General features: G+C 52.8%; 1 protein-coding gene across 1 annotated transcript; it reads left to right on the top strand.

Annotated features, from left to right (window-relative positions):
* Nucleotides 1–34,084: 34,084 nt before the first annotated feature.
* On the top strand, nt 34,085–59,416 carry LDLRAP1 (low density lipoprotein receptor adaptor protein 1). Its single transcript, XM_068968210.1, has 9 exons — nt 34,085–34,207; nt 44,079–44,221; nt 44,822–44,934; nt 46,831–46,945; nt 52,741–52,813; nt 53,184–53,270; nt 53,785–53,915; nt 55,356–55,390; nt 57,473–59,416. The coding sequence occupies exons 1-9, from the start codon at nt 34,117–34,119 to the stop codon at nt 57,615–57,617; spliced, it is 933 nt and encodes a 310-aa protein (XP_068824311.1). The 5' UTR covers nt 34,085–34,116; the 3' UTR covers nt 57,618–59,416.
* Nucleotides 59,417–60,255: the final 839 nt, after the last annotated feature.

Genomic DNA, 60,255 nt, shown 5'->3' with positions numbered 1-60,255 from the left:
AAGCAAATTAAGTAGGGCAAGCAAGTCAGCAAAATAGAAGTATTAAAAAGAATCATCCTTTTAATCACAGATCTTATTTTGGGATTAAAAACTTCTAGCTTTAGCCAGGTGTGCATGTTGCTGCCATTTTGCATTTTTGAATCATCTTGTGTAATTGTCACCATGAAAGTGTTACTTGGAATTGTCATAGATTTTTTTCATCTTTGTGCGAAAACATGGAAAATTGTTGCTGACTTTGTGTTGAGGTTTCCCCCATTTTGCTGCCTTCTGGGACACTACTTTGGTTAAATACTTGGTCTTGGCTGCATTCTTATTTTTTTCCTGTGGGGTTCAAAAGAATAAACATTTTCTTACAGATAAAAACTAGTTTTCTGCCTTTTTAACTTCAGGAGGACACACAAGGTAGATTGTTCTGAATGGGCCTTGGATTTTCACTCTCCTGTCCTCGGTTCTGCGCCCTGACCGTGGCAAGTGTAGTGGGGCTCAGGTGCAAGAAATGGGACGAATCCACCCCAGCTCTCAGGCGGTTTCCCTTCTAGTCTTACTTAGGATGCATCCATTCTTACCCCCTCACCCTCCCTCTTCCTTTCCTCCTTCTCCCTCCCCGCCTTTTCCTTTCTCTGTGGCATTAGAAACAAAGTTGACTTGTTTTCTGGTACAAAAAGCAAGTTAGGGGTGGAGTCGGAAGGTAGGTAGTTGGTGAGAAACTTTTAAGAGCACGTTGCCTTTCCATGTTCCAGGGTCTTGTCGGCCGCTGTGTGGCCAGTACCCTATCGGGTTTCCTTTCTGCTGCGGGTCCTGAGCTGATCTCCAGGGTAACCACGTCTGTAGTCCTGCCTTGTTTCTAGGGGCTTCGCCTGTTTTCATCCTCTGAGTAGCCAGCTGCCTGCCCCTCTGGGCCGCTCCTTTCCTCTCTTGGCCATTGTTACAATTGACCTTGGCTCCAGTTTTGGAAAATTCTGCTCTTGGCACCTCGGCCCTGGCCCTATGGCTGGACAGCCTTCCTGAGTCTCGGCCACTTAGGCTGCCGAAAACATACCACACTAAACTCCATGCGCCAGGTTCCCCAGGGGAGACCCCTCCACTTGGCTTTTGTCTTCACCCTCCCTGAAGGAATGTGTCTGCCCACAGCCTCTCACTGTTGTGTTCTTTTCCACCAAGGATATCTCCAGTTGTCGTCTTTGTTATTCTAGGGCCATCATGAAATGGTTCCATGTTAGTACAGAATCATTTGTTACAGGCCACAAAATAATGTTTGCCATTCTGGATGATGATTTACAGAAAAAGCGGCCTGCATGCCTTTTGATTGGCTGAATAACCTGTCTTTATTGACGTCTCCCAATGTGACATTAGGAAATAGCTGTTGTGTGCCCATTCCCTCTCTGATCATCTTTCTGAGACCCCCTACAAAATGAGAATGAACAGTTCCTCATGGCTCCCAGCCTAAAAGGAAGGGGATAGTCCTTTCTCCTGCCATCCCAGTTGCCCAGGCTCACATGTTTGTTTCCACAAGGCTGTGGCAAGCCACCTGGAATGCTGAACATTTCTAACAGCTGCTCTCAGATTGCTTCCTGCGAAACTCACATCATCCCAGAGGAAGACAAAACAGGAAACTGGAAACCCACCCCAGAGCCAATTCAATGAAGGCGGAAACTAGGCAACTGTGGCCTGCAGCAACTAGACCTGTTTAGGTTAAAGGCCCTTGAGCCCCATAAACACCTGGTTTTCTGTGACTCAGTGGTGGTTGGCGCTGAGCTGGCTTCACAGGCCTGCAGCGTCTCCCTCTCTGAAGCCCTCGTCTGCTCTGGGCTGGGCAGAGCCCTCCAGGTGGGGAGGGCAGTTTGCTCTCAGCTTTGCCACCAGCACAGCCTCTCGGTGGGTGCTGTTCCTTCACCTTTAAGAAGGTCGACTAAACAGCAGCAGCGTTGTTCCTGACTGCCCAGCCGCCCAGAAAAAGACACTGTGGGAATCAGGAAGAAGAGAGCTCCGTGAACTAGCCAGGGCCTCCGACGAGGCCCAGAGCTGGAGCTGCCTTGAGGCCAGCCTGGCTGGGAATCGGCATCCTGGGCTGACTGGGCACACTGGGGACTCTGTCCCCACAGCCTGACTTCCAAGGGAGCTCCTTAGCACATGGTCTGCACCCAGGGCTTGCAGCGTCAGCACCTGGGAGCTCTGCTCCAGGCCTCCAGTTAAACCCGCAGTCGAACGTCTCCAGGTGATTCCATTGCTTGTGAATTGTTAAGAAGCCCTGCCTGAGCCGGTTTTCCCAACCCGAAGCCTCAACACTGTCACTTTTCTAGTCCATCCCTGAAAATTCAGAATGAGAACTTAATCGATGAGGGGCAAGCTGGAGAGGAAGAACCCAGAGTGTTACACCTTTCGCTTATTTTGTGTATTACCTTTCCCCGCTCTTCATTAGAATGCACACTCTGTGAGGGCAGGGATTTTCATCTGTTAACCCTGTAACCCCAGCACCTAGAACAATGAGTGCCACGTAGTGGGTGCTCAATGAGTCCTTATTAAATGAATAAAGCTAACTATTGGATGAGGCATGTAACCTGAAATATGATGTCTTAACTAAATCAGAACATCTCTGTAATAGTATTTACTGTTAGAATGACAGTATAAACAACTGTTCCTAGGAGAGGGGAAATTTGAAGTAGCATATTTACTGTGACTTCGTCCATCTCCCTGTCTCTGGTTTTTGCTCAAACCTTGTTTTTCTTGTCAGATTTTCTCTACAAACTCCTTGAATTTTCCAGGTGCCAAGATTTCCTTAACTGCTCGATGCCCTGCAAAGCCACTTCTCTGTCAGGGAAGCCTGGTTGCAGGGAACCTGCTGGGGACCTAGGTGTTTTTTACCCAGATCAAATTTCCCCAGGTGCCAGTTCAGCTACATCTTGAGTCAGTGTGGGGCTTTTTCATTTTGACAGTAATCGAATTATGAAGCATTTCTTCCTGGAAGGTACCTGGTTAAAGACAGATCCATCTGCCCAAGGGGACCGCACTTTCTTTGGTCTCCTCCTTCCTTGGGCTTCCCTCGTGTCTGCTTTATTCCTACCTCAGTGTTTCTTTTCATTCCTCTGCTGACGTTTTAGTCTTGCCCTCAGGAAGGGCTTGCTAGAGAGTTCTGGAATCATCCTGCCCTTATACCTCTGATCTTTGTCCTAAGAATCCCAGGTTTAGCATCACACAACATGGTGTGGTCTTTTGAGCTGTGTCCAAGAAGCCAGGATGGGTTTACTCTGGGCAGTGGTCCATTCCGCCCGTTCCCCAGCTCTGCAGCCTCCAGACACCTGAGGGCCGAGAGGGAGATGGGGCTGAGGAGGTGTGTTAACCAAGCACCAGCCCCTTCGGCACGGTCATTGCCTTCTGCCCTCAGAGCCTGGGCCATTTTGACACAGTATCTGGTACCAGGCCTGAATTTATCTAGAACCGTAGTTCTCAAACTTGGAAGTTTCATCAGAAGTGCCTAAATGGCTTGTTAAAACACAGATTGCTGGGCCCCACCCTCAAGAGTTTCTATGCAGAAGAACTGAGGTTTAGGGCCTGAAAATTTTTGTTTCTAACAGGTTACGAGGTGACCCTGGGTCCCAGGACCCCACTTTGAGAACCAGTGACTGGAGAGCAGCCAGGGCGGGCCCTGGAGCCCAGCCCTGTGACGCCATCCCTCCAGCTGCCACCAGGGGGCACATGCGAGCCTAGCGAGAGAGCTTCCCCTCCAGAGCCAGCTCCACTGGACAGCAGAAGTTCTGCCCTAAAGATTTCTTTCTTTCTAAATGTAATTTTTGTTATTATGTATAAAGAAGAATAAATATTGATCTGAAGAGCAGGGGCGGTTCTCCAAGCCTGTCTCTGACAAGCATCAATGGCCTGAGGGGCCAGCTTTTTAAGGCATTGCATGGCCAGGCTTTCAAGACCTGGAGCTCCGTCTCCATAGGAAGACTTCTGGGGGCCCCCGCTCCCCCAGCACACTCTTCCAGAATGGTCTGAATCGCTGCCTATTCAGAACCTAAGAGGCACTTAAGATTAGAAGTGACTTTCATTTTCGTCTTTACGTGTGTGTGTTAAGTTGCTTCAGTCTTGTCCGACTCTTTGCGACCCATGGACCATAGCCCGCCAGGCTCCTCTGTCCATGGGATTTCCCAGGCAAGAATACTGGAGTGGGTAGCCATTCCCTTCTCCAGTAGGGAAGTGACTTGGCCCGGCATGGCACGGCGCCAGTATCGTATCAGTCCAGGAGGTAACTGCTCAGAGAACTGACCCACCGCAGGGCCAGTGGAGCTGAAAAGCCAGAGAATTCTACCTTTCAAGTCACCTGTGCAGCCTTTCTGAGACATCAAAAGTAGCTTTGAGAGCACATGTTATAGCTTCCCAGGCATCTATAAAGCTGGGCCCCCGGGGGAACTGACAGCTTGACGTGCTCATTGTCCTGAGAGTGTTGTCATTCCAGCAGCTGCACCGGAAGCCAAAAGTGTCCTGAGAACCAGAGGAATTCGCCCAGCAGGCGGCGCTCGTGGCAGGTGGTACAGCAGTTACGCTGCGCTCCGTCTCTCTGCGACCCCCGTAAACTGTAGCAGATACCCTGGGCCTTTGTCGGGGGGGGGCCCTGTCTGTCTGCCTGACTCGGAATCAACTGAACCCCTTGGGAAGGCAGAGAGGAATCGGACCCCCACCTCCCAGGATGGTTTTCACTGTCAGACACAGCTTGCAACAAGTCCCCTAAACTCTGTGTGCCTCACTTTCCTCATCTGTCAGATGGGGATGATGAAAACGGTCCCCAGGTCACACTGGTGCTGTGAGAATTCAGTGAGTCAGCACCGGCCAGGCACTGGGCTCATTTGCACTTCACCTCACCCATCAGGTCACTAATCCTCTCGGCTGTTTTAGGAGGAACATACAAGAAGTGGACTGGAGAGTTTGTTGCCAGGATGATATGAGCTAAAGCATGGAAGCCTCTAAACTCATTTATTTGATTTATTATTATAAGTATTTTTAAAAAATTTTACTTGGCTGTGTCGGGTCTGAGTCACAGCATGTGGGATCTAGTCCCCTGACCAGGGGTCCAGCTGTGCCCCTGCATTAGGAGCACAGAATCGTAGCCACTGGACTAGAGAAGTCCCTCTAAGCTCTTTTTTTTTTTTAATTTATTTTTTTACTGAAGGATAATCGCTTTACATAAGCTCATTTAAATGGCTGTGCTCATAAATCGTGTGTGTGTGTGTGTGTGTGTGTGTCTCCACACCTCAGCATTCACCCTCCCTCCCCCGAGGGGATCTTGCCTCCACAGTTTTAAGAATTTGCAATTTTCTTTCTTTGCTGCTGACTCCCACGTTCATAGTCTTCAGTTTAGGTCCTCGCTCAACTCCAGACTTGTATTTCCAGATGCCACTTGACAACTCCTCTGGGGTGTCTCATGGGCCCTCTGACTCAGTCTTTTTAAACTGAGTACCTAATTTCCTCCCAAGCCTGTCTTCCTCCATCCTTCCAGCGGCTCGGGCGGCCCCTGGATCCTCCCCTTCTCTCACACTGCACGTCTCATCCGTCCGCAGATCTAGTCAGCTCTACCCCTGGAAATACAACGTATTTCCCGAACTTGACCCGTTCTGCCCTCCTCCACTGCTACCATTCTGGTCTGACCAACCATCCACTGTCACCCGGACATCTGCAGGAGCCTCCTCACTGGCCTTCCTGCTTCAGCCCTTGCCCCACATGGTCTGGTTCCAACAAAGCAACCAGAGAGCTGCTGTTAGACCACAAATCAGGTGATGTCAGACTGCCAGTGAACCTACATAATCCTTGGAGCAAAGAAAAGGGTCCTTATAACGTCCTGCCAGCCTGTACACAATTCACCTTCCACCTATCTCTCTGATCGCCTCTCCTGCCAATCTCCATCAAGCATCGCCAGGAATTGCTAATCCTGCCAGGCATGCTTCTGCCTCAGGGCCTTTGCACTTGCTGTCTCCCTTACTGTTGATAAGCATTTTATTTTAGAACAGTTTTAGGTGTAAATCAATTTTAGAAAAAAAATGATAAGATAGTACAGAAATTCCTGTACTCGTCATCCAACTTCCCCGTATTATTAGGATCTTACCTTAACTTGGTACCTTTGTTATAATTAATGGACCAATATTGATACACTGTTATTTACTAGACTCTACACTTCATTCAGAAGGCAATGGCACCCCACTCCAGTCCTCTTGCCTGGAGAATCCCATGGATGAAGGAGCCTGGTAGGCTGCAGTCCATGGGGTCGCTAAGAGTCTGACACGACTGGGCAACTTCACTTTCATTTTTCACTTTCATGCATTAGAGAAGGAAATGGCAACCCACTCGATTGTTCTTGCCTGGAGAATCCCAGGGACAGGGAAGCCTGGTGGGCTGCCATCTGTGGGGTCACAGAGTTGGACACGACTGAAGCGACTTAACAGCACTTCATTCAGATTTCCTCAGTTTTTACCTAACGTCCCTTTTCTCTTTGAGGACCCATCAGGACATTGCATTACATTTAGTCATCGTATCTCTTAGGCTCCTCTTGGCTGTGACAGTTCTGTTCCTTCTTTTTCAAATGTCTGATTCATTCTCACCAGCTAAAACCAAATAGTCTCTATGCCTCGCCTCTGCTTTCTTCTTCTCAGTATTAATTACTATCTTTCACATTTGAAAGGTTTTCTTTACCTTGTGGTTTGTCTGTCTCCCCTGATGGAAAATGTCGGTTCCGTGAAGCCAGGGAATTTTGTCTGTTTGGCTCACTGCTGTATCCCTGGCACTCAGTAGCATGCCTGGCACGTAGTAGAAGATGCTCCATAAGTGTCTGCTGGATGAGAGAATGAGCACTGGAATCGACTGTGAGCCATCCATATTCTCCACCCCCGCCCCAGGAAACACGAGAAAAATTCTCTGAGTGCTTCCCTGCTATGGGCCCTAGGGCCACCTACCCTCATGAGTTCCAACAACCCCAAGGGGTTGGTTGGTGTACTCAGAAGTGAGAAAACTCAGGCTCAGAGAGTCAGTCACACGGGCGGGGAATGAAGCCTCTGGCCGCCTCAAGTCTATTGGGTTGGCCAAAAGTTTCATCTGGTTAATGAATAAGGTGTTCAATAAAGTTCTTGGTGAAATGGGGAAAAAAAAAGTGCCTTCTAGTGTTACTGAAAACCGAACGAAGTTTTTGGCCTGCCCAAGACCAGCCTCCCTGAGACACACGTCTCCTGCAGCCTGGGATTCCTCTAGCAGTTAGAGGGAGGGCTCTTTTCCCCACGATGGCTTATCGCGGGATACTGAACATAGTTCCCTGGGCTGTACAGGAGGACCTTGTTTATCCGTTCTATATATAATGGATAAGAAGATTGCCTCTGCTAATCCCAAACTCCGGATCCATCCCTCCCCTCCCCCTCCCCCTCGGCAACTGCAAGTCTGCTCTCTATGCCTGTGCCCCTTTTTCTGTTTTGTAGATAAGTTCATTTGTGTCCTATTTTAGATTCCACGTGCGCGTTATACGGTATTTGTCTTTCTCTTCCTTGCTCCTCCTATCGTGATAACCTCCAGGCCCGCCCATGTTGCTGCAGATGGCGTGATTCCATTCTTTTCATGGCTGAGCAGTATTCCATTGTCTGTACGCTCGCATCCTCTTTATCCATTCGTCTATCCGTGGACACTCAGGTGGCTTCCATTCCTTGCCTGTTGTCAATAGCGCTGCTATGAATCTAGGGGTGCGTGAATCATTTCCAGGGACAGCGTTCTTGGGATATACGCCCAAGAGTGGGACTGCTGGATCATAGACAACTCTATTTTTAGTTTTTTGAGGAACCTCCATGACGTTCTCCATAGTGGCTGGACCAACTTACATTTCCACCAACAGTGTGTGAGGCTTTGAGGGAGGAGCTTTGTGGCTGGGGTTTGCAGAGAGAGACAGAGACAGGAATTCAGCCCAGTCGGGACATCACACAGAGTCAAAGAAGGTCAGAGGGCAAGCGCTTTCATGGGCCCTGCCCGGGTCAGGCCCAGGGCTCTGTGTCGGTGAGCAGACAGGCCCTGTCCAAGCTCGCAGTCAGCCGGACCAAGGGTGGCGAGGAGGCTGGCCTCCTTGATTTGGGGGGGGTGGGGGGGCGGCCAGCAGCTCCTCCGGTGCGGTCGGGGTCTGTCTGCGCCCTCTCAGTTTCAGGCGGCAACAGGAAGTGTGGCCACGTTAAGGCACCGCCCCTTTTTCCACCCCAACCCTGCTTTTTTCTTTAGCGGATCCAGTTCTCTCATCTTCCTAACTTGGACTTGGCTGGAATTGATGACACTCTCTTTTGGGGGTGGAGTCAGACACTCTGATTGGCTCAGGAATGAAACCTCAACCCCATAAGTACCAATGAGGTGCAAGGAGACCTCACTTGCCTTCCGCAAGAGGGCTTCCCTCCTCTCCCACCCAAGCTGTCAGGCAGTGTGAGAATGTGGCCTTCAAGGTGGCCTGTCGTGGGCTGTCCATGAGGCGCTGGGTGAAAAACCTCATTCACAGACTGATTTGGGTGAAAAAGGGAGACCAGGCAGCACTCTCCCACAGACCACAGGGCCCACCATGCCCTAGGGATCCCCTAGATACCAGGCAACTGGCAATAATAAACTTTTCCTGAATAAATGAATGGATGGATGGATGATGCCTGCCCTCAGCTCCCTCTTCCCAAAGGAACTGCTGAACTGGACTTTTTAAAAAATCTCTCCTTCAGTTGTTCTCCCATCCCAAACGTCTCCAGGCTCCGCTCTCTAATCTGTATAATGAGTGTAATAAGAGTATCTACTTCCTGGAATGATTGTGGGAACTAAATGCATTTAATATACATGGCACACAGTAGACACATGTGGGTGTGCTCAGTCCTGTCTGACTCTTTGTGGCCCCGTGGACTGTAGCTTACCAGACTCCTCTGTCCATGGGATTTTCCAGGCAAGAATACTGGAGTAGGTTGCCATTTCCTACCAGGGGATCTTCCCATCCCAGGGATTGAGCCTGCATTTCTTACATCTCTTTATTGGCAGGCAGATTGTTTATCACTAGCACCACCTGGGAAGCGCTAGTAGGCACATTACAAATGTCAGTTATTGTTAAGATTGGCATTATCATTTCCCTCTAGGATCTTCAGTTTTCTCATCTGTGAAATGGGAATTCATCTGTTCATTCAACAAACTACTGATCATCATCCATGTGCCAGGCATTGTTGTTAAGATCTGGGGCAGTTACAGAGATGAATGGGCCAAAGTCTGTGTCTGGAGGAATTAACCTTCTGGTGTGGCAGGCAGTCAGAGTTAAAACCCAGTGGGGGAAATGTCAGGGCATTTGGAAAGTCTACTGTACAGATGTGGGGTGACCTGGGGTAATGAGAAGCTACCTTCAAAACTGGACTAACTGAGGTGAGAGATGGCACTGAATCCGCATCCCCTGCTCTTTCCAGGATGCTGAGTTGGCTTGAAAACATTTAGGATAGGCTCCAGTCATGAACCAGACAGAAAATGAAGTTAGACTACCAGTTCAGTTCAGCTCAGTTCAGTTGCTCAGTCGTGTCCGACTCTTTGCGACCCCATGGACTACAGGACGCCAGGCCTCCTTATCCATCACCAACTCCCGGAATTTACTCACACTCATGTCCATTGAGTCGGTGATGCCATCCAACCATCTCAACCTCTGTCGTCCCCTTCTCCTCCCGCCTTCAATCTTTCCCAGCATCAGACTACCGAAGAACCCAAAGTTTAGAGCTGGAAGATAGATACAATTAAGAGTCAGGGAAGGACTTGCCAACTTATATCACAGGCATCTTTCTTCTAAAACACTATCTCAGTTTTTAAAAATTATGTGGAAAAATGTATAAATCTAATTCTTTAGACTTCTGTCTGCTTTGAAAAATGAGTGAATTTTTTTTAGTGGTTTCCTGTCTGATAGGAACAGCCCCATCACACCGCCGCCTGATGGCAGCACACTAAAGTCACGGGTTTGTTTTGTTTTGCTTGAGATGAACAAGACAGCAAGCTCAGTTTGGGGATATGACCAGAGATAATCAAAGCCATTCCCCCAGCTCCCCTTCTCCCCACCCCTTTACTAAAACCCAGCTTCTATAGTTGATGTTCCCAAGTTCCAGCTTTTTGCCCGAGCCATGCCTACTCCAGTTTCCCAGCAGACAAGCCAACTACCTCCTCCTCCCTAGCTCTTGCAGGCACTTAAGAAGGGGAGAGTTTCAGACCTGGACTTCCCCCAACCTTGGCAATCCCCAAAGCCCTGTCCTGAAGCCCAGGAAACCCGCCTTCTGGTCCAATGGTGATGCTGCCTGGATCTTGTTGTGTGGCCCTGTATAAGTCACTTACTCATTTGAACCTCATATTCCCCATCCGTAAAAGGGAGCTCCCCAATCTAGTTCAGCCCCAACAACATGGCTGTTGGGGGTGCAAAAGTGGGGGTAGGGTGGAGGCATCCTCTCCCTTCCCCTACCTCCTCAGGGAACCCCAGGACCCTGCTCAGAGGAGGGAGGAAGCCCTGCTTCCCCTGGGGAAGTTGGTCCCAGGGGACTCTGTGATCCTTCCCATGCTCAGTGTGGGCGGGCAGCCAGCATTAGGAGCTGTATTAATTACTACCAGCTCCCCCTTGGGAAGTGAATTCAAAATGAGGTCACCATGGTAACCCAATTTTTAACGTGTTCAACATGTTCTGGGCAAATCACCTCTCAGTGGAAAAGAAAAGATTGGGGCGTCAGTGGCACACCCCAGTGGCCTGGGGAGCCTGGGAGCTCTCCCTCACCAAGAGAGGGTGAGCCAGGGGCTGGGCAGAGCAGAGGAGAGGCCCGAGCGGCAACGACACCCGGGTCCCGCAGCGGGCCTGCCCGGAGCCGGAGGCCCTGGGCTCAGTCCCAGCTCTAGCATCATCTTGCCTGCGGCTCCCGGCGGGTGCCTTCCCCACCCTGGGCCTCCAGTCACCCTTCACTCAGCAGTATCTCTTCCAGGAGCAAACAGATGGGACTTCCTCGGTGGTCCAGTGGCGGAGAGTCCACTTGCCAATGCAGGGGACACAGGTTCGACCCCCTGGCCCAGGAAGATCCCACATGCTGCGGGGCAGCAAAGCCGGTGCGTCACAGCTGAGGCCTGCGTGCTCTAGAGCCCACGCCTCACAGCAGGAGAGGGCCCCGCAGTGAGGAGCCCGCACACTGCAACGAGAGAGGAACCCCCGTTTGCTGCAAGTAGCCCCCACTTCAAAGCCCCTGCGCAGCAACAAAGACCAAAAATAACAAATAAATAAACAATCTAAAATCCAGCTAAAAAAAAGAAAAAGTTCAAACAGATGGATGAGCCAGTGGGTTGTTAAGCTCACCTGTGGGGTGGAGGGTGATGGGGGAGGGACTTTTTGGCTGATCAGGCCTCCAAGGCAGAGAGAACACCTGGATTCAGATCCCCCCCTCCCTCCACTGCCAGCAGCTGTGGAGACCTTGGGCCTGGGTCTTCACCCCTCTGAGCTTTGGCTTCCCTACCTAAAAGAGAGGGGGCTACCAGTAGTCTCTTCCCTTCGGGGTGGTTGTGAAGTTTAAACAAGATAACCCATGGGAAGTGCTTAGCATGGCGCCTGCACATAATAGGTCTGACGTCATCCTGCCTCTGTGCCCTGTGGACCGGCCCTGAGTTGAGCAAGTTACAAGTGATCTTGCAGTGGATCTTCACTATGTTCCTTCCATGAGAATGGCTGCTATCGTTAAGCCCATTTTACAGATGTGGAGACTGAGGTTAGCAAGGTGAAACAACTCACTGAGGCACACAGAGCACCCATGGAGGGGGGCCTGGATGGTGAGCCAGGTCTGTCAGTCTTCAGTCTGAACTCGAGCTCCTAAAACCACTCCCTATACTGCCTAAGGATGGTGAAATGAAACATGAATTGAGTACCCAAGCTTATTAGTGTGTGGTGCGTGGTTGGTCCTCATTAGATAGTGGGCAGTCATAGGCGCATCCAGGTTTCGTGTCATAGGCACTGTGCTGCCCCTGACCCGTCTGGAGCTCGGGTACCAGGTCTGGTGGGTTCAGAACAAACATGGCTCAGGCGGTGATGGGCAAATGGGCAGGCCCCTCTTTAGGTCACTGCGTCATAATGGCCCTGCCTGTCCCCGGGGCCCTGGCTGTCCTCACACTGTGGGGACACAGACAGCCAGGAGCTACCTCTAACCTCACCCTGCCCTGGTTACTCTCTGGACTTCATGGCCCCCACCTACCCCTTCCTGCTGGGTCAGCCTCCCACCCCACCCTCCCCTCCCAGCCACCCCCAGGCAAAGCCCAGCTTTCCCGGGACAGAATGGGGTCAGACCTGCTGGATAATAGATGGATTTAATAACCAGCTATTCCCACCTCCAGCCCATTTGCCCTCCACTGTCCCAGGCCCACAACAGGGGCCGGAGTCAGCCTCATCTGTCAGGGGAGAGAAGTCGGAGGAATGGAGACCACCCTCCCAGCCTGTTCAGGGCTCTCCAGGAGCCCAGAGCAGCTCAAAGCTGAAAACCTGGGGTTTGGATCCTCCAGTTTTAGCCCTTCTTCCTGTTGGTGGGATGACCTGGAGCAAATCATTGCTATTCTCAGACCTTCACTTTCTCCGTCTACAAAATGCCTCGGGTAATCCCCGGGGTTACCGTGGGGCCTGAGCCAGTAGCAGACGTGTTCTTGCTTTGTGAATCTCCGTGCACACATAAAATGATTCTGGTTATTGATCATCTTTGGCTGCTATCTGGGTTGGGTCCCCCTAGAAGCAGACCCTGAGTCAAGGATGAGGGAAGTTCCCTTGGAACTTCTTGGGCAGTGATGCCCTGTTGGTGAAGCGGGGAAGAGAGGTAGGGAAGGCAGAGTCCAGTTCAGGCTGTGCTAATCGGCAGGCTACAGGGGAACCGGCTACAGGGGATTAGCACTTCTAAAGACTTCTGCAAGATAGGGCAATATGGGCCTCAGATTTGTCCTAATTGAGAGGTGAGGAGCTGGGTTATTTTCTACCAGCTCTCATCCACCTTTGGGTGAGGATTGCTCCCTAAGACACTTCATTGCTTCCAAGCACTTCCAGACAACCCTGTGAGGGGGCCGAGCAGACCCTCTGGGCAGAGAGAGTCCTGGGAGAGTTGCAGGTACTTACGTCGGAGGCTGTCATATGCTAGGAATGGTGATGCTGATGAGATGTAGACAGGGTTCCACATGCACCATCTCATTTATTTATCCATCAGCCATGGAGGGGAGGTTCTATTATTAGCCCCATTTTGCAGATATGAGGCTCAGGGAGGTATCGTTCATTTGCCCAAGAACACACAGCTCAGAAGAAGTGAAGTAAGGATTAGAATGGGCTGCAGGGCCTTTGGTCTCTCAAACTGGCAGGACTCTTTTGTATGTGGGTTGCAGCCAGCAGTGTGCTGCTAAATGTTTAAACATGGGAGAAAAAAAGCCCTGGCTTATAGTGTTTACTGGTTGCCATGGTATAAATACACCCACCATGCCCAATTTCAAGCTACCAAAGTGATGTCTGTCACTGAACACAGAGCTGGGAAAAGATGCTAACAATTGGCTCTTGAAAGCTGGTATGAGCTAGCTCCAGCACATCACTGTTGGAATATTTTTGGTCTCATCTCCAGCCAGCACAGCTCTCGGTACTGAGCAAACGGAACTCCTTTCAAGGGCACAAGCACATCACACCTGTTCTAGCTCCCTCTCTGTTCCTACTACCCTTCCCTCTGGAAGGCCTTTTTCTTTCTCTCTGTTTCCAAATCTTATTCATCTTTTAAGAGCCTGCTCTGGTCCCACTTCCTCTAGTTTGTATTAGTCAGGATAAGTACCATTAGCTGCTGTAACAAACAGCCCCAGAATTGTAGTGTGTGATTTTAGTGTGTAAAATTAGTGATTTTACACACTCTAAATGTATTGCCCCCTTGTTCTATAGTCCAGGAGAGGTTCTTCTCAGCCTGGACCCCAGATTCCTTCCATTTTAAAATGCTACCATCATCAACACTTTGTGTCCAAATTCACCACAGAACAGGGAGAGAGCAGAAAGGATCCCACAAGAGTTTTATGTCCAGCTGTGGCACTGGTGCTTATCATTTCTACGCATTTTGTTGGCCAGAACTGTCCCTCTGGACTGCAAGGAGCCCAAGAAGCATGGCTTAACTGGAAATGGGATTTTCTTCCAAGGAGAAAATGAAACCACGGAAACAGAATCCAGCCAGCTTCTGCTTCTACTTCCCCAACTTCCATAGTCCAACCAACTTCTTTCTTTTCTAGATTCTTGCAGAACTGTTTTCTTTGGTCTTTGACTCAGACTGGTAGGCACGGTTACTGGGTTGGTCTTCTGTGACTCCACAGACTCACAGAGGCCGAGCTGTGGAAGGGCCCTGGCGGCAGGTTTCCCAACGCTTGCTTCAGGTATGAATCACCTGTAGATTCAGGGTTCCCAGGCCTGATATTACAGGTCTGAGGAAGAGCCCAGCAATCAGTATTTTTAACCAGACTGTTAGGTAGTCCAGAGGTGCAACTAACATTGCTACCACTGATCTAGTCCGAAGGTCCCATTTCATGGATGTGGACACCGAGGCCCAGATAGCGGGAATGGGAATTTGCCCTAAGCCATGGAGTAAGTTAGAGCTGGATCTGAAACTCAAACCCAGAGCTCCTGACTTTTAACCCTGGGCTGTCTACACACCATGCTGTTACTCATCAAGAAAGCCTGACCATAAACTCCAGTGCAAGACACTGGTTGATGCTGAATCTGTCATGGGCTATCAAGATGACCTTTGAGTTCAACGTGAACTCTGTAGAGGTAAGCAGACCTCAGTTCAAATTCTGTCTCTTCCACCTGCTTGTTTTGGGATCTTGGACAAGTCTTTCTACCTCTCTGAGCTTTGGTCTCCTCCCCTGGAAAATGGGGATAATAAAAATGTCCATCCCACAGGTTAGGGGGAGAAAAAGGTATGAAAAATGCTCAGCGCAGCAGCTGATAAATTCTCAATAAATACTTGTTGTTGGCTCTGGTTATCTGCTGAGGTGAGTGGTTGTTCTCAAGGAGCATGAGGGGCATCTGGAAGCAACCTCAAGGCTGAGGCTAATCCCCAAGAGAGCCTCCACCAGCTTAAGTTTCAGTCATGTGCAGCTCTTTCATGAAAATCAGCTCCCAAAGTGTACCTGCAGAGCCGTCGGGAACTCAAGCAGTACAACTTGATCTTGGTTTTTATCCAGTTGGGTGCATAGCTATTTGCTTTGGAAATATAAGCAAGCTGTGTGTGTGTGCCTGTGTGAGCGTGGGCCGTGCTTCTGTGCACTGAGGCTGCGTGGTCTCAGGCCACGGGAGGACTACGTCAGTCAGGGCAGTAACGAACACCCCACAGCTTAGAACTACAGAGCCTGCTTTCGGTCATTCTGCGTGTGCATCATGGCTCGGCTGGGACTCTCCCCCTGGCAGGCACTCAGGCACGTGGCTGAAGGAGCAGCCGCCAACCCAGCTGCTGCTGTTCCCTGTGCCCAGAAAGCAGAGGACGCCACAAAGTTTTATTCAGGCAATAAAGTGCTCCTCACTGAGGCAAACCCAACAACCTGTCTCTTTCCCCATTTGCATAAAGAGAATAACAGTACTTAGATCATTGGTGAGAGGGGTACCTGATATAATACTGCGGAATTGTTAGAATAGGATGGAGACAGAGCTCGGTAAATGATGGGTTATAATAGCCAAATAGTGGAAACAGCCCACCTGTCCATCAGCAGATGAATGGATAAGCAAGCATTTACAATGGAATGCTATTCGGTCATAAAAAGGAATGAAGTCCTGATACACATTACAACACAGAGGAAGCTTAAAAACACTTAGGCTAAAAACAAAATGAAACACTTAGGCTAGGGACTTACTTCCCTGGCGGTCCAGGGAATACTCCATGCTCCCACTGCAAGGCGCACAGGTTCAGTCCCTGGTCGGAAACTAAGATCCCACATCCTGTGTGGCATGCCCCCCACACCCGCCGCCAAAAAAAAACCCCTAACAGCAAACAAAAAACACTTAGGCAAAGTGAAAAAGACAGTCATAAAAGGCCTTATAGTATATGATTCTATTGATATGAAGTGTCCGGAATAGGCAGATTCATAGAGACCAAAAGTGGTTGCCAGGGGCTGGGGGTAGGAAGGAATTAGGAGCAACTGCCAATGGGTGCAAGCTTTCATTTTGGGCAGTTGGGAATGTTCTGGAATTAGACAGTGGAGGTGGTTGCACAACAATGTGACTGTACTGCAACCCACTTGAAAATGAAGTTTATGCCATGTGAATTCTACATAAAAAATGAAACATGAAAACAATACAAAATGAAATAATATAAAACATGAATAATATGAATAATGTAAAATGTGTATAAAACATGCAAATAAGTAACTAATCATAATAATAAGTGAAGGATAGGAAGTACTCCCGTCGCCCTACAGAGTGGCATTGTCCACCCCCACCCCCGACCGTGAGCCCCACCCTTGTAACCCTTATCTTTACGCTGTCATTTCTGTGGACTGGCCGGTCTCCCCCGTCCAGGGGTCCTGCAAAGCCGTGGTGGAGCCTGGCTATTTTTGTTCCTCTCGGCGGCCCCTGCTCCAGGCAGGTAGGCTCGGGCGTAGAAACCGCTCTCACTCACAAAGCTGTGCTCATGCCCTGTGTGTGCACACGTGTGTGCGTGTGTGCACGTGCACGTGTGTGTGAGCGTGGTCCTGGAACTGTTCTTACACCAGCTCCTGCGGCAGGGGCTGCTTCCCGTCTCCAGTCTACCCAGGCCCTTCTCCCGCTGCCCCCAGTATCCTGGAGGGGTGCCTGCCTGGGAGGGAAGCGCCGACAGGCAGCCTCCCAGCCCCTTCTAATTGTCACAAGGAAGCTGGGCCACAGAAGGAAGCCTTGCCCAGTGTCACAGGCTGATGTGGCAGCAGAGCTGGGCCAAGCCTCCAGGCGCCCCACAGCCGGCCCAGTGCCCCCCACCCCGGCCCCCGGCGATGGAGGCGGGTCAGAGGGCGGGCTGCAGGCCGGGCACGTGCTGAGAGATCCTGGGCCTTCTCGGAGCCCCTCCCACCAGACAAGTGACCAGCCTGTTGTACAAGGATATGGAGGGGCCAGCGGGCTGGTGGGGTTAGGGAAGGCTGAAGTCAGGCGGAGAAGGGCCCGGTCGCTCAGTACTTCCTGTTTTTATCATTGCGCTAGTCATGAGAGACAGTTGCCGCCACAAAACCGCAGCAGCAAACCCACTGGCTTCCCTTCGCCTGTGCCCCTCCATCCCAGCGACCTCTCTCTGGCACTGTGTCTCCTTCAGGCCTGCAGAGGTGGGCCCACCATGGCAGGGATGAGACTGGACCCTGGGACGAACCAGCCCACAGGGCTGCAGTTGGGCCCACAGGCTCACTGAAGTTGGACCCACAGGCTCACTGACGTTGGACCCATCCTCTCTTCCAAGGGCTCTGTGTTTGTGCATTTATTGAGCACCTACTGTGTGCCATGCCAGCTCCTACACCACATGCTGAGGTTAAAGGCCATCAACACCAGCTTGTCTGAGACTCACTTGAGACATTAGTAGCCTGGCTGAGACTAGGGTACAGCTCAGGGCCCAGCCTGTCCCCAGAGCCAGGGACCTCAGCTCCCCCACCCCAACTATGAGAGGTCATGCTTGCTGTCTTATGTTCAGGACTCCTGGGGACAGTTTATCACAAGGGAGGGACACATGCGTGAGATGGAGTATGTGGGCACATGAAATATGGCCTCACGGAGGGAGAAAGTGATTCCATTTCTGAGGAGGAAGGAGAGTCTTGGGTGGGTGCGTTCCATCTTTAACACTTTTCTGACCTCCACTGCCCTCCCTTTGAACAGAGTGCATGCATGCTCAATCGTGTCTGACCCTCTGTGACCCCATGGTCTGTAGCCCGCCAAGCTCCTCTGTCCATGGAATTTTCCAAGCAAGAATACTGGAGTGGATTGCCATTTCCTACTCTAGGGGATCTTGCTGACCCAGGAATCGAACCCATGTCTCCTGCATTGGCAGGTGGATTCTGCGCCACCTGGGAAGCCCCTCCTTGAGCATAGAGACTGGCCTTCAAATCCAGAACCCAGGGAACACCAGGGAACCCGTCAGGACACAGCTTGATTGACATCTTACTCATGCCATGGCTTAGCTTCTATTTATGGCAATCAAGAAGTTTTTCATTTATTAATACAGTTTCCTTGAAAATAAATTATTTAAGTAAAGATGAGTTGAGTTTTAAGACACCAAAGAACTGTTAGGACTGGCAGGAGGGAAAGTAGTTTTGAATGTTTGAGTGGTTTGGGAAACAGTCCAGGGTTTCACGGATCTGGGAGGTGGGGTAGTTTAATCCTGGTTTCCTCCTGCCGGAAGGACCCTGCCCTGGACATGTCATCACTGGACTCCCGGTGGCCAGAGTCCTTGTCTTCGGAGCATCTGGGTGTCAAGCTCCTTGTCTCCAGGGCAACAGTGGGGAGGGCGCTGGTGGCCCTCCTGGGTAGAGACCGCCCTCTCTCCTACCTGCATCAGCTCAGCCACCCTGGCCTGGGGCTGCTGTGTCACACATGCCTCAGGAGCCAAGCCAGGTCCTCCTCTCTCCTGACCCTCCCGCACACAGCTCTCCTACAAAGCCCTCAGATGACAAGCAAGGGGTTTGACTACCTGGCCCTCCCCTTCCTTCCCTATCTCTCCAGGTGAATCTGGGGTTCCTGGCACAGAGCCTCTCCTGGCACCCATTCTCTGGACCATGGTCCTTCCACCCTGTGCCATTTTTACTTAAATAATTTATTTTCAAGGAAACTGTATTAATAAATGAAAAACTTCCTGATTGCCATAAATAGAAGCTAAGCAATGGCATAAGTAAGATGTTAATCAAGCTGTGTCCTCCCCTTCCAGGTTCAGCCCCTCCATGACTCCTGGGTGTCACTCCCCACCACTAAGAAGCTGCCCTCAGGGAGTCTGAGGTAGTCTCCAGGCACCTTCCTTTAAAACACCACCACCGATGTCTGCGGGAATCATGTGGGGCAGAGTCAGGACTAGGGGAGGCTGGCGAGGTACCTGGGGCACAGAGTTCATGGAGGCGCCCATTCTCAATGGTCACCCTGAAAATGAGTGCCTCCGGCGCTCCCTAGAGACCTCACTCCTCTCCGTTAGTCCCAGCCAGGCTGCAGAACACAAGCGACAGAAAGCCTGCTGGTTGGAAGGCTGTTTGGGGAATTACTGGGGTTGAGTCACTCTTGCTGAGAGTGTCCCAGGGAAGCTGATCAGCAAGGTAGCTGCCTGAACACAGTTGTGTGTGGTGTGCAATGCACAAGGGTGTGACCAAGGGGCAAGTGTGGCCGAAATCCAGCCTGTCCCCACTCTGTGTGTCTGAGCACAGGGGTTGCGTCAGCCTGGAGCAGGGGGCACCTTTCTGTATTTTGCCCACTGGTGGGGGAGTTCCTTTCAGTACTTCCTAAGGGTTAGTCGCTCAGGTGTGTCCGACTCCTTACGACCCCATGGACCTGCCATAGCCCACTAGGTTCCTCTGTCCATGGGATTCTCCAAGCAAGAATACTGGAGTAGGTAGCCATTTCCTTCTGCAGGGGATCTTCCCAACCCAGGGATCGAACCCATGTTTCTTAAGTTTTCTGCACTGTGGGCAGATTCTTTACCCTCAGAGCCACCAGGGAAGCCCCAGTACTTCCTCAGTTCAGTTTAGTCCAGTCGCTCAGTGATGTCTGACTCTCTGTGACCCCATGGACTGCAGCACTCAAGGCTTCACTGTCCATCACCAACTCCTGGCGCTTACTCATATTCATGTTCATTGAGTCGGTGATGCCATCCAACCATCTCATCCTCTGTTGTCCCCTTCTCCCCCTGCCTTCAATCTTTCCCAGCTTCAGGGTGTTTTCAAATGAGTCAGCTCTCCACATCAGGTGGCCAAAGTACTGGAGTTTCAGCTTCAACATCAGTCCTTCCAATAAACACCCAGGACTGATTTCCTTTAAGGTGGACTGGTTGGATCTCCTTGCAGTCCAAGGGACTCTCAAGAGTCTTCTCCAACACCACAGTTCAAAAGCATTAATTCTTCGGTGCTTAGCTTTCTTTATAGTCCAACTCTCACATCCATACATGACCACAGGAAAAAGCACAGCTTTGACGGAACGGATCTTTGTTAGCAAAGTAATGTCTCTGCTTTTTAATATGCTGTCTAGTTCGGTCATAACTTTTCTTCCAAGGAGTTAAGTTTCTTATAATTTCATGGCTGCAGTCACCATCTGCAGTGATTTTGGAGCCCCCCAAAATAAAGTCTGACACTGTTTCTACTGTCTCCCCATCTATTTCCCATGAAGTGATGGGACCAGATGCCATGATCTTCGTTTTCTGAATGCTGAGTTTTAAGCCAACTTTTTCACTCTCCTCTTTCACTTTCATCGAGAGGATCTTTAGTTCTTCCCTTTCTGCCATAAGGGTGGTGTCATCTGCATATTTGAGGTTATCGATATTTCTCCTGGAAATCTTGATTCATGTTTGAGCTTCATCCAGTCCAGCATTTCTCATGATGTAGTCTGCATATAAGTTAAATAAACCGGGTGACAATACACAGCCTTGACATTCTCCTTTCCCAATTTGGAACCAGTCTGTTGTTCCTGTCCAGCTCTAACTGTTGATTCTTGACCTGCATACAGATTTCTCAGGAGGTAGGTCAGGTGGTCTGGTATTCCCATCTCTTTAAGAATTTTCCACAGTTTGTTGTGATCCACACAGTCGAAGGCTTTGGCATAGTCAATAAAGCAGAAGTAGATGTTTTTCTGGAACTCTCTTGCTTTTTCCATGATCCAGCCGTTGTTGGCAATTTGATCTCTGGTTCCTCTGCCTTTTCTAAAACCAGCTTGAACATCAGGAAGTTCACGGTTCACATATTGCTGAAGCCCGGCTTGGAGAATTTTGAGCATTACTTTACTAGCATGTGAGATGAGTGCAGCTGTGCAGTAGTTTGAGCATTCTTTGGCATAGCCTTTCTTTGGGATTGGAATGAAAACGGACCTTTTCCAGTCCTGTGGCCACTGCTGAGTTTTCCAAATTTGCTGGCATATTGAGTGCAGCACTTTCACAGTATCTTTCACCAGTACTTCCTGGGAGGGCATCAGATGTGCTCCCAGTGGCCTTGCAGACAGTGGGAGAGAAGGTGATTACAGAGGGGCAGGGACTTGCTCTAGGACACAGAGCAGCAGGGCCAGGACCCAAGTTTCTTAATTCTTCACTTGATCTTCTTCCGTTTACCTTTCACGACTCTAGGATTGAATAAAAAATGTTAGAGAGCTGAGTATGTCCTGCAGGCAGACGTAAACCTAGAATGTGAGATCCCAGCTACGCTCTTTCTTGTCTGCTCCTCCCCAACCCTGCCACGGCGAGGTAATTCCCACCTTGACGTGTTTTCAGCAGCTTGGACTCGCCTCTGAATCTGCCTCCGTCTCCCCCATTGGCCTGTGAATGCCTGAAGGGCAGAGACCGGCTCTCGTCATAGCCTGGGTCTCAGCACCGGGTTTGGGAAATTGTAAGCTGGTGTGCATGGTGACCCACATAGCCTGAGACCCCAGGAGGCCTCATCTTGTCTCTGGGCGAGCAGAGCACATCGTAAGACACAGACCATTAACCAAAAGTAATTTAAAAACGACTCCAACTGTGACTCGTGTCTAATACTCTTAAAAGCTGTTTCCCTCCCTGTTTTCTCTCTCTCCCTTTCCCCTTCAGGCTCTCCCTCCCATTTTCTGGGTTCTGTGACACAAAACTGAGAAACCAGTTTGTCCAAAACCCAGATTCTCTTTCTAGAGAAAGGGTAGGTGCTGTAAACCCACTGATCGTCCTCTCAAACTGTCCTCCTCCTGAGCACGTGGCCATGAAGCTGGACGACATTTCCCGGCCTCCCTTGCAACACTGGCCACAGGACTGCGTCCTGGCCATTGGAACATGAATGGCAGTGACAGAGGCTGCATTCGGGCCTTGGCCTTCAGTCACTGGGTGCCCTCTCTCTCTTACCTGCTGGCCAAGACCAGAAGCGGTGACGGTAAACCTGACAGAAGTCATTGCGTGGAAGGAACCTGTCTCTGCATGCTTGTGTGGAGCAGACATGCCTTCCTGGCCTGGAACACTCACCAGGGAGGGTTAGTGAGAGAGAAAGACACCTCTGTGCTCTTTTTTCAAAACATAAATTTATTTGGCCGCTGTGGGTCTTAGTTTCATCTAAGTTACATCTTAGTTGCATCTGGTCTTGGTAGGATCTAATTCCCTGTTGTTCAGTTGCTCAGTCCTGTCTGACTCTTTGCAACCCCATGGACGGCAGTACACCAGGCTTTCCTGTCTTTCACTATCTCCCAGAGTTTGCTCAAACTCATGTCCATCGAGTCGGTGATGCCATCCAACCATCTCATCCTCTGTTGCCCCCTTCTTCTCCTGCCTTCAGTCTTTCCCAGCATCAGGGTCTTTCCAATGAGTCAGCTCTTCACGTCAGGTGGCCAAAGTACTGGAGCTTCAGCTTCAGCCTCTGTCCTTCCAATGAATATTCAGGGTTGATTTCCTTTAGAATGGACTGGTTTGATCTCCTTGCAGTCCAAGGGACTCTCGAGAGTTTTTTCCAGCAGCACAGTTCGAAAGCATCAGTTCTTTGGTGCTCAGCCTTCCTTATGGTCCAGTTTCACATCCATACATGAGGGAATCAAACCTGCATTGGGAGCGTGAAGTCTTAACTACTGGACCAGGAAAGTCCCCTCTGTGCTGTTTAAGCTTATTTTTTTTTGCCTCAGGAAAGAAGTGTTGAGTCTTATACCTCAACAACAGAATAGTGAAGGGGGAGAAATGGCTGAATATCAAAATCAGAGTTCTTTTTAGGAGGAGGGGGAACAGAGCCTGGACTATACCCGCATAATGAGCTTTGTCCCCTCCCACGTGTGAGAAGGATTGAATGGCCAGGAGGTGGCGGCAAGTGCAGTGAGAGATGGCTGTTTCTTGTGTAACTAAAGTGGAAGAAGAGAGAGTGGGGTCATGAAGCACCCAGTTGCAAGACTGACGGTGGCTCAAATGGGAGAGAAGTAACCTTCATTGTATCATCATTATTCCTCAAAGGACGCAGGCCTCTGGGAGGAGGGCAAAGGCAGCCCCTCGCCCCTTATCTCACAAGGGTCTCCCCAGAAGAGAGTAGCTGGCTTGCCCAAAGTCACCCTGGCCGTCAGAGGCAGAAGAGACCAAGAGAACCCGAAGGGAGGATTTGGAGCCAAAAAGGATTTGAACCTGGCAGCAGATGGGGAAACCAGCAAGGGGATCTTCCCGTGCTGGAAAGATCAACTCAAGAAGCTGCCCCCAAAGACAATGGATGGAAGTGACCTAAGGAATTCCAGGAAGGAGAGAAGCCTGTGGTCCATGCGTCTGGGGAGCTCTTACTGCAGCCTTCAGGGCAGCTGCCATTCATACCAACAATGCTGCGGAGGACAGGAGGCAGAAAGGCTGAAGCACTGAGGTCTGAAAAGGAAGTGCCAGAACCACAAAGGTTCTAATGTGAGTTGTCTGTGTGAAAATGGACAGGGGGTGGGCCTGGAGCCCAGATGGCCAGAAAGTGGAAAGACTGATGGGCCCCAACCTTCACAGGTCATAGCCATTCATTCAACATTCCCTGAACATTCACTGAGCACTGGCAATGTACCCAGCATCTCTGTACCTGGGACATACAGCTGTGACCCACGCGGACCAAAGCCTCATCTTCCATGAGCCCACATTCTAGTGGGAGAAACAGACCATAAGTGAGAATTGTAAGAAATAAGTCAATCTGTAACATCAAGATGCAAGGAGACGGACTTCCCCGCTGGTCCAGTGGTTAAGCATGCACCTTGCAAGGCCGGGGCCTCAGGTTCAATCGCTGGTCAGGGGAGATTCCACATGCCTCAGAGCAACTAAGCCAGTGCCCCACCACCACTGAGCCCGTGTGCAGCGACTACTGAAGCCCCAGCGCCTGGATCCTGTGCTCGGTAACGAAGGAGCCGCCACAATGAGAAGCCCGTGCACCGCACCTAGAGAGCGGCCCCCACTGTTGTTTCTTTCTGTCTTGACTGCTAAGAAGCTCAGAGCTTTTTTAAAATATGAACATTTTATTTCTGTATTTAAATGTTTTTATTTATTTGTTTCTGTGTGCGGGCTTTCTCTCGTTTCAAAAGCAGCTTTGAACTCTAGCTTCGGTGTATGGGCTTCTCACGGAAGGGGCTTCTCTACTGCAGAGCACGGGCTCTGAGGCTCTCAGGCTTCGGTAACATGCAGGCTCAGTGGTTGTAGCGCACCAGCTTAGTTGCCCTAAACAGTGAAACTGAAAACAGGGACTCTTCCCAGACCAGGGCTTGAAGATTTGTTCCCTGCATTGCAAGTTCAGTTCAGTTCAGTCGTTCAGTCGTGCCTGACTCTTTGTGACCCCATGGAGTGCAGGACGTCAGGCCTCCCTGTCCATCACCAGCTCCGGGAGTTTATTCAAACTCATGTCCATTGAGTCGGTGATGCCATCCCTCCATCTCATCCTCTGTCATCCCCTTCTCCTCCTGCCATCAATCTTTCCCAGCATCAGGGTCTTTTCAAATTGCAAGGCAGATTCTTGCAATCTGGGGCCAGGGAAGTCCCAGGAATCTGCATTTTAAACCAGCACCCCAGGAAAACCACAGCTGTAGGGAGAGGGAGCAAGGCAGGTGGGCAAGCAGCGGAAAAAGGGGCTCCCAGGGAGACGTGCCACCCACTGCGTGTGTGTGGAGAGTGGCTCCCGCTGGCCTGGGAGGTGTATAACTCAGTGACTTGGGTTGGGCGCTGAAGGGGGAGGGATGCCCCAGGGTGGAGAACGGGAAGGGAGGGGGAGGGCATGGCAAGAGGCGGGAGCTGTCTGGACCAAGACTAAAGGACAGAAGGGAAGGAGGTGAGAGGAGGTTTGCATAAGCTTTCTCGGGTCTCTCTGTGACCAAGGGACCCTGGGACCAGGGCGGGCTTCATCAGCCTGCAACAACTGGAGGGACAGGATTCTTGAGAATTGGTCACTGTTAGCTGCAGAGGTAGCCCCCTCCTTGATTCGACCCCCATGGGTCAGCTGGGCTCAATACCCCAGCTTCTCTTCTTCCTCCCGAGGGAGGTTAGGGCTTTTATCCCAGAGAACAAAGCGGCTGGAGGCTCGGAGAAAGGGGATGAGTGAGGAAGACCTCTTGAGGGGGCATGCCTGACCTCACAGCCCCTCCCTGGTTGGCCCTCAAGGCGCTGGCTGGGCGGCGGGCAGAGGAGGCAGCCTGCCTCTCAAACTGGGGACCCAAGCCTGTTGGTGGCTGCTCTTCTGCTCAGAGCAGTCATACCTGGAGGTGCCCTGGAGCTAAGTCTCACAGAGCAGACTGTTAAATTCAAGAAATTGGCAAGCCAGTTAGTTGTTAAACTTTTGGTAGCAAAGTTGGCCATAGTGGGCTGAGCTGACTGATCACCTCTCCACCGACAAGGGAGCCACAGGCACTGGCACCACGGGGCGGGGAGCAGACAGAGACCCTGGCCAGCACACAGCCTCTGTGCGTGCCCTGCCCTGGGCCCAGGAAACATCCAGGTACACCAGATGCTCTCAGGTATCCTACTCTCGAGAAACAAGCAGTCTAGTAGGGAGACAGACAACCTGGGGGTTATAGACCAGAGGGCTAACACTAACGACGCTGCCATATCTTGAGTCTCTCCCAAGTGTTATGCTGCTGGGAACTTCTCACACATCATCTCTACTCCTCATAGTATGGGGAAAATGAAGCCCAATAGTATCAAATCATCTGCCCAGGATCACACAGCTGGCAAAAAGTAAAGTCGCTCAGTCCAACTCTTTGCGACCCCATGGACTGTGTAGCCTACCAGGCTTCTTCGTCCATGGGATTTTCCAGGCAAGAATACTGGAGTGGGTTGCCATTTCCTTCTCCAGGAGATCTTCCCAACCCAGGGATTGAACCTGGGTCTCCCTCATTGTAGGCAGATGCAAAGTCAAGTCTAAAATCCACTTGATTCTGTTGGTAGCCTTTAACCACTGCAACGTCCTGCCCCCACCTTTCAAGTTGCACCGTGGAGCACAGAGCAGGGAGCACCTAACCCTGCCTGGGGCAGGTGCAGGGGTGGCATGGGAAAAGTCTTCCAAAAGTGGACATTTGGTCTGGGTATTGAAGGATGAATAGGAGTTCACCGGTCTTAGGGCAACGTGGAGAAAGGCATTCCAGGTGGAAAGAAAAGCACAGGAAAAGGCATGGAGTTATAAACAGGCATAGGAAATTTGAGAGAAGAGAGAACAGGGTGGTTTGATGAGGGTGTGTAGTGGGGAAGGAGGCAAGATGGGAAAAAGAGATTGGGAGTTTGGTGAGAAGGGCCTCAGAAGTCAGGAAAAGAGACTGGGTCTTTATCCTGTAGGCTTTGGGAGCCAAGGAGTTGAAAGTGCCTAGAACTCTGGAAATATTATGGTGAGTTGCTATGATGTCTGCTGGGATTTACAAAGTCCCCTGAAGCAGTGCTTCTCAAACCATCTGCGGTGAAGGACTGTTTTTTACATTTTTCTAATCTGTCACAGACCAATACTTCCATTCAATATAAGGAAAATGAATTACTAGAAAAATAAAATTTAAAAAATGTGAACCTATTTTTCTCATGATGAGATTCAAGACATAAAATAACTCTATCAAATTGCTCTACAAGTTCTCAACCCTTAATTTCTGAGCTCACTTTGAAAGAGATGAGCTTGTCCGGGGATTGCTGTTACAGGCGCAGGTTGAAAGCAATGCAGGTTCTCCTAGTAAGAGGTAAGTGCCCTCAAACAAATCCCATTTTGGAGATGAGGAATCTGTTGCTCAGAGTGGCAAGTAGGCTGCCCTAGATCACACAGCTGGCAAGGGGCAGGGCTGGGATTCATGCCTGGAGCTCTCTGCCTCACTGTGTGGTAAGGTGCAGTCCAGTCCCTTAGCCTTGCCAACCACTTAACACGAGGTCAAGAGCCCTGCAGATAGGGAAATGGAGCCAGTGTGAGGCATGAACTTCCTTGCTGAGGGTCCCACTGCAAGAGGATGGCAGAGGTGGCCAGCCTCTAGGTCTCCTGACATCAACCTGTGCTCAGTTTCGCCACTCCGCCTGCCTCCAAGTCTGTGTGGTGACCTCCAGGCCAGACAGTGCCAAGGAGGGCAAGGGTAGGAGAGGCATGAAGAGGCAGGGAACTCATTGATTGCTGGCAATTACATGATGCCTTGTCACTCTTAATTAGCTCAGGAGCTCCATAACCAAAGAAAACCTTATGGATGCCCAGGCTGAGGGGGAGACAGCCGCTGGTCCCACCTAGGAGGGTGGTCTGGGTCAGAAGGGGCCCCTCGGGAGCCCCTCCCCCAGCCCCTTTAGGTGCTGCTGCTTCTCCAGCTGCAGAGGGTCACCCACTTGCTGGGTGCACTCTGAGAACCGGAGCACAGAGCTGAAGTCCAGCTCTTGGGTGTGTACTGAGTGCCTCCCCTGGGCCAGACACTGGTCAGTGGCTCTTGAGGACCTGGGGGTGAATGATGGTTTCCAGTCCTGTGCTTGGGGCATGCCCAGCTGCTGGGGAAGGCAAACAGGTTCACCAAAAATATATTAAATGAATGCTAACCAGTGTTACCATTTACTGAGCGCTTGTCACATGCCAGGCACGGGGCTAAGTATTTCCCTCATATTATCTCACAAAAGCCTCACAAAGCCCTTTAAAGCAGGTAATGCCCTCAGTGTACAGGTGAAGAAACTGAGGGCCAGCTAGCTGAGGTTGTATATATAATAGGTGGAGGTTTTAGAGCCCAGGTGTAACCCACTCCAGTATTCTTGCCTGGAGAATTCCATGGACAGAGGATCCTGGTGGGTTACAGTCCAAGGGGTCACAAACAGTCAGACACGGTTGAGTGACTAACACTTTCACTATCATAAAGAACTCCAAGGTCAAATGGTTGTCCAGGTATAACCCACTCCAGTATTCTTGCCAGGAGAATTCCACGGACAGAGGAGCCTGGCGGGCTGCAGTCCATGGGGTCACGAAGAGTCAGACACGACTGAGTGGCTAACACTTTCACTTTCATAAAGAACTCCAAAGTCCAACAGCTGTGTGTGTGTGTGTATTGGGAAGGAAGATAGGTGTGTGGGTAGCTGCAACTGTGGATGCTGGGGAAGAAGCCAACCAGATGTTGTGGGCAAAGGTGAGGCAGCTGGGAAAGTTAAGGAGGCGATCTGGCCGGATGTGTCTTTCTCTCTTTTCTTATTTGTTCGTTTGTTTATCTGACTGCACTGGGTCTTAGCTGCAGTATGCGGGATCTCGGTTGGGGCCCGAGGGATCTTTCCGCGATGGCACGTGGACTCAGTTGTGGCGTGTGGGATTTAGTGCCCTGACCAGGGACTGAACCTGGAGCCCTGCACTGGGGGCCTGGAGTCTTAGCCACTAACCGCCAGGGAAGTCCCTGGCCGCACATTTCTGCACAAGGAAGCAGCATGGAAAGGTTCTGCGGAGGGAAAGGTTCAGAGGTGATTGGTTGGGGACTGGGATGGTGGAACACCGCAGGCAGGAGAGGCCTTGTGGGGTGGGCGAGAGCAAGTCAAAGCAGAAATCCCTGGGCAGTGACCCAGGTGCCCTCAGATTCCGGGGATAAGGGCTGAGACAGACCTGGGCCTGAGGGGAGTGGGGGACGGGCAGCACTGGGGAGAGGGCAGACTACCCACAGCTCACACTGGGCCAGGCTGGTTCCAGTCCCAGGAGAGCTCCCACCTCTGGGAGCCAGTCAGGAACTAGGATAACAATAACTACTCATCTTCACTGTTCACGTTCACCCTCACATGAGGAACATGATTTGAGTTTTATTAAAATATGTGACATAAATCGCACTTATTATATGCAGGCATAATTCTACAGATGTCCCAAACATTAATTCTTTTAATCCTCACAGCCACCCATTTTTTTTGAAATTTGTTTATTTTTAATTGAAGGATAATTGCTTTACCATACTGTGTTGGTTTCTGCCATACATCAACATGAATCGGCTACAGGTATACATATGTCCCTGCTCTCCTGAACCTCCCTCCCACCTCCCACTCTTCTAGGTTGTCACAGAGCCCTGGATTGAAATCCCTGAGTCATACAGCAAATTCCCACTTGCTGTCTGTTCTACCTATGGTAGTGTGTATGCTTCCAGGCTACTCTCTCCATTTGTCCAACCTGCTCTTCCCTGCCCCTGTGTTGACAAGCCTCTTCTCTATGTCTGCAGCTCCACTGCCACCCTGAAAATAGGTCCATCAGTACCATCTTTCTAGCTTCCATATATATGCGTAATATACGATATTTGTTTTTCTTTCTGATTTATTTCCTTCTGTATAATAGACAGCCACCCATTTTTACAGATAAGGAAACTGAGGCCTGTGGAATATAAATGACTTGCCTAAGCAAGAGAGTTCCAGAAAAACATCTATTTCTGCTTTCTTGACTATGCCAAAGCCTTTGACTGTGTGGATCACAATAAACTGTGGAAAATTCTGAAAGACATGGGAATACCAGACCAGACCACCTGACCTGCCTCTTGAGAAATCTGTATGCAGGTCAGGAAGCAACAGTTAGAACTGGGCATGGAACAACAGACTGGTTCCAAATAGGAAAAGGAGTGCGTCAAGGCTGTATATTGTCGCCCTGCTAATTTAACTTATATGCAGAGTACATCATGAGAAATGCTGGACTGGAAGAAACACAAGCTGGAATCAAGATTGCCGGGAGAAATATCAATAACCTCAGATATGCAGATAACACCACCCTTATGGCAGAAAGTGAAGAGGAACTAAAAAGCTTCTTGATGAAAGTGAAAGTGGAGAGTGAAAAAGTTGACTTAAAGCTCAACATTCAGAAAACAAAGATCATGGCATCCAGTCCCATCACTTCATGGGAAATGGATGGGGAAACAGTGGAAACAGTGTCAGACTTTATTTTGGGGGGCTCCAAATCACTGCAGCTGGTGACTGCAGCCATGAAATTAAAAGACGCTTACTCCTTGGAAGAAAAGTTATGACCAACCTAGATAGCATATTCAAAAGCAGAGACATTACTTCGCCAACAAATGTCTGTCTAGTCAAGGCTATGGTTTTTCCTGTGATCATATATGGATGTGAGAGTTGGACTGTGAAGAAGGCTGAGCGGTGAAGAATTGATGTTTTTGAACTGTGGTGTTGGAGAAGACTCTTGAGAGTCCCTTGGACTGCAAGAGATCCAACCAGTCAATTCTGAAGGAGATCAGCCCTGGGATTTTTTTCAGAAGGAATGATGCTAAAGCTGAAACTCCAGTACTTTGGCTATCTCATACGAAGAGTTGACTCATTGGAAAAGACTCTGATGCTGGGAGGGATTGGGGGAGAAGGGGACGACACAGGATGAGATAGCTGGATGGCATTATTGACTCGATGGACGTGAGTCTGAGTGAACTCCAGGAGTTGGTGATGGACAGGGAGGCCTGGCCGTGCTGCAATTCATGGGGTTGCAAAGAGTCGGACACGACTGAGCAACTGAACTGAACTGAACTGAACTGAAGGTCACAGAGTAAAAAGGAGGGGGAGATGGAATCCCAGACTCCAGTGCCCATGGGTTTCACCACTGTGCTCTGCTAGTGGAGGGTAGAGGGCCAGAATACATACTCTACTATAAAAACTCCCATTTTACAGATGGAAAAACTGAGACCTGGTCAGGTGAAGAGACTGGTTCAGGAGGACAGATTATTTGAGGAAATCAGGGCTCCTGATCCCAGCCTAAGGCTTTGGTCTTGATCCCACTGCAAGCCCAAGTGACAGCAGGAGACAAACTGAGAGCCTACCAGCTCCCCAGTACCCACTGTCTCACTGGGGTCCCAGGAGGGCCCAATGTGGGAGGGAACAGTAAGATTACAATTCTGATACCATTTTCCTAAGGACAAAAGCCACTTACTCCCATAGGTAGCTTTTCCCTCCATTTTATTGCTTTTTTCCTTTTTGATTATTAAAGATCATCGTAAAAATGTTTAAGAAGTTAGATCAGATAAGGAAAAAAGAAAAACCACCTTAAAACTCCTTCTTGAATACTGGTGTATTTTCAAGATTTCTTTGCTCCCTCTCTGTTTTCGTTAGCATCCGAACTAGGAGGCAAGAGACTCGGCTTCTGGTCCTGCCTGGCTGTGTGACCTTGGGCGAGTCTCTGCCCTTTTCTGGGCCTCAGGCTCCTCACTTATGAAATGAGGGTTTGGACATTGTGACCTTAGAGGAGGCCCCTTGCAGCTCTGACCTTCTGTTTCTGCTTCTGTTTCTGGGGCTGGCAGAAGGGGCACAAGCAGGCCGCCCCTCTGCGGGGGATGCACGGCTGACTGCTCCCAGCAAGCCACCTCCGGGAGGATGCGATGGCCCTGGAAACAGTCTCACCGCGGCATAGAGTGCCCAGGCTTGCCTGCTTACCGGGCCCATATGGTGCCCCCTGCCAGCCGGACACAACCAGCTGCCCTTCACCAGCCAGCCCTAGATGATTACTTTTGCTTCAAGCTCCAGAATCTTCTCTCTTCCCCAGGGCCTACCTGGCTCAGGGCTGGGACGCTCAGCCCTGGGGACCTACCTTCCCATCACCAAAGCCCTTTGCAGGAGAAGTTAGTCTGCTGTGGTGGAAAGCTGGAGAGAGGGAGGAAGGGAGGGAAGGAGGAAAGAAACGCTGTATTCCAACTCCATTTGGACCCCTTGCTAGGCATTTGGGCTTCAGAAATAAATCAGAAAAACCTACTGCGCTTGAAGGACATAAAGTCTGGTGGAGGCAAATAGAACAGAAACGGGAAGCCGCGACACTGCCAAAAGCTCAGCCTGCGGCATCCCGCAGGGAAAAGTCTAACTGATGGATGGCAGCCTGGAAAGCTTCCTGGAGGTGGCAACTCTATAGGTGCGTTCTTAAGGAGAGGATTCAGCTTTTCCAACTCATGTTATTTATTCCTTACAACAGCCCTGTGGAATAGCTATTGTTGCCTCTTACAAAGCTGCGGCTCAGAAAGGTGAATTCACAACCACTAAAAGAAGGAAAGCTGGTTTCAGACCCCTGACATTCTACTCTGGCCTAAGGGACTGGCTTTGAACTCCATCCTGGCTTCTCTCCCAGGCCTCGGGCTCTTATCTGTAAGTGGGTCTACTGCTGGCTGCAGTGTTGTTGGAGCAAAGGACAGAATGGCCGAAAAAGCACTTAGTTTATAAACTGAGAGAGGAATGTCAGCCTCCCTGTCCAAGTGGGGACAGCACAGACCTCTTTCCCCCATCACGAGCACAGGACTCCTGCCTTCTGAGCCAGGAGAATCCCAGAGGCTGCAGTCACCTTGCTGAGGCAGCACGCCCACTGCCCCCAAGAAGAAACTGGGCGGTGGCCTGGATATGTGTGTTCTCCTTCTAACTCCCTTTGGTAAAGTTTGACAGGCAGGCACAGGATTCTAGAGAGAATTCTAGACTTAGAACATCTGTGCTTGAGGAATTCTAGAATCCAGTAAAGTGTTAGTTGTTCAGTTGTGTCTGACTCTTTGTGACCCCATGGACTATAGCCTGCCAGACTACGCTGTCCATGGGATTCTCCAGGCAAGAGTACTGGAGTGGGTTGCCATTTCCTTCTCCAGGGAATCTTCCCAACCCAGGGATCAAACCCTGGTCTCCTGCATTGCAGGCAGATTCTTTACTGCCTGAGCCATCAGCGAAGCCCCAAGTCTAAAATCCAGACACCCCTGGAAGTGCCTCCTCGAAAGGACGGCAGGGTCTGGGTCAAAGTTTGACAGATTGGAAGGGTCGCTAGACAGGATCTCATCTGACTTCACAAGTAAAGACTAAGACCCAGACTGGGGAAGGAAATGCCTGAGGTCACACAGCAAGTCATTTTTAGAGCTGAGGCTCTTTTCCCCATACCTCACAGCATAACATCAAGACCACACCATGTATGAGGCTACTTGGGGAGTAAGGTGGGCAGGGGGCAGCCCAGAGGGCCCAAGTGGAGCAAGGGAACAGGCTGAGTCTGTTGGGTGAGTCAAGTGTCCAACGAGTCTTGCTCAGGCCAACCTTATATTCCTGCCCTGTTCCCAGCAAAGTTCTACCACCAACAGCTCTCTTTCCAAGCTCCCCACCCCTCGCCCCCAGCTGCTGTGGTCATCACCTTTCTCTCAGACAAGCTTCCTGTCTCCTGCCCTCAGTCTCCCCATCTGTAAAATGGTCTCCAGGTACTTTTCAGTGGTCCTGAAATTCTAGGCCTGCACCTCCCACGCCTTCTTACTTTGCCAACAAAGTTCCCTCTAGTCAAGGCTATGGTTTTTCCAGTAGTCATGAATGGATGTGAGAGTTGGATATAAAGAAACCTGAGAGCCGAAGAATTGATGCTTTTGAACTATGGTGTTGGAGAGGACTCTTGAGAGTCCCTTGGACTGCAAGGAGATCCAACCAGTCCATCCTAAAGGAAATCAGTCCTGAATATCATTGGAAGGACTGATGCTGAAGCTGAAACTCCAATACTTTGGCTACCTGATGCCAAGAACTGACTCATTAAAAAAGACCCTGATGCTGGGAAAGATTGAAGGCAGGAGGAGAAGGGGACGACAGAGGATGAGATGGTTGGATGGCATCCAACCATCAATGGACATGAGTTTCAGTAGGCTCCGGGAGTTGGTGATGGACAGGGAGGCCTGGCGTGCTGCAGTCCATGGGGTTGCAAAGAATCAGACACCACTGAGCCATTGAACTGACTGACTGACTCCCGCGGCGGAGCTGCGGCTCTCGGACTCTGGGCCCCCTACCAGGTGGGAAATAAGGGGTTTGGGGAGAGAGACAGAGAGGAAGGGACAGGGCGTCTTCCGCAGCCTCGGGCGCGCCCTTTGTCTAGACAGCCTTCGGGAGCTGGGCAGAGGCGGGGCGGGGCCAGAGGGGCGGCGGGGCGGGGCGGGCCCATGGGCGGGGCCTGGTCGGCCCTCGCCCCGCCCCATCGGACGTCGGCGCGGAGCTCGCGCGGGGAGGGGAGGAGCGCGGAGTCCGCGCGCCGCCTGGCCCCGGCGGAAAGTTTTCCCTGACGGAGTTTTTGGCTGCGGCGGAGGCGGCAGCGCGGCGGCCCGGGGAGGCCATGGACGCGCTCAAGTCCGCCGGGCGGGCGCTGATCCGGAGCCCCAGCCTAGCCAAGCAGAGCTGGGGGTGCGGCGGCGGCCGGCACCGGAGTGAGTGTGTGCGCGTCCGCCGGGGGCCCGGGCTGGGGGTCGCGGCGCACGGACCTCGCCTCCTGAGGGGCCCCGGAGTGGGGAGAGAGGCAGGGCCTGACCCCGCGCCCTGTGGCCCGGGAGCGACTTTCCCCGACCCTGCGTGGTTGAGGGTCTCCGAAGGTCACGTCCCCACTCCAGCCCCCATTCTTTTCGGCCGTGGAGGAGGGGCAGGAGCTGGGGGAAGAGACGGGAGCTCGGGGTCCCCAGGTGCGGGCTGCAGGTCGGAGGAGGCGCCTTGCGCGACCCGGGCACCTCCCCTCTTTGGACAGCCAGGGGAGGCGGGAGCTCGGCGTCTGTACCCGGGAGGTGTTGGGGGGAAGGGACGTGGGGCCGGGGGGGATTTGGGAAGACACCCCCACCCCGCGCCCCTGCATTCTGGCCCGCGGTCAGCGGCCGGCGGGCGCCCGCCTTGTCCGCTTCCCCCAGTCCAACCCACGAAGTCAGCTTTTAACTCCCTCGGGCGCCCGGAAACCGACTCAGGTGCGAGCCCGGGCTTCGCCGGTACCTGCTGGAAGTTGGGGGCGGGGCTCAACCTGGGGTCTCAGGAGGTGCCTCCCACCCGCCCCGTCTAGACCCCTCCTCTGGCGGGGTTCAGGTGGCCCGGCCGGCGTCCTGGCTGTGTTGGAAACCTGTTTTTATTTCTCGCACTTCGCCGCTTGAGCTTCCGAAGTCCCTAGGCCCCCGGGCGAAAGGCAGACTCTGCCGCCGCCTCTCCCAAGGGGCGTCCGGGAGTCTGCGAGGAACCTCACTGGGCTCCCCCCTCCTCTCCCTGTCTCCAGTTACTCTCAGGGAACCAACCAGTCACCTGGCACCTTCCCCCGCGAGGCCTGAGAAACCCAGCCCAGGTCCCTCCTTTTTCAGGAGGAGTGGCTTGCCTGGGGTCACGCAGCGCTTTACTGGGAGAAACAGAGCCAAAGCCAGGACTGCTGCACTCTCCCGCCTCCCCTGCCGACAGCCTGGGACCCGGGCCTCTCCCGCACCAGGAAGCCCGCTCTCAGTACTCTCCACCCTCTTCGGTCTTGGCCTTCCAGGGCTCCACCAGGGGAGCCCGAGTTCCCTAGGCTCAGGAGAGGCCCCAGAGTGCCAGCGTGTCTGGGCCTAGGGTGTCTGCCCTGCCCCACCTCTTGCCCCATTCTGCGGTTCCAGCGGTGCCTGCCTCCTAAACCAAGAAAGACTAGCGTTGGGAGCATGGGCTGGTGCCTGCTGGCGGGGCTGGGGTCAGGCCATTAGGACTGGAGGAGGCCAGGGATGCATCCATCTCCCACATTTATGGACTCCCAAAATAGCTCCTTTAAATATTTGTGGGATTTGATCAGAACTTCAGAGAATGATGGCCCATTCCAATGGGGAAACCCTGTCGTTTTCTCTAGGGATAAGGGAGGCGCGAGGACAGGGAGGGAACCTTAGGAACACTCCCTCTTTCTTCCCCCATTCAGTATGGGGAAAGGGGAGAAGTAGCCACCTTGAGTGGCAGAAAAGTTTCTCCTGCCTGTTCTGATCTTGGACAAGTCACTTGTCCTTTCTGATCCTCAGTTTTCTCATCTGCAAAATCAGGATAAAAACTCTAACCTGGCAGGGATGTGGTTTGTTAGTTTGCTTTTATTTTTTAATGATTTTTATTTATTTGGCTGCCTTGGGTCTGCTGCCAGGGGGCCTACTTTGTGGCATGTGAGATCTTGCCTTGCAGTGCAGTGGGCTTCTTTCTGGTTGTGGCTTGAGGGCTCCAGAGCGTGCCGGCTCAGTAGTTGTGGCACGTGGACTTAGTCTCCCCCACCTTCCCCCCTGCATGCGGGAGTCTTTACCATCTGAGCCACAAAAATTTATTTTTGGCTGCATTGGGTCTTCATTGCTGCGAGTGGGCTTTCTTTAGTTGCAGCAAGTAGGGGCTGCGCTTCCTCGTGGTGGCCAGGCTTCTCATGGCAGCGGCTGCTCTTGTTGCGGAGCACAGCCTTCCCTCGTTGCAGGTCTTGGCTCTGGAGCACGTGGCCTCAGTTTTGGTGCATGGGCTTAGTTGCCCTGCGGCATGTGGAATCTCCCTAGACCGGGGATCGAACCTGTGTCTCCTGCCTTGGCTGGCGGATTCCTATACACTGCACCACCAGGGAAGTCCAGAAGGTATAATAGATTCTTAACCACGGAACCACCAGGGAAGTCTCTCTGGCAGAGGTGTTGAGAAGGTTGTTGACAATAACATTTCCTTCTGGCACCTAACTGGTGGTTTCCTTCTGCCCCACTCCCCCTTCCCCTACTTGTCATGTGGGCCTTCACCATGACTCTTAATGTGGTGGAACAAGTTTGTGGGGGGCTCAGAGCCTGTCTACAACTGCGTAGAAAAGGAGAGGAGAGCCCTGTTCCTCTTAGGCAGACCCCAGTAAGCCAAGAGTGCCGTCCTGGAGCCTTCTGGACCTAGAATGAGCTGGGGTGAATCCCCACCTGTCCCTGGTTAAGTCAGTTTTTTGATGTGTAAGTTGTCGATAACAGTAGTACCCAGTTCGGTGTTGTTGCTGTTGTTTGATGCAGGTTAACTGAAAGCATGTTTTCCTGGCAGAAAGAGTTCAATGAATGGCAACTACTGTTTTTGTCACTCTACCTTTTAGGTAGGGTTTTTCTTCCATTATCGTGTTTGCTCCTGTGAGGTGTCAGAGCAGGGATTCTTATCAGATTCATTTTTCAGATAAAGGAACCTGAGGCTCGGGAAGTGGAGTCAGTGGCTCCAACACGGAGCTTCCAAGAGCTGGCTCCAAATCCCTAGCCCAGGGGTCTTATCAGTGTGGCCTCATGGACTCTGACCCCTGGAGTGACTGAGGCAGGGCTGGCCACCCCTGAGGACAGCGTTGGTCGCAAGTAGAGGGGGAGGCGGTGGGGTGTGTCTGGGGTAGGAGTGCTGAGGCAGCCTGATGTGGGGTGGTGTCCCAGCCAGGCCTTGGATCCAGTCCTCAAGGTCTGAACCCTATGCTTGAGTTTGGGGACCAAACTGAAGCCAGTGGAGTTAAGGTTAGACCTGATATCCGCTGTCAGCTGTGACTTGCTCCTCACCCCTCAAGGTCCTCAGCTAGGATTAGTGTGATCATTGTTTTATCTGCACAGAAACTGAAGCCCGGCGTAGGGCTTGCCTGAGGTCACAGAGCAAAGCCGGCAGCAGACAGGCTTCTTTGTCCTGACCCTCACCGCCCCCTGTCTCCCAGTTACTGCTGACTTCCAAGGGGGACTCTCTCCTTCTCCCACACATGGCTTCCCCCCTACCCCCACCCCATGCCATCTCTTTGGGAACCATAAATATTCTATTTCAGTCCCTGGCCAGGGGTTTTCCTTTCTTCCAGTTGCCTGGAAGGCTGACTCACCCCACCCCCTCAATACCCTTATTTCCACAAGGAGTCCCTCTGACCCTCAGGTTCCTGCATGGGTTGTCAAAGAACTCTGAGAGAGACCAAGGAAAGAAACCTGAGGTGCAGGTTTCAGCAAAGCTGGTTCATGGTAGTCGGGGGTGGGACGGAGGATCTAGTCCTACTTATTCATAATGTTAACTTTGAAAGATATAAATAAACCCAAACCACAATATACTGAGCACGGACTGTGTCGGACACTGATAGAGGTATTGGGGAGGCTGGTGAATGAGTTCATCTCTGCCCTCTGGGGTAGGAAGCATGACTGGCGCACCAGTGAGTGGTGTGCTTGTGGGCAGATAAAGCAGGTGAGGAAGTGATAGGCAGTGTCTTTGTTTGGGTTCTAGAAGCAGATGCCGAGACAGGGGTCTGAGTACAAGTCGCTTATTTGGGAAGAGATCCCAGGAGGTATTCTTAGGAGAAGCGAGAAGAGAAAGGACTCCAAAGAGTGGACACCATGAAGCCCGTTTTCATTGTAGGCAACTGAGAGGCCACCCCAGGGGGAGCTCCAGAGCAGTTAAATTTCATTTGAGGGGCAGTTCCTGTCAGTGGTTGCAGGGCTGCTGGAGACGGGAGCTCTTACTGCCCCAGGCTGAGTGGGCATCCAAGTCTCCAGCAGCCAGAGAGAGTGGCATGTCAGGTGGCCTGGGTGGAAATGGTACCTACCTTGGGCTTACCAGGTGGCGCCTGGATTCTTTACCTAGAGGTAAAGAACCAGCCTTGCAGTGTAGGAGACGAGGGTGCCATCCCTGGGTTGGGAAGATCTGCTGGAGAAGGAAAGGGCAACCCACTCCAGTATTCTTGCCTGGAGAATCCTTTGGACAGAGGAGCTTAAGGTGGGGCAATGAGAGTGTCAGTGCAGGGGGTCAGGGAAGGCTTCTCAGAGGTGACACGGAACATAGGGGTGAATACAAGGAGGGAGGAATCTGGAAACAGCATGTGCAAGGGACATTTAACTGGCGGCTGGGACTTCTCGCAGCCTGGTGGCTGAGGGTGAGGTGTGTGGCTTGACAGAGTCCGGTCACCCACGGCCTGCTGAAAGTGAGCCAGATGTCCTTTCAGGCAGCATGCAGGGCAGGTTACCTGTTCTTCCTGGGTGAGCCTGAGCCTGGCCCGGCTCATGAGAAGGGGCTCGGCAGACTGCAGGAGAGAGTCACAAGCACAGCTGTGAAAGTCAAGGCTCAGCACCCTGGATTCTGAGTCATGCCTAGACGCCACTGAGCATCTTCATCTGCCAAATGGGAGTCCTGATGAATCCTTGACTCTTCTCTAAAGAACTGCACATGGCTATGTACACTTTTGCATTTGACCCTTGGTAATGACCCAACCAGTCCATCCTAAAGGAGATCAGTCCTGGGTGTTCACTGGAAGGACTGATGCTGAAGCTGAATCTCCAGTACTTTGGCCACCTGATGTGAAGAGCTGACTCATTGGAAAAGACGCTGATGCTGGGAAAGATTGAGGGCAGGAGGAGAAGGGACCGACAGAGGATGAGATGGCTGGATGGCATCACCGACTCGATGGACATGGGTTTGGGTGAACTCCGAGAGTTGGTGATGGACAGGGAGGCCTGGCATACTGCGGTTCATGGGGTCACAAAGAGTCAGACACGACTGAGCCACTGAACTGAACGGAATGACACGGCACTCACACTTGTGATCTGCCAGGCATGGTTCTAAGCCCAGCTCATGTATGTCCTGATTCCATCCTCACCACATCCTCACCCACACAGTCCTGTGGGACTGATACTACTGTTGATACCGTTTTAAAATGTGGAAGCCAAGGACCAGGGCGGTAGAGTGACGATGAACCCCACTGCTGCTGTTATCATTTTGAGGGGCTTGGCAGCTTACAGAATCTTAGTTCTCCAACAAGGGATTGAACCCAGGCCCCTGCAGTGAAAGCACCGAGTCTTAACCACTCAATCACCTTTTAAAAAAATCATTATTACTTTCTTTTGATAATCTTAATAACTTCTGAAATTTGCTTAGCATGTTTCACACGCTGAACCTTTTTTCTGCTGACACTCCTGCAGGACTGAGCCCATTTGTCAGATAAGGAGACTGTGGCCTGGAAAAGTAGCCCCACTCCAGGTCACAGCAGAACTTGGGTCCTCTTCTGGAGATATCACTCTGTGGCTCCTGAGGCCATCTCCCCAGCAGGCTGGAGGGGACTGGAGGCCAGGAGCCCAGTTGGAGGATCCCTCCTAGCCCACGGATTTGGCCGTAGCCCTGATGTTCCAGCCATCAACCAGGCTGGAAGGGGCACGGGGCACCCTGCGCAGCCCTGACTCCCGGGCAGGGGCCCCTTAGTGAGGAAAGAGTACCATGTTTGCAGCTACAAGTCAGACTGGGCATACGGTCCATCCGTCCCTAGCTAATTCTGACAGCAGGTCATCTGTAAAAATCACAAGTTAAAATAGCACAGTTATTACACACTACAGGGCCAAAAATAACCAGGACCGGAACAGGGCTGTGGACTCAAGCCTGTATTTGCCTAGGGGCCTCTGGGAGCTCTTCCTGATGCTTGGGTTCCTCCTCGAAAGGAACCCGTGGCCTCCAGCGTGAGGTGGCTGGGTGGTAAGCTGGGCGGTTGTGGTAGCGAGCCTTACCTCTGTCTTTGCTGAGTGCTCCCAGGTGCTGGTTTCTTCCGGGAGGGCGTGGGGCCTGAGAGAGCTGACACCTCATCAAAGAGATGATTCATGCCCCAGAAGTACGGGAGTGGAGGCAGGGTTTACTGGAGGGGAAGAAAGTTCCTTCCTGGGCCTGGGAGGCCAGGGTGATGGGGGTGGGCAGGGAGAAGCAGAATGAAGCCCGATAGCGTCATCGGGCAGGGGTGCACCTCCTCCCCGCTGGATCGTGGAGGAGGCAGACGTGCACGGAAGCCCTTGAAGAGGAGAACACACTAGCAGACAGCTGCTTGGTGGTGGGGAAATGGCTACGGGAGGAAGAGGAGGAAATCCATACCCAGAACAGAGTAGCCCCCTGACAGGACAGAAGAGGCCCCAGGAGGCAGGACCATGGGTGGGGCCCTGTGCTAATAAGCACATTACACTGTATTATCTCATTTTATTATCTCATCAGAGGGTCAGAACAGCCCTGTGAGCTGGAGACTCTTGCTTCTCCCATTGTGTAGAGGGCTTCCCTGGTGGCTCAGTTGGTAAAGAATCTACCTGCAATGCCGGAGACCCGGGTTCGTTCCCTGGGTCGGGAAGATCCTCTGGAGAAGAGAATGGCAACCCACTCCAGTATTCTTGCCTGGAGAATTCCATGGGCAGAGGAGCCTGGCGGGCTATAGTCCACGGGGTTGCAAGAGTCGGACACAACTTAGCAACTAAACCACCACCATTTTAATAGAAGAGACAGCTGAGGCTCAGGGAAAGTTAATTAACCTACTCAAGCTCAGTGGGTTCTAGGATTAAGGGCCTTGCTCTTAACCACTAGGATATACCACCTCAAAGAAGGCTTTCTGGAGGAGACTGGATGGAGGGGTTTCAGTCTAGCAAAAATGAAAGGGAAAGTGAAATCGCTCCGTCATGTCAGACTCTTTGCAACCCCATGGACTGCAGCCTACTGGGCTCCTCCGTCGATGGGATTTTCCGGGCAAAGGTACTGGAGTGGGTTGCCATTTCCTTCTCCAGAGGATCGAACCCAGGTCTACCTGCATTGAACCAGACGCTTTGCCCTCTGAGCCACTAGGGAAGCTCCTTGGTCTAGCAAAGGGAAGGGCATTTCTGGTAGAGGGAGCTACTTGTGAGCAAAGACACAGAAGTGGGAAAGTGAATGCTACATCATGGGAGGAAGCTCTGCATGACTGGAACCTCTGTTGTGTGTACGCGCGCCTGCGTGTGTGTGTATGTGTGTGCGCATGTGTAGGAGGAGAGGAGGCTGGGCAGCCTGTAACTCCCAACAGTGCTTGTGGGCGTTACCTGTAGTGGATTGGGAGCTGGGGTCCCTCTGACTTGCTGTGTGACCTTGCACAAGTCCCATCGTTCTCTGGGCCTCCGTTTTGTCATCTGTCAAGTAAGGGGGTTGGGGTGAGGGTCTCAGGCTTGGTGAGTGGCCACCAGTCTACCAGGGCCCTCTTCCAGGAGCCCACAGAAGGGATGGGTCAGGCCAGGGTAGGAGGATTGCAGAAAAATGCCAAGCATTTCAGAAGTCAGGGGGAACTGGGGAATATCTTGACAACAAAGAGGTCGTCCGTGACCTTGGCAGGCTCTGGCCCTTGGAATGGAGGGAGCGGAAGTGGCTTTGGAGAGGGGCCAGGAAAGGGCAGAGCCAGCGGAAATGAGAGCGGAGACATGAAAATGCGAGGATGTTTGCCGAGGGGCAGGGGTGGATGAAGAGAGGAACAAGGCCACGCCTGAGGGACTGGGATTACCTGCCTGCAGCCTTGTATTGAGAAGCAGTTCAGAGCCTTTAAGTCGGAGGGAATAGAGCTGGAGTGGATTAGCAATGTCTGCCCAGGACACAGGTGACAGGCCTGGCCTTACCTGGTTTGCCCTCCTGGCTCAGAGGGGTCTCAGGTTGAAAGTGGTGGTCTGGGCAGATTACTACAGAGAGGAAGCTTCAGGAATTAAGAACTGTTGAGGGAAATACCTCTGGCTGTAGGAACTTCTCCCTGACATTTTGCTAAAAGGAGGGTAGTTTGCCTCATGGGAAGATAGTATCGCCTAATGGTTAGGAACTTGGGCTTTAAGTGTGACTTAGACAACTGATTGGACCAATTCCTTGTCCTGTGAGCCTCAGTTTCCTCATCTGTGAGATGAGAATAAGGGGCTTCCCTGGTGGCTCAGACGGTAAAGCGTCTGCCTGCAATGTGGGAGACCTGGGTTCAATTCCTGGGTTGGGAAGATCCCCTGGAGAAGGAAATGGCAATCCACTCCAGCACTCTTGCCTGGAGAATCCCATGGACGGAGGAGCCTGATAGGCTACAGTCCATGGGGTCGCAAAGAGTCGGACACAACTGAGCGACTTCACTCACTCACTAGCTTGTAAGGTAGTCGTGAGTGTTAGAGCGCTGTTTTTCCCTGGGGATGGTAATGTTCTTGGTTTCTTGAGGGGAAGGCCCATTGTCTGAGTTCTCATCACCTAACAGGACTGGAGCACCTCGAGGACTTTCTGATTCTCTTTGGAGGATCAAATGAAATAGACTCCTGGTTGACGGACAGAGGATGGGATCCCTTTGGGAGTCTTCTCAGTGGGGCCTGGCCTTCTTTCAGGGTAGAGGCTTAAAGGCAGTGGGCCAGGGTCCAGAGCTGAGGATGGCATTGGGGGCATCTCGGGCCTGAAAGCATCCTTGGTGTTGTCTGGGTCGTTCCTTCACTCGAGCATGCCAGCTTGCATGCACCAGGTTCCTCTTCACCTGGGTCTCACTCTGCAGAGTAGGGACTAGGAACTTCTGTGAGTTCTTGTATGACCCGTACCCCAGCGAAGACCACACTTCTCCTCTTGTCCTGCCTGCTCAGGGCCTCTCACATGGGTGGGTCCAAACAAGGGCCTCTTTCCAGCCCTCCTTCCTGGTCTGTTTCACTACCCAGTGAGCCAGGCTCCTCCCCTCTTTCCAACCTTCCTTCCTTTGGTCATGGTCAGAGCTTGCAAAGGGTCCTTCCCGGGGGTGCTGCTGTGAGCCACCGCTGCAGCCCAGGCATTGTTAGCCTCAAAGAGGAGAGAGGCCTTCCCCAAGGCCATGCAGGTGGAAGGAAGCAGAGCTGGGATTTGAACCCCGGTCTTCTGGAGTCCGGTGGCCTTCGTGTCATGTCTTTTGAGCAGTCACCTCCCTCGTTCCCCACTAAGCCTTACCTCACCCCTGCTCTCCTTGGACTGCTGTCTCTTTCCTGGTCTCCCCTCCTCCCTACCTCCTGGGGTCTGTGGCTATGCAGAGAGAGGAAAACAGGCCAGGCTGGGGCCATGGGAATCACCTAATCTTGAATTCTAACTCCAACCCTTTACTCATTGGCCTTTGTCTGCCAGCTTCATCTTTTTGAGCCTCAGTTTCCTAGTCTGTAAACTGGGAATAATATCCATCTCACCAGATTGCACTGAAGATTCAATATGAAAGTGGCACGGTTTTCCCTCAGAAAATATTAACGCTAAAGTTAAGAGTTTGGGCTTGAAAATAAGAGTTTGATTCTGGGCTGTTGTACTTGCTGGCTCTGTGGTCTTGGTCATGGGATTTCGCCTCCCTGGGTCTCAATGTCTTTGTCTCTAAATGGGTATGATAAAAGTGTCTGCCTCACAGGTTCTCCTGAGGGTTAATGAGAAGATTTTATGTAAAGCTTCCTACCATGGTGCCTGGGATATGCTAGAAAATGTTAGCCTTTCATTAAAGATAAAAATGATAGATAGGGGGACCCCAGTGTCTCTTGCTGGGTCTTCCTAGGAGATGGGGGCTGCAGATGCTGGCCTTACCCATCAGGGTCTGAAGGCCTGTCCTCCTCTGCCCAGAGCTGCCTGAGAACTGGACAGACACCCGGGAGACCCTGCTCGAGGGCATGCTCTTCACTCTCAAGTACCTGGGCATGACGCTGGTGGAGCAGCCCAAGGGCGAGGAGCTGTCAGCCGCCGCCGTCAAGAGGATCGTAGCCACGGTGAGCCCAGTCAAGGCGGGTTGTGGGAGCTCCAGGTGGGGGGCTAGCTCCTGCGGGGGTGGGTGGCACCCACCGCCTGCCTTATGACCTGAGAGGCAGGGTGGCCCTCTAGGACTGATCGCCTCCCCAGCTCTTGAGTGAGCACATGCCCTCGGAGTCAGCCTCTCCTGGTGGTCTAGGCCCCCCTCAGCTCAGACCCTGGCAGGTACAGCGGGTGGAGCGCAGAGTCCCCACCCTGCTGGACTCTAATAGCGCATTCAGTCCTCAGAGTCTGACACCCCCTCCTGGCTGTGTGTCCTTGGGCCAGTGCTTTAACCTCTCTGAGTCTTTTTCCTCCCGAGGCGAACCCTGCCGCCTGTGAGGATGACTCGAGGTGCTATGCTTGGCAGACAGCAGGTACTCTGTGAGCGACCCGTGTCTCTGTTTTTATCAGAAGAGGGTGTCGACCAAATTATCTTCCCCGTCACGTCTCTACCAGTCACCCGAACTGAGGCCTTCCGTGGGCCTCACATCGGGGGCTCAGAACAGCGGGGAGTCACCCACGAGGGTGGGTCCCAAGTTCGGGCAGGTAAGGCTCCTCTGACCCACGTCTGCCCCAAGGCCAAGGCCAGCGGGAAGAAGCTGCAGAAGGTGACTCTCAAGGTGTCGCCCCGGGGGATCATCCTGACGGACAACGTCACCAACCAGCTCATTGAGAATGTGTCCATTTACAGGTACGCTCAGCGTCGCCCAGCTTCCCTCTGCCCCTCCGGGCGGTGGGTGGAGTGCTTTGTCTGAGTCCAGGCTCTACCACTGCCCGTCGGGGTGACCCTGGGGCCTCGGGTTTCCTCATCTGCATCTGTCGGGGTGGAAACAGGCCCCGCCGCAGGGGCTGTTGTGGAGCACCCCTGGCTCACAGCGTGCGCCTGGCTGAGTGGCTGCTGCCGCCGTCACTAGTTGCAGCTGCCCTGGGACACCCTGCGCCTCCCCCCTTGTGCTGCTGAGTCAGGCTTGGAGCAGTCAGCAGCGCCGTCACTGCCTTTTTTCGCTGGGATTACAGCAGCTCAGCTCTGGACATCTGGCCAGGCGTCCAGGGAGGCCTCAGGCGCATCTGAGGCCAGAGCGCAGAAGATCTCGGTAGCGGGTGGGGGCTGGTCACAGGGCGACAGGCCCGGCCCTTGGAGCCTCAGGCCATCCCTGCCCCTCTCAGCTGGTCAGTTGTAGGACTTCAGAGCTGGAAGAGACAGACAGCTCAGGTCCATTTTCCACCTGGGTAGCTGAGGCCCAGGGAGGGAATTGCCCTCATGGTGAGGTCATGACTGGGTTGAGCCCAGGACACCGAGGGCAGAGTTGTGTCCCTACACCCTCTTGCTTCATCTCCAAGGAGGTGGCTCAGCCAGCTAGAGCACAGACCAGTCCTGGGGTTGGGGTTGGAGTATGTGTGTGGGGGTGAATGTAAGCTGGGGGCTCGTTGTAGAGTTTCTAGCTTGTGTCTTCCTCTTCCCTTCCTAATTCTGCCTGCCTCCTTCACCCAGCATTTACCTGCTCTGCTGAGGTCTGTGCCAGGTGAGGGGATCAGACCCATCCTGCCTTCAGGGAGCTTCTAGTTGAGGAGGAGATGGAGGGGAGGACATGAGACAGAAGTGCTTCCCAAGAGGGCAGAGAAGGAGAGGCCTGCCTGGGGTTACCCGGGAAAGCCTCTCCTTGCTGAGGCGTGAAGAATAGCAGGATCTAGTTGTTTGATCCCAAAGACCCAGGGCATTAAGGAGACCGGCTCAGGGCTGGAGAAGAGGTGGCTGGGAACCTGGCACCCCCTCCCTCTGCCCACTTGGGGGTTTTAAATAGTCCTGATTGATCCCTTTGTCGATGCCTGTGATTGAAGCTGGGGCCACGTGAGTCAGGGAGTCTGCAGAGCTCCTGTCCCACCTCTGGGCCCACAGCTCCTTTCCCAACAGGGATTCCCAGGACGACTGGAGGCCGCACGGAGGGATCAGATGGGGTGAGGGCGTGTTTCAAGCTGGGGAGCTGCCTCCTAGGCCCCCACCCTGCTCCCAGCTCCTTTCCCCCTGGCCCGAGCCCCAGGAGGACCTATTAGCAGTCTCAGTCATCCTGGGAGCAATGGGCCTGGGACTCTTCTGACCTGTGATCAGAGGGAGGGCAGTTGGAGGGCCTTCAGGTGAAGGGCATCCTTCTCCTTCCAGCTGGTCAGCACAAACCTCCATGAGGCAGCATGGCAGTGGCTATAGCCCCCGGCCCACTAGCTTGGTGGTCTGTTAGCCTTAGTTTTTTCACCTGAAAAGTGGGGGGGATACTAGAACCCATCACAGGGCAGTTCTGAGAATTCAGCGAGGTGCCGTCTAGAAAGCTGCCTGGTGTGCAGTAAGGGTTCAGCTACTATTGTTTGGGGATGTGGCCTTCCTCCAGTCTTTCCCATCACTCCTTCCTGCCAAGCCTGGGTTCCCTCCCCTCCCCTGTCCCGCCACAGCTGGCCCAGGACGCCAGGCCCAGAGTCCTGCCCTGGTGGAATGGGACTGCAGGCTGTCTGGACCTCGGGATGCGCTCTAAGGGGCGTCCCGGATGCAGTCAGGCCCCTGTCCCGGAGGCTGGTGACACTCCCCCTTGCCTTTCAGAATCTCCTACTGCACGGCAGACAAGATGCATGACAAAGTGTTTGCGTACATCGCGCAGAGCCAGCACAATGAGAGCCTCGAGTGCCACGCCTTCCTCTGCACCAAGCGGAAGATGGTCAGTTGGGGGAGGCTGGGCTCGGGCAGCGGGAGCCTCAGCTTGGGGGCCCTGACTGCAGGGGAGGCAGGACCCAAAGGGGTTATCAGTTAAAAGTCTGAAATCCCTGGGAACCTCAAGTGGTTGCTCAGCTGAGAGCTGAGGGCACCCATGCAGGGCCGCAGGTCACCTGGCAGGGTGGGCTGCCTGCAGCTGGCCTGTGGGTGGCCACAAGCCCACTTTCCCAGTGAGCACCCTGGGGCCCCTTCCGCTCTGTCATATGATTTGATGGATTTGAAGTCTAGGAGAGGTGGTCTGTCCCTGGTATGGTCTGGGGATGCAGGACCTTACAGAGGTTAGTCTTTGGAGACTGGTGATCAGAGCAGCCCAGGGTGAAAGGCAGAGGTGAGGGCCACCAGAGGACCTTGCTGGCTGTGGCCAGAGCAGCGCGGGAAATGGGCCTATGCTGGTACCTACTCTGCCTGTTTCAATGGTCATCTCTAAGGTATCGTCTCATTTGCTCCTCAGAACAACTCTACGAGATGGGTGCTGTAACTGTGTTCACTGTTTTTATTTTTAATGAGGAAACAGCCTCACAGAGGTTGGCTGTCTTGCTCAAGATAACGTAGCCAGCCAGGCAGAGGGAGGGTCTAAACCCACGTTTCTTCCCTTCCTGTGTGACTAAGGAGCCCGGAGCCCCTTACCCCATTTCCAGGCCACCCTGATCACATCTGGCTGGGGCAGGTGGGACCTCGGTGGTCTCTGGGCTTTTGTCTTGAATTTCGTGGCAAGCTGCTGGAGTGAGTCAGCCTTTGGCGTTGAAGTTTTTGTTTCTGAGGCCCCTGAGGTCTGAGCATCCGCCCTGTAAGGAGGTTCCTGACATTTATTGGTTTAGTATTGTCCTCGGTTGATCTCTGTGTCTGAAGCCCAGAGCCCCAGTTCCTGTATCCTGGGGTCCTTAAAGCCAAGGAGACAGGATCTGTTCAACTCCCCTGTCATCAGGGACACATCCAGGACGTCCCGGTATTGAAGTGGCCCCCAGGCTTTCTGCCGCCCTCAGGGCCAGCAGTGGAGCACCGTCCAGTCTCCCTCTCTGCTCCTATAGCCACTTGGCTGCTTCTGACTCTCACCCTCCTGCCTCGCTCCCATAAGGCCCTTTGTGATTGGGCCTGCTGGGTAATCCAGGATAATCCCCACCTCAGAGTCCTTAACTTAATCACACTTGCCAAGTTCTTCTTTCCTTGTAACAGGTTCTAGGATTAGATTATGGACATCTGGGCTGGGAGGGGTGGGCGGGCTTCCCTTGTGACTCAGCTGATAAAGAAACCGCCTGCAATGCGGGAGACCTGGGTTTGATCCCTGGGTTGGGAAGATCCCCTGGAGAAGGGAACAGCTACCCACTCCAGTATTCTGGCTTGGAGGATTCCATGGACTGTATAGTCCATGGGCAGGCAATGAGTCGGACACGACTGAGCAACCTTCCGTCTTGTGGAAGGAGGGGTGTGGTTCAACCGGCCTCAGGGCCTGTGGAAGGAGCCCTGTGGGAGGAGTCTGGCCGGGCCTGACCCACCCTGCGGCCGCGGGCGAGGCCCTGCCCCTCCCTGGGCTGCGTGGCCGTGGGGATGGAGGCCTCCTCCCTGGCCCCCTGCGCGGCTCTCGGGTCCCAGCTGCTTCGTGCGCCTTGTTTCTCCCCTGTAGACTCAGTGTCGCCAGCCGCTCCCCCGGGCCCTCGTGACGCCCTGGGCCCCTGCACTGGTGGCTTCTCCCGTGACAGCCCTGTTCCCCACAGAACAAGCGTATTATGTCCCCATTGTTTGTCTCTTCCTCCGCACTGAGCAGAGCAGGCGCTGGGCAGGGTAGCTGGCCCTCGGCCATTGCTGCAGAGTAGGGGCTCCCAGCATGCGGGGACTTCCTCCGGGGTGGGGAGAGAGCGAATGCTGGCCCAGGGGCTGCAGGAGCCTGGCCTGGGGCCAGAGGACTTTAGACGGGCTTGAGTGAAGCCAGTCTGCCGCAGGCTGAGAGGTCAGGTTTACTGGGGGAAACAGCCGGCCACTGCTCAGTGCTGACAGCAGAGCCCGCGGCAGAGGGCCGGCTCAGCGCCCAGGCCCCTCGCTTTCCTCGGCCTGTTCTCATCTGCATCAGGAGCGGCTGGATCTCGGTTTGTCCTTCTCCAGCCTCTCCCACCTGGCCTCTCCGATTCTAGCAGGCCCCTCAGAGAGACAGCCCAGCCCAGGGTGGTGTAAACAGACCATCTGACACGCGGGTGGTGTCCTTGTGGCTCCCAAGGCCTCAGCCAAGGCCGGACTGCCAGTGTGTTATGGCCTCGTGGCCTGGTCGCGTTGAAGATCCTGAGACTCTCAGGGCAGAGAGGATGTGGCTGACGAGGAGGCAGAAGGTGAAATGGGTGCCCTGGTCTCTGCATCCCTGCTGCCAGTAGGTCCCTCCACAGACGCGTGCTGCTCCCTGTCCTGGGCAAAGCTCTGTGCCAGGCCCTGGGGACCCTGGGGAGTGAGGCCACGCAGAGGAGAGCCAGGAATCAGTTACTGGCACACAGGGAGCTTGGTTCCCAGGTGGTGGTCACTGTCATGCTGGAGGTCGTGAAGACTTCCCGGAGAAGGAGACACTTTGAATTGGGCTTTGAGGGATGAGTAATAAGTGGGAGGCCAGGCCAAGAAAAAGGGGGCAGGGTGGTGAGAGGGTGGGTGCACTCCAGCCCAGGAATCATCAGCACGTGAAGACATGAGGTGACAACTTCAGTGATATACTTGCGGGTGGGGGATTCAGATGTCGCTGGAGCCTGGGTGGATGGCACCTCAGGGGAACCCTGAATTTGGATGCTGATGCAGCCCTCAGTCCTTTTGGCCAGCGGCCCAGAGTCTCCACATCTCCACCCTTCCTCACTGGGCTGCCTGAATCAGCAGGAAGCCAAGACCCACCCAGATGGAGGGGCAAGGGGTCCCTTTCTGGGTCGCCCACCAGTTCAGCTCAACATGGGCGGCAGAACCACCAGGCCTCTCTTCCCTGGAGGCTCTTCTTGTGCATGGCTAGGATAAGATTCTCTACAAAGAAATGTTTTTATCTGCCCATCTGGGAGCCCTCAGCCAGCACTTCGGCCTCTGGGCTCGGGAGGAATGTGCCGTTGCCAGCGCCAGTGGGGAGCCCAGGGCTGCAGGACAGGTGGCCTCCCTGATTCTACCTGGGGTCAGGTGGGCAGGGCTCTTCTCCCTCTCAGGACAGTGGTATCCCCCAGGTAATCCTTTGGTGCAGCAGTTAATGCTTCTGGGCAGCAGGGCTATGCAGGTACCTGGCCCCATTTGGTTTGAGTACCCAGCTGGGATCCTGGATCCCGCAGTCCTGGCCCGGGTCTGCAGCCCTAAGCCCAGCGGTTCCCTGTGAGAAGCTAACCACTTGGTTATCCGGAACAAGACAGGGACATGAAAAACTGGGCAAGGTAGTACCAGGTCAGGTAATAAGACAGACCCACAGACCAGAGGCATTCAGGAGGGGTGGATACCTGGCATGTGGAATCAAGGAAGGCTTTTCTGTGGGCAGACGTGAACACTCCTTCCATCTCATGCTGGTGCCCAGATTCCTGCAGTCACCCAGGAAAATGGGGCCCACCCCCCCTCCCAGTCGCTGTCCAGCCTGGGCTTACAGCCACCTGCAGGCATCTGCATCTTGAGTTATATTTGGTTTAACTTGCAGCTCGGGACTTCAGGGCGAAAGGGCGGTGATATATGCAAATGAGCAAGCAGATTTATGCAAAAACAGCATCAGGCCTGTGTCCCCAGATTTCCTGGAGGCAAAAATAATGGCATTCCCATCTCCCTGCCACACTGGGTGACCAGCCCTTGCTTGGGTGTATAGTGATCTGACTCTGGCTGGTAATTAGCCCGTATTTTTAGTTCATGGGCAATTCTCAATGGTAACTGGGTCTATTAAACTTGATTCAGACGTGACAGCTTAAATTGTAAACAGCTGTGAAGAGTTTCATACTTAATTACCATATTTAAGTTTTGCCATAAAGCACCCGTACTTCTATCAAAAATGTAAATGACGGAGACATTCAAATGAGATTTTATACTTCGTGAAGTTTAATTGGCAGGGATCAGTCAGCTTGTTTAGGGATTTTAAATTTTGAAGAAGAGTTTTAAAGCCAGTAGCCACAGATTCATTTCTCAATTAAGTTGAGTTGTCTGGCTGAGGGGAAGGGAGTGGGGCTGAGGCTGGTTAGGCCTGAACTTGTTGTGTACTTGAAAGAGTCTGGCACTTTCTTCCCCAGGCCAGGCCTGCAGAGGAAGCTACCCGTTGCTTCTGGCTACAGCTGCAAGTTCTAGGACTTTCACTCCCAGAAGTCGAGCTGATTAACCCTGAGCTGAAATCAGAGAGGAAGGGGCTGAGATGAAGGTGGGCTGAGGGTCGGTCCTGGCTGGAGCGTGAGGCCTCAGAGACCTGTCCCTAGGCAGATGCAATCCAGCCAGCAACCTAGGCACCCCTGGAGGGCTCTGGAGATTAGGGGTGTTCACAGAGTTGATGCTTGCCTTTAGGGAGCACCCAGTTGGGGTGACAGGCAGGCAAGCATTGGCTTTGCTGGTGTCTCAGCAGTAAAGAATCTGCCTGCAGCGCAGGAGACCCAGGTTCAGTCTCTGGGTCAGGAAGATCCCCGGGAGGAGGGCCTGGCAGCCCACTCCAGTATTCTTCCCTGGAGAATCCCCATGGACAGAGGAGCCTGGCAGGCTACAGTCCATAGGGTCACAAAGAGTCAGACACGACTGAAGCAACTTGGCAGGCAGGCAGGCATGCAAACTGGTAACACTTTCATATGATGTCACTAGAGAGAAGTAGGCAAGGCTGTGGGAGCCCAGTGCCTGCGATGTCATGTGACATGGCATGGCATAGCATGGCGTGACGTAAGAGAGGTGATGACATGTAGGTTGGGTTTAAAGGGGTAGATGGGAATCCCCCAGGGATTGAGGGCCAACGTGTGGCCTTTCTTTATAAGTAAGTGATGGCACTGGATGGTTTTAGTCTTCTGCCCCAGGCCCTTATTGACATCCTGCTCCTGCCAGGAAGTGACTTCCCTGGTGCAGATGGTACCTACAATGTGGGAGACCCAGGTTTGATCCTTGGGTTGGGAAGATCCTCTGGGGAAGGAAATGGCAACCCACTGCAGCACTCTTGCCTGGAAAATCCCATGGACAGAGAAGTGTGGTAGGCTACAGTCCATGGGTTCGCAAAGAATTGGACACGACTGAGCGACTTCACTTTCACTTTCCTGCCAGGAAATGAAAGACCCTTTCTGGCATCCAGTTGCAAGCCCGTTTGACCCGCCATAGTCCTGACCAGAGTCCAACATGTGGCTCATTCAGGCAGTGGCGGGGGCCCTTTCCCAACTCTGGCTTTTCTGTTCTGTAATTCTAAGGGCTAAGTTACTATGTGAAGTCCTCAGGTCATCAGGGAGGACTTCTTGGATGAAGTAAGCCTCATGGTTAATTAATTGCATTCAGGGAAACTCAAAGGGGAAGGAAAAAACGTGAAGGTGAATAGCCATTGCCAAGGTGGGGGGTTGAAGTACCAGTGGGAACCTTGGCTGGGCTCCTGGTAGTGATGATGGGGCCTCAGCTGCCTGGGTAAGGTGTGGCCCCTTTCCTTCCAGGCTGCTTTGGTGATGGGGAGGGGCTGGGGTTCCGCCTCCACCCATCAGACATTCCAGAGCCAGGGTGGGCCTGGCCTGGAGTCCCAGGGCCTCCAGTGGAGACTTGCTGTTACCTGCCTAACAATGTACCCCTCCCCCGACCCCACTTCCTGTTCTTTAGGCCCAGGCTGTCACCCTCACAGTAGCCCAAGCCTTCAAAGTCGCCTTTGAGTTTTGGCAGGTATCCAAGGAAGGTGAGTCTTGTTCGTGGATGTAGCGAGTGGGGGGTGGGGGTGTTGAAGAAGACCAGCTGAGCAGGAGGGGCAGGGCATATGGCAAAGGCTCTGGAGTCAACTTCATCTTCATCACATACGTGGTTTGTGGCTTTGGCCAAGTTCCTGCACCTCCGAGCCTCAGTTTCTCCATCTGAAGAATTGGGAACAGCTTTCTCCCTCCCCCAGGGTTCTTGTGAGGAGTAAATGAAATGTGCCGAGTTTCTTTCCTCCCTTCTGGAGGCATGACACCTGGCTCCCCTGAGATGGGCCACAGCTTGCCCCTGCCGAGGTGGCTAGGGCTGGAGTGCCGGGCTTGGGGACTCCCAACACGCTGTGCTTGGTCCCACAGAGAAGGAGAAGAGGGAGAAAGCCAACCAAGAGGGAGCGGACGTCCTGGGCGGGGGCCGCCAAGACAGCGCCCCTTCGTTGAAGAGCCGTGAGTCTTGAACTGGGGAAGGGGCCTGCCCTTCATCCAGAGCATCCCCCCGACCCTGGCCACCTCCCTGGGCCGGGGTCAACTCCTAGGTTCTAATTTTTATTTTGTTGTTAAACTAAAAATACTTAATTATAGAAAAATTAGCAAATGTAGGTAAAGGGAAAAAATGACTTGTTGAGGTGTGTGTCCAGACATATCCAGGTATGTCTGTGCGGATACAGAAATCTGGGTATATGTCTCTTCCTCCACACTTTACAGAACCTCAATGCCTATTGTGAATATGGGTTCCAGCCTGAATCACAAGTGGGACAGAGCTTCCCACCGCTTGGGCTGCTGTGCAGCTGCCTCAGGAGGTTCCAGGGTGGGTCTCGGTGGTCTGGGTGATGGGCCTGGAAAAGCCATGCCCAAGGAGGGAGTCGGGACCAGACCAGCCCAGGAGACACCAGGATGGGGCCCAGAGGCTGGGCTGAGGACAGGAGCTTCCCCTCCCCCTGACGCACCTGACCCCTCATAGTGGTCGTCACTGGGAACCTGCTGGACTTGGAAGAGATGGCCAAGGCCCCGCTGTCCACGGTCAGCGCCAACACCACCAACACGGACGAGCCACCGCGGCCTCAAGCCTTAAACAGCAGCAGTGTTGTCTGGGTGAGTGGTCACGGGGCCTGGCGATCCCCCACAGATTGAGCGAGCCTCGGCCTGGTCCCCGGATGAGGCCTACGGCAGCTCCTGGGTAGGCCCTGGCACCCACTTCCTGCAGGCCTCTAGGAGGTCCTGACCCTAGCAGCACCCAGGCCCCGGGTAGGGGATAAACAATGTCCCTTTGAACCTAGGGCTGCGTCGCCAACAGGCTTGGCTCCCAGCAGAGCTGTCTCCTCACAATGCCTGGCCTCTTGGCCTGAGCATCCAGCTCTGCCCACTGCAGGAACAGCCAAAGGCCCCCTTGTTCTCACTGCGGGCCGTTCTCTCCTGACGCCCCCTCCCCCTCAGCTGTCTGAATGAGGAGCCTGAGACTCAGGCAGGCAGCCTGGTCCTTGACTGGCTCTGTGACCCAGGGCAAGCTCCCTGATCTTTCTCTGTCTCAGCTCTTTTACTTCCTCAGTGATGATCATGACCTCTGCCTGAAGAACCTTCCAGAGGAACCTGATTTTTTTTTTTAATTAGAAAATTTTAAAATTCATTTATGGATAATTTCAGACATGAAGTATTACAAAAACAGTACACAGAATTCCTGTTCCCCTTCATATAGATTCCCCAATTGTTAACATCTTACATAACTGCATTACAAAGATCCAAATCATTAACATTGATACAGCACTGTTATATAAGCTACCAGCTTTGATTCACATTTCTCCACTTGTCCCTCCAGTGTCCTTTCTCTGGTCCAGGATCCACTGCAGAAGGACGTGTTACTTTACTTGTAACGTCCCTTTAATTTTTAAAAATGTGGACTGTCGAGAGACTTGAATAAGTGCCAGATCCCACTGCCTGTTGGGGGCCACCCCAGTGTCCCCCGAGTGGACACCGTGAACTGGTCTGGGAGCCAGCCTTGCCACCTGCCTGTCCCTCAGGAGGCTGCGGAGGGAGCCTTGCCCAGTTTTGTTTTTTTTTTTTCCCACCTAGGCTGTGGGATTCCTGCCACCAGCTATCCCTTATGAGCTTAGAATCCTGGCTCAGCTTTCAAAAGTGGGTAAAAGCAAGAAAACCTTCCCCCAACCCTCTCCCTCTCGGATCTGGAAAGCCGCAGAGATCATTCAGTCCAATCTCCTCATTTTATAGAAGGAAAAGCTGAGTCTCAAAGAGCAGCGGTGACTTGCCTCACTAAGGTGTCGCCGAGTCGTGGCAGAGATAGGAACTGAACCCCTGGGCCTCTGGGCACCCAGGGGGCCTCTGTCCCATCCCAGGCTTGGGTCCCTGTGCTGAGATGCTGATGGCAGTGGCCAGGGGGAGGCCTTCCTGTGTCCGTTCCCCCAGGGGCCCGCCAGACTCCTCCCGTCCTCCTACAGGCTCGGTCCCCGTAGCCTCCCAGGGCTGTGGGCATGTGCTCCCCCTCGGAGGGCTCTCACCTCCCGCTTTGTTTTCCCCAAGGAGCTGGATGACGGCCTGGATGAAGCATTTTCAAGGTAACTTTAAAGCTGGGCTCCTGGTGCTGGGGAAGGAGGCCTGGCGCTTGTGGGAATGGGGTGGGGAGCTGGCCTCCAGGGCTCTTTGCTGTGTCTGAGAACATGAATTCTGACCTTCTCCAGAGGGAAAATCTCAACTTGAGTACATCCAGGGGTGGGGAGCTCACTGCTCAGCCAGGCCTGCTAAAGTGTCCTTGCCGGTGAAATCTGAAGCTGTTTTTCCTCATGGCTGCTTGAGCCCAGTCTGAGCTGAACTGAGTGCAGTGCAGCTCAGGTTGGCTTGCTTTTCCTGTGCCTGGTGTGGCCTTCAAAAATGGGCTTTTGGCGCAGGTTTTGTCCGCTCCCGAGGTTTTGCCTCTATGGAAAGGGGTAGGGAGAAGGCAATGTTAAATTAAATCCATGTAGCATTTACTTGTGGAGAAGGCAATGGCACCCCACTCCAGTACTCTTGCCTGGAAAATCCCATGGGTGGAGGAGCCTTGTAGGCTGCAGTCCATGGGGTCGCTAAGAGTCAGACACGACTGAGCGACTTCGCTTTGACTTTTCATGTTCATGCATTGGAGAAGGAAATGGCAACCCACTCCAGTGCTCTTGCCTGGAGAATCCCAGGGACGGGGGAGCCTGGTGGGCTGCCGTCTATGGGGTCGCACAGAGTCGGACGCGACTGAAGCGACTTAGCAGCAGCAGCAGCATTTACTAGGGGTGGGAGTGAAGCCCATCAGGAGATAGGTGGTCTAGCCGGAGGCTGGTGGCATTTCCCCTGTTTACCAGAGTTCATCTCTGTCCACGGCTGCCTTCAGCTCGGGGACACACCACCACGAAGGCGGGCTAAGGAGAGGCCTGGGCAGCTCAGGGTCCTGAATCAGGCCTTCCTTTCTCCCTTGGGACCCACAGCAGCCCCCCACAGCCGTCTTCCCATTCCCCATCACCTTCCTGCCAGAGCCAGTGGGAACCTCAGCCCAGCACTGGTGAGGGTGGGGAGCGGCAGATGTGGCCCCTTCATTATTCTTGTGGCCATCTCTCCTGCTTCCCTGGCTGACTGCAACCCTCCTGTTTGAAGGAAATCTTTCATTTGCTTTTTCCAGATTACTGAAGTGTCATATGCCCTTAATTAACAACTTTGAAAATCAGCAAAGCATTAAACAGGAAAAACACCATCCCATAATCCCACAGCCCAGACTTTGGGGCTTAACTCATGCTGATCCTATACATATGCATTTTTTTTTTTGCCTTGATCAGCTCATGATATTTGTATTTGGGGATCCTGATTTTTCACTCTACACTGGTATATATCTGGAGCATTTCTCCAGGCTATTAAAAACTCCTTGTAAGCACCTCATTCATCGACTGCCTCACATTCTTTTAAGGATGTGGGCTGTAATTAACTCTCCGGATTTTTTTGACATTTAATTGTGCCACTTTTTGAATTTACTTTGTGTACGGCGCTGTGTTGAACGTAGTTAGAGCCAGTGGTCTTCCATGGTTTCCCCAGACCCCCTCCCATGCACACCCCTCTCTGCCCTGGCACAGCTGCCCTTTCTTCTCTTCCCTGGGCATTTCCTGATGGAGCCGTGGGTGCCCCAGCCTCTCTGTGGTGGGAATGCCACTGCCTGCCCCACAGTTTCCTGAGCCACTTGACCCTCAAGGATAGACTCTCTGGTTAGAGGTTCCACCTCTCCCGACATCTGGGTCTTTCTTTTCTCTAAACAAATAACGTTATTTATCATTTTTGGCGCAGTGGGTCTTCATTGCTGCAGGAGCGCTTTCTCTGGTCACGGTGCGCAGGCTTCTCATTGTAGTGACTTCTTTTGTTGCAGGGCATGGGCTCAGTAGTCAAGGCACGTGGGCTCAGTTGCCCACGTGTGGGATCTTAGTTCCCTGACTAGGGATCAAGCCTGTGTACCCAGGTGAATTTCTAACCCCTGAACCGCCAGGGAAGTCCTGGGTCTTTCTTCTTTGTCCCCGAATCCTGCCGTTTGCCCACCCATGCTCTCTCGCTTCTGACCCTGGTGCTGGACTGCCTCCTTGGGCCCCCACCAGTCCCTTGCCTGGGCCCCCAGCTTACACAGCTCTGCCTTGCAGGCTGGCCCAGTCTCGGACGAACCCTCAGGTCCTGGACACTGGACTGACGGCACAGGACATTCATTATGCCCAGTGCCTCTCGCCTGTCGACTGGAACAAGGCTGACAGCAGTGGCGCCGAGCCGGACGACCTCTTCAACTTCTGAGGCCTGGGGCTGGCAGGACACGTGACGAACCAAAGCTCCCCACGTTTGGGATGGGGGCCAGCTCCTGGACAGCCCCCCGCGCTGGCCACCCTCCTCCAGTCGGCAGCACTGTTAGCCTGAAAATCAAAGTGCAGCCAGTCAAGCAGAGGGAAGAAGATATATATTTTTTAACCCTGTTCTTTCTCTAAGAACTGAAAGATGCCTTGAATATTTATTCAGTGACTCCTGGTTCCAGAAGCCGGTTTGGCATCAGGCACGAGCGCAGTGTGATAACCAGCTTCCTGCCCTCTCTTGTGTGAGTGCTGCTCGCTGTGGGTATCAGGATGGTGACCAAAGTATTTCTCGTCCCTTCTCTCTGAGGGCCCAGATTTCCCTGGAGGTGCCCCTGCTCCTTACTGAAAGGAGCTGGGTCCTTCGTTTCTGCCACCCTTTGAGCACAGGAGGGCCCCGCAGCCTCGGGAGAAGACGCTTCATCCTGCTCGCCTTCCCAGCAGGCCCCAGCAGGCTGGGGCTTGAGCTTCTGGCCCCGGGGGCACTCAGAGAGACAGGGGCAACCCCTGACCAAAGACAGCATGTGGTGGCACTTTAGAGCAGTCACCACGGGTGCGGCCCCCGCTCCTTGATGGTGCTGTGTTGTGTAGAGCTTTCTTGCTGCCCTTCTTCCAAGAGGAGGGGCCCAAAGTCCCCGTGGAGGGTCCCCACCAGTGCTGCGCACCAGTGTGACGGGCCGCTCATGGGCCCCCAGAGTTTGCCCGCAACAGTGGGGCCATCTGTGTGGCCGCCCTCCCTGCCCTCCCCCGTGTGCACTGCTGCTGGCTCTGAGCCCCACCTCCCCATACTTCCTGAGATGACACGTGAAACCTAACACCTAGATTTGATCTGTGACTCGTTGGTCGCAAGTTTCAGACGAGGAAACTTGAGGCCACACGTGTGGAAGAAGAAAGAGTCGAGAGTGGAACCCAGATCTGGTGCCAAAGCTACCTTCTCACCCCCTCTGCTCACAACTCGCACCTCCTTTTTTTTCCTCTCTAGCTTTGTTGTCCTCCCAGGAACCAAAAAGCCCCAGCTATTTTCTGACCAAAATGTGTTTCATAACAAACCATCTGGTGCCTTTACACACAGAACTGGCATGAGCCTGCATGCCCTGCTAACTGTCTTGCTGTTGATTTCCGTGAAAATGGAAGTGTTTGAAGTCTGCTAATTCAGAGGGTGAAACAAAACCAAACTTCGTAAGCATCACGCAGTTCCTTCCTGACGCTCCAACCCCAGGTCAGTGCCAGCAGCCACCTGTCTTCAGAGTCTACCCTCCTCCCCTCTCCCACAGGGCTCCCGGCAAAGCCACCAGCACACCCTCCATCCTCAGGTGCCTCCCAGGTCTGGCTTTACCAAGCTGAAGTCCCTGGTGGTAGTCGGAGCAAATTACACCAGCCTAGGAAACACCATTTTTTTAGATTTTGCGTATCTAAGCATTGGAATCAGAGCACAGACAGAAATACCTGGGTGAGACGCGGGGTAGAATTGTCTTTATCAGAATGTGGCCCTGGCCCAGCTCCCGCACCCCACCGCCCCGCTATCCAGCCCAGACCTCCTTGGTGTCAGCCCGTGTGTCTGTCATGAGGCAGCAGGGACTGGGCCTGACACAGGCCGCCCTGGCGCGAGGGTCCAGGAGCCCAGAGAAAGGCCCTGCTGTGTGTGTGTGACTCGCAGTGGGGTCTTCATCTGGTCCCCGGCCAGCAGCAGTCATTGTGCTCCCTGTGTGTCTGCAGATAAGTTTGTGCTTTGCTTGGTGTTGCTGTAAAGGAATTCTAAAAAGGAAAAACAAAAGTAATAAACGTTCTCTTTTTGAAATACAAAGAGCACTCTGATGGAGCGGCCTCTGGCGGACCCTGCCCTGGGGTGGTTGGAGCTGTGGTGACCACAGGCCCAGACGTGGGGAACGGTGGTCTGTGGTCCGGCAGATGAAACCAGCAGGCCCTCTCTTCATTGGCCGATGGGCTGTGCGAGGTCATCTCTGGATAATATGGTGAGCTCAGCCCTGGAGAGGTCTCTGAAGGTCTAGGTCAAGGCCCCTAACCAGGGTCTGTGACCCCTTGAAATATACATGGCCACGCATATATTTCTCTTGGGAAGGATGTCCGTCATTTTTCTTGCCCTCTCAAATGAGGCCGTGATATTTATTCATTTGGCAGACTTTGTGCTAAACTCAAACCAGGCCTGGGACTTCGTGCTGGGGACTAAGCGGTCCAGACACCTTGTCCATGTGGACTCAGGACACTGTGGCTTGGGTGATGGGGGTTGGTGGAAAGTGTGTTTTGGTAACTTGGGAGACCCAAGGTCTAGCTCTGGCTTTGCTGCCTGGGGCTATGACTCTGGATCCGTGACTTCTTTCCTTGAGCCTCAGTTTCCCCATCTGGGAAAAGGGTACAACCATCACGACCCTTTTCTGCCTCTCTGGGTTTTGTGGGACTTGAGTGACAGTTACCATTTTGTTGGCGGTGGGCATAGATGGCTCAGAGGTTATCACAGAGCAAAAGCCAGTTTGGACCAAATATATTTAAGGAAGTCAAAGTAAAAGTGATAATGGTGGGCACCGTTAACTGAGCTCTCTTTCTCTGTGCCCGTGACTGTGCCAGGCTCT

The sequence above is a fragment of the Capricornis sumatraensis genome, chromosome 3 (assembly GCF_032405125.1).
Source record: "Capricornis sumatraensis isolate serow.1 chromosome 3, serow.2, whole genome shotgun sequence".
NCBI classification, from domain to species: domain Eukaryota; kingdom Metazoa; phylum Chordata; class Mammalia; order Artiodactyla; family Bovidae; genus Capricornis; species Capricornis sumatraensis.
The sequence above is the reverse complement of the archived record's forward strand: the minus strand, read 5'-3'. Positions and strand labels throughout refer to the sequence as shown.

Bases quoted from the DNA above. Each gene is read 5' to 3' on its own strand.
- LDLRAP1 (XM_068968210.1), top strand. From the start codon at position 34,117: ATGGACGCGCTCAAGTCCGCCGGGCGGGCGCTGATCCGGAGCCCCAGC. The intron at 44,222-44,821 runs GTGAGCCCAGTC...GTCTGCCCCAAG, and splicing joins TCAAGAGGATCGTAGCCACG to GCCAAGGCCAGCGGGAAGAA. The intron at 53,271-53,784 runs GTGAGTCTTGAA...GACCCCTCATAG, and splicing joins CGCCCCTTCGTTGAAGAGCC to TGGTCGTCACTGGGAACCTG.